A 51,140-nucleotide genomic window follows, 5' to 3' on the forward strand; every position below is an offset into this window, starting at 1 on the left:
TCCGGCTGGGCCCTGTCTCTCCCAGGCCTCATGTCCAGGCCTCCCAGAGCCCTGGCTCTGCCCCATGCCACCCAGCCGAACCCCGAGGCAGCATGTCCACGTCATCTGAATGAGCCCGAATGGCCCTCCGAGGGCACCAGGACTGACGAGGCCACCTCCACGCAGCCTCCCACACGGGGACTGCTGGCCCTGGGCATCCTGGGTCAGGAGGGAGGGATCCTGATGTGTCCCGCTGCGAAACTCGGCACAAGGCCTCACAGGAGCTCGTGCTGTGAACGGGGTTGGCAGGTCCCCATGGCCTCCCCTGCGTGTGTGCCCAGGCTGGCGGGCAGGGGTTTGTGGGCATGCACAGGCCTGCAGGACATGAGTGCGCCGTGAGGGTGAGGCCCAGCCCAGTGCTTCACAGCTGCCCCAGCACACCCGAGCCAGATGCCCATCCACGCCCCCCGTGGTGAGCACCCACAGAACACACCCACGGAACAGTGCACCCCGGGCTGCGACACAACAGCCGTCCTCCAGAGCCACCGGCCAGCCTCACAGCCGGTCCAGCCTGCCCACAGTCCCGGCCGGCCCTCCCTGGATGCACCGCCCGGGTGCAGCCCCAGGAAGAGCCCGGCTGCAGGACACGGACTCGGAAAGGAGTGTGCGGGCAATGGCTGAGGTCCCCTGCCAGTGGGACGCCTAGCCAGGGGGGGCTGCCTGTCCCCAGGGGACTCATGCCCCGCACACTCACCCCCAGAGCCTCTCCTCCAGGCAGTGGGACACAAGAACAAGGGAACGTGCCACAAGGAACCCTGCATCAACGTCTCAGGCATGTGGCCACGAGGCTGTGGCTTCTCGTGTCTGTGCCCCCCCTTCCTGGGGCACCCCAGTGACCACCAGCGTGTGTCGCAGCGCACCGAGTCAGCCGGCCATCGAGGGACAGAGACCACATCTGGGCAGCAGGGGCCACGGACAGGAGCCCACTGTGTCCACAGCACAGGGGCCTCACCTACAACCTTGACGTTGCTGACAGACTCCCTAAGAGCATAAAGAAAGAGGAACTTCCAGGGCTGCTGAGGCCCCATGGGGGTTCCCACCCCATTTTGAGTCAGAGCACTGAGGCAGAGCTCCCCTCCACCCATGCTGCCCAAGCTGAGCTGCTCCCTACTGAGCTGGGCACAGCTGCACCGAGCTATGCGGGAATGGGCTGGCCCGGGCAGACCTGCACCACACCCCAAACAGGCCACAGGCCCCATCCCAGGGCAGGAGGCTGAGGGGCCAGAGCCAGGGTCCAAGCCCACCCCTGCCGTCACCATGCCTGTGTGCAAGTCTCCGACAGCCCTAGGCCCCATGTTCCAGCCGTGCTCACACACACACACACACACACACACACACACACGTCCATGTGAAAAGCGGCACACACCTGGCCCACACTCCGCGCACACAAGGTCGGAGGCACCCGGCTCCGACGTGCCACGCGGGAGCCCCAGGGCCATGCACACGCCACACCCTCACTCATCAGCGTGGAAGCCCACTGTGCAGGGGACGGTGGGCCAGGGAGGAAGAGCCCGGGGACACCGGGGGCCCGGGATAGGGCCGGGGGCAGCTCTGGGCACCTCGGGCCTCCGCGAGGTCCGCACGGACCAGCCAGCCCCCCGGAGCACCCACGTCATGGATTCCCGGGGCTACCCCAGGTCCTGTGAGCTCGGCTACACAGCTGAGCCCCTCGGGGCTCCGGGCAGGCTGCAAATGAGTGTACACGTCACAGAGGTCCTCAGGCTAGCGGGAGTAAGACTGAGTGGGGACGGGGCTGGGGGACGGGCCGGGGGCCACGGGCCGTGCAGGGACAGCAGAGCCGCTGGGCGGTCTGGGCCAGGGCTGCGGGTGGGGACCCACAGAGAGCGGGTCCCTGCCACACCTGCAGCCCCGCGGGGCATTGGACCCCCGGCCACCAGGGCCGGATGCAGAGCGGGTGGGCTCGGCGGCTGGACTGGCCGGCCTGCCACTGCAGCCACCAGCAGGACGGCGGAGGCCAGGACGTCATGATGCTCTCCCCTCCTCGGGGTGGGGGGCCAGGCCTGCCGACCCCACCAGCCCGTGCGGAGGCTGCGCCGGAGCCGACATCACGCGCGTGCCCTGCCCCCCAGGTGAGGTGGGTCCTGGCCACCGTCCTGCAGGAGAAGCCCCATGCCAGCCGAGACTACGCCAACGTCGTGCGGCCCGCAGACTAGGTCCGGGCACAGAGCAACGAGGCCCTGCTTTCCCCTCCCCGTGTCGCAGGCGGTCTGCTTGCCCGCCGTGGAAGGCGAGGCCACAGCCAACACACGCTGACCAGCACGCAGACACGCAGACGGCTCCAGCTCAGCTCCAAGGCCCCAGGCCCCACGGGCACCTGCCAATCACAGCCCCGACCCCAGCCCGCTCTGGGACAAGCCCCTCCCACGCAGCGACCTGAGCTGGGCACGGGTGCTGGCCCCTGGGCTCTCCCTGGTCCTGGGGGTCAGGGCTACTTCTGCTCTCACGGAACAGCCCCCAGAGCACAGGGAGGGGGAAGCCCATGGCCCGCCCACCACTCAGAGTCCAGAGCCAAACCGGGACTCACAGTCCAAGTCCAGTGCGGGACCTCGGCTCCCACACTGGCTCCCACCTCCACGGCACCGGGTCCAAGTGCCCTGCCCCTGCCCAGCCCCGGGCCCCTGCCCAGCCCTCCTGCCGGCCACTGGCAGCTCCCACCCTGCACAATGCCAAGACAGAGAAGAGCTGCTGGGGAGAAGCCACGGGACGGCTCGGGGCTGTGGCCAGGACTCCTGGGGTGGGAGGAGGGGTCTCCCAGCAGAAGGAGCTTCACAGGGGTCCCGCCTCAGCCAGCAGCGCCCAACCCCATCCACCCTGGCCTCCCCTCTCGCTCCGAGCTTGGCAGCCCTGTTGCCTTCCTTTTGAGTCTCTCAGTAAAGTTCCTTTTTACAAATCCCATGCCGCCCGAGCACGCTTTGGGAGAGGTATCTACCGACCTGTGGGGCTGGTGGACGGGCCCCCCCAACGATGTGGACAAGCGTCCAGAGGGAAGGGAGCAGAAGGCCCAGGTGGCCAGCCGGCTGCTCCCTGCGACAGTCCCTTTGACACCCCCAGAGGCACCCAGCTCAGTCCCTTGCACCTGCTCTCCTGGTCTCCAGCCAAGACTCACCACCCTTTCCCACACCGACATGAAAGGCACGGTCTCCCCTGGACACACCCAAAGCAGCTACTTCCGTGGTCAGCGCAGGAGGCCATAGGAACACAGCTGCACAAGCACCAAGCCCAGAGCCACCATGGGCCTCCAGGGACCGCCGGTCGTCCCCCCAGCTGTCCACCCCCTGAGCGCACACACACAGACCAAGCCTGGGCCCCCATCCCGCCAGCCAGCCTGGAGGTCCCCATGAGCTGAGCGAGACACGAAGCAAGAGCTGTCGGGGGCTGGCCACCGCCGTCCTCAAGAAGAGGCCTGAAGAGCCCGGAACGCAGGAGCCAAGGTGCGGGACAGACGGCCAGCTGGCCAGGCAGTGTTGGGCTTGAGGCTGCGCCCCTCTCAGAAGAAAGAGGTGGTTTCCCGGCCTGGAGACCCCGTCCCACTAGGGTCTCTGCAAAGTCCACTGGAAACGGGGAGACTATGTGAACACACGTGATGAGAGGCAGGATTCCCTCATCTACCAAGAGTGCTCAGGACCCAAGACAAGGAAAGACGTGAGCAGCCCGGGGCGCCCTCTGGGCCCTGTCTGGGGCGCGTGAACTGTAGGTACCACGGCTCAGGGCCCGTGGCCACACGTCCAGCGCACAAATCCCCAGTCCTCTGGACGGGAGATTCCACACGTGGGGACGGCCCTCTGGAGACAGGCTCCATCCCTGACGCTTGTCACACGGACTCAGAGGCGGACTCGGTCCCGGACCAGGGAGGGAAGTGAGCGAGGCTAGCGTGCAGGCTGACGGGGGTCGGACCTTGGCCGCTGGCCTCCCGCCCGGGGCACAACTCCCAGGACCCGGCAGCTCCGAGGCTCATTCCCAGACCTGGAGGGTTTGGTCTAAATAGAACATCAGGGAAGCAGGGGTGCGGGCTGAAAACAGGACGAGGCCACGGCACGGCCCCACCCGGCACTCATGCAGGGACACACGCCGTCTCAGGAAACCCACCCCCACACTGATCAAATAAAGGAGATTTTCAGCTTTAAGGCCATTCTGGAGCACCCAGCCAGGCTCTACTCTAACTGGGACCAGAGTCACAGGGATGTGACCAGACCTCAGAGCAGGGGCTCCATCTCTGCCCCCAGCACACTCTGCATGTCAGCTTTGGCTGTGGACAACCTGCAGGAAACATCCAGATAAGTCCTCACAACGTCGGAGCCATGCAGCCTCGCACAGACGCAACAAGAGATGATCTGGAGCTTTCTGGAATGTCCTTGGTCACGAAGATCTGTACCTCCGATGGGAGAAACCCTGCCCTAAATGCTGCTGCCAGGGCCAGCGCGGGTCCCAGGGCTGTCCTCACTGGGCCTCCAGGAAAATGCTTCTCCTTCTCCCTTACAGTTTTTAAAAGGGGGTGCATGCTAGAACATGCCCTGTATTCTCCCCACGGGGTCTAGGGCCCATGAGAGCACAGCAAGGGGGGAGGAAAGTACCACGGACCTGGAACCTGGATAACGCCCAAAACTACACATAGATAGATAGAGAGATAGCTAGATGGAGAGAGATGGTTAGATGGATGGATGGATGGATGGTTGGATAGACAGATGATAGATAGATACAAATAGAAGATAGATAATACGTGGATGGATGGAGAGATGATAGATAGATTATAGATAGATAGATAGATAGATAGATAGATAGATAGATGATAGATAGATGATAGAAGTATAGATAGATGGATGGATGGATGGACAGATGATAGATACGTAGCTAAATGGATAGATAGATACATGTATATAGATAGATGATAGATAGATGATGATGATAGATATATGATTGATAGAAAGATGATAGATAGATACAAATAGAAGATAGATAATACGTGGATGGATTGAGAGATGATAAATAGATGATAGATAGATAGATAGATAGATAGATAGATAGATAGATGATAGATAGATGATAGATAGATAGATGATAGATAGATGATAGATAGATAGATAGATAGATGATTGATAGATAGATAGATAGATAGATAGATAGATAGATAGATAGATAGATAGATGATAGATAGATGATAGATAGATGATAGATAGATGATAGAAATAATGCAATTTTAAGGGAGTTTTGTTCATTTGGAGCTGACAAGACCCACACCTACCAGCAAGGTTCTCCGAACTCAGGCCTGGGTGCCTTCCTCCCATCTCCTGGACTGACGGTCCCCCAAGGGCAGAGCTGAGTGTCTTCCTTCTTCGACTGGTGCCCCAGGTCAGGAGACCTGGCCCGTGGACCCCAGCACAAGGAAAACAAGGGCTCCCTCACACCGGCCCTGAGAGCCAGAGGCCGTTGCACATGGCAGAATGCATCTCCCACAAGCCTGGGAGGCCAGTGTGTCTGTCACCGGTCAGGAGGGCCAGCGGGGTCCTGGCACAAGGGGAACACAGCCTGAGAGCAGGCCGCAGGGTGGACACTGCCAGGGATGCTGCCTTCACGGTCCCTCCCAGCGGGAAGGGGCTCCCTTCTCAGGGTCCCACAGACCCACTTGCTTTCCTTCTGTTATGAACCCAGCACAGTGGGCTCAATGCTGACCCCAAAAGCTATGTCCACTGCCTCATCCCTGCAACCTGTGAATGCGACCTCCTTTGCAAAAGGGTGTTTGCCGATGTGATTGACGTTAAGGACCTTCAGGTGAGATGGTCCAGCCCCTAAATCTGATGGTAGGTGTCCTTACAAGAGGCTGGGGAGGAGAGACACAGACAGAGGAGAAGCCCCATGAAGATGGAGACACGGGAGGGAAAGTGGGTACAGAAGCCCAGAGGAGACCCTGACCCATGGAAGGCGCTGGGTAACGCCAGGCATGGACGCTGACCCGTGGAAGGTGCTGGGTCACACCGGGCACGGACCCTGACCTGTGGAAGGGGCTGGGTCACGCCGGGCGGGACGCTGACCCGTGGAAGGCGCTGGGTCACACCGGGCGTGGACGCTGACCCGTGGAAGGCGCTGGGTCACGCCGGGCACGGACCCTGACCCGTGGAAGGCGCTGGGTAACACCAGGCATGGACGCTGACCTGTGGAAGGCGCTGGGTCACGCCGGAGCAGACCCTGACCCGTGGAAGGCGCTGGGTCATGCCGGGCACAGACCCTGACCCGTGGAAGGCGCTGTGTAACGCCAGGCATGGACGCTGACCTGTGGAAGGCGCTGGGTCACGCCGGGCACAGACCCTGACCCGTGGAAGGTGCTGGGTCACGCCGGGCACAGACCCTGACCCGAGGAAGGGGCTGGGTCACGCCGGGCGCGGACGCTGACCCGTGGACGGTTCCAGTCGATGAGAACAAAGTGCACATCCGATCTCCTTCCTTACTTCCTGGTGATGGCCCAAGTCTACACAAGTCTACACATGACTCACGCTCCCCTCGGAAAGTGCAGGCAGCACCCGTCCCCACTCCGCCATCACTGTGCCGTCACCCCCGTGACTTCCTTCTCTTACGACTGGAAGGCCGTGTTCCTTCACACAAGTTTCGGTTATAGACAAGGAGCAGGGACGAGCGTTTCCACACACCCCAGAGCCTTCCATGTCCCAGACTCCGCCGGGACGACGCGCTCGCGTCACGCTACGTTTGCTACGAACGCTGAGCCGGCCTTAGCAGATCCCGGGGAGCCGAAGCCCACGGTTGCCGCTGGGCTCAGCACCTGTGGTGGCCCCGACGGTGAGCCTGACCAAGGCACCCCGTGCCCCCCCCGGGCCCCGGCCTGCGGGGCACTGTCCGTGGTGCTGCCCGGTCGAGCTGCCCCATCTCCTTGCCTCCGCAGCAATCCCCCTCCACAGAAGCTCCCTCTGCTCCCCGTCCCCTCCTCGCCCTGCCGCCCAAGCCCGGAAACGCCTCCTCTGCCCTCGTGGTTAGCGTGCTTCCCGGACGTGGTGCATGGGGATGGGGCAGCGTGGAGCCTTCTCCAGCCGGCCCCTGACTCGGGACGCCGCGGCCAGAGTGGGGTCCACACGTGCCCACGGGGGCTGAGGGCCCGGGCGGCTCCTCAGGAACGGGCCTGAGGAGGCTGGCGTGCGGGGGCCTTGGCCGCGGGAGCCCTGCTCCACCTTCGCCACAGAACACTCGCTTCCCAGTGGGGGGAATATCCAGTATCCGAGCCCACGGCCACTGCTTGAAAGAGGAGCTGCTTTCGGGAGCCCATACGGATTCTGCCCCCGTCAATCCCGAAGAGAGAAAACCCCAGCGGCCTGACGCGGAAGGGAAGCCACGGTGGATTTCTCTCCCCGTCAGCACGACGGGGCACAGGCTGCTCTCCCCCGAGGCCCGAAGTCCGGCCCCCACGCGTGCACTGCGCACCCGCCTTCCAAATCGGTGTCCGAGGGAGACCCCGCTGTCCCTACCGCACTCGGCAGGTCCCTCCTCCTGCGCTCCTCCACGCACACTCGGGATCCCTGCCTCCGTGCTACGCGGCACGCTCCGGAGCATTGGCGGGGCAAGGAAGTCCAAAAGCCCGTGCGAGGCCTTCCTTCTCCAGACACGGTCTAACAGCTGCAGGCAGGTGTCCCGGGCAGCCCCCACGTGCCCTCGAGCAAATCGCTCCTTCTTTCTCCTGGAGACTCTAAAAGGCGTGGACAGACCCGCACTGGGCCGCAGGGCAGGCCCAGGGGTAGCCGCCGGCCCACGCGCTTCCGGTGGGCGGTGGGCGTTCCAACCACACAGGCTCCCAGATCAGGGGAGACGGGGGGCAAGGGCAGACCCTCCCACGGGCCTCCCAGCCCTGCTTCGGGGGGCACGGTGAGACCCACAGAGGTTGCTGCCACGGTTTCCACTGGCTGAGGGGACCAGGGCCACGGCGGCTTCAGACACGCCGCCCTCCAAACATACACTTTGAGGTCACGTAATTTCGAGCTGCAGCCATGGACGGAGCCCGAGGAGGACAGAACTCTACCTGGGGGGCCGACCTGCTGTGTGGACAGGACAAGCCCGGGGCTGGTCCGCAGACTACGGGTGGGACCGTGTGCACCCAGGCTGCGGGTCGGCCGGGGCACAAGGAGGAGCCCACCAGGGTTGGGGCAGCTCAGGGCTCAGCTGAGAGCAGGGTGGACTCGTCTGCAGGGGAGCAGGAAGCAGGCATATCCCTGCAGGAGGCAGAGAGCAAGAGCAGCACATGGTGGGGGGGTTCCTCTGCTCTCCCTTGGGCCCCCGGGCACCCGCCACACCCCACCCCACACGCCCACCTGGGGAAGCCTTGGCCGTGCCCGGACTCCCCCCAGGCCCTCTGAGACAGAAAACACCCAGAAAAAAAGGGAACTTCAGGAAGCAAACCATGCCTCTTGGTTTCAATCCTGTTCTTAGTCTTCCCGGGGCTGCCTGGACGCTAGGAAGCAGGGCTGTGGGCACAGAGCTCAGCCACGTGTGCCTGGGCATCAGCAGGGAGGAGGCAGCATGCAGGGGCGAGCATGCCTGCAGGGGAGCCGCTTCCACAGTTGCGACCATGGTGAGTGGGGTCTGCACGGAGCCCGGACCGCGGGAGTGAGGTGGGACAGCAGAACCAGCTACAGGAGCTGACGGGAGACCAGGCCCTCAGGACCCCATGCAGGGGCTGGAGCAGCTGAAGCAACACAGGGAAGGCAGGCTGCCAGGGGTCCGTGGCACCAACCCAGGGCAGGCACGAGGGAGGCAGGGGAGGGGCTCACCCACGCCAACACTGCTGGACGCACCAACGCTGATGAAGGAACCCAGGACGGGGACCGTCCAACCATGACAGGCATGGTGGACAGAAGCCTAAGGGTTGCCCTTACCCACCGGTGCTGGCAGCCCAGGGGCTAGACCAGCCTGACAACTGTAGGACGAATGCCAAGGCGGACAGATGGGTCTGAGGTGAGGACACAGGGAGGGGCTGGCTCAGCACAGGGGATGCAGAGGCCTCCACGTGGGCTAATGGTCCTGTCCAGGAAAGGGAACCAGCTCAAGCCCCATGACAGGGTCAGAGGAGCTGCCTATGGGACCCTGGGCTGCATCCCATGAATAGGACAAGAGCAGAGCAGAGCAGGAGAGGCTGGCAAGGCTCCCGTGGGCTCAGAGCCCAGACAGCACAGAGGCTGAGCAGGGAGCTCAACAGCTGCAGGAGCCCCAGGTGTGGGCGTCAGAGGCCTGACCTGGGCTAAAGGGTCTGGGACGGGAGGCAGAGGCCAGGGAGGCCTAGGGACACAAGGAAGTCTGGAGCTGAGCTCAGGGACCTGTGTGGGAAAGACCATAGGGCTGGAGGGGCAGGGGGCTGCTGTGGTCCATGAGCTCCAAGGACTAGGGAAGACCAGCTGGAGGTGAACAGGGGCCTGACAGGGCGACACAAGCAGGAGATGGGCCAGGAGCTCAAGGCAGCCAGCAGAGCTCGTGCAGGTGAGCAGGGGCGGGTGGGAGAGCAGGAGGGGCAGGGGGCTTCCCCGGGGTCTCAGGGAAACAGGCAGAGCCTGTGCAGGTGACCAGGGGCAGGTGGGAGAGCAGGAGGGGCAGGGGGCTTCCCAGGGGCTCAGGGCAGCAGGCAGAGTTTGTGCAGGTGAGCAGGGGCGGATGGGAGAGAAGGAGAGGTAGGGGGCTGCCCAGGGGCTCAGGGGAGCAGGCAGAGCTCATGCAGGTGAGCAGGGGCGGGTGGGAGAGCAGGAGGGGGTAGGGGGCTGACCCAGGGCTCAGGGGAGCAGGCAGAGCTTGTGCAGATGAGCAGGGGCAGGTGGGAGAGCAGGAGGGGCAGGGGGCTGACCCAGGGCTCAGGGGAGCAGGCAGAGCTCCTGCAGGTTAGCAGGGGAGGTGGGAGAGCAGGAGGGGCAGTGGGGGGCGGCAGGGGCTCAGGGGAGCAGACAGAGACTGTGCAGGTGAGCAGGGGTGGGTGGGAGAGCAGGAGGGGCAGGCGGCTGCCCCAGGGGCTCAGAGGAGCAGGCAGAGTCTGTGCAGGTGAGAAGGGGCGGGTGGGAGAGCAGGAGGGGCAGTGGGGGGCGGCAGGGGCTCAGGGGAGCAGACAGAGACTGTGCAGGTGAGCAGGGGTGGGTGGGAGAGCAGGAGGGGCAGGCGGCTGCCCCAGGGGCTCAGAGGAGCAGGCAGAGTCTGTGCAGGTGAGAAGGGGAGGTGGGAGAGCAGAAGGGGCAGGCGGCTGCCCCAGGGGCTCAGGGGAGCATCAGAGCTTGTGCAGGTGAGCAGAGTTGGGTGGGAGAGCAGGAGGGGTAGGGGGCTGCCCCAGGGCCTCAGGGGAGCAGGCAGAGCTCCTGCAGGTGAGCAGAGTTGGGTGGGAGAGCAGGAGGGGTAGGGGGCTGTCCAGGGGCTCAGGAGAGCAGGCAGAGCTCCTGCAGGTGAACAGGGGTGGGTGGGAGAGCAATAGGGGCAGGGGGCTGCTCCAGGGCCTCAGGGAAGCAGGCAGAGCTTGTGTAGGTGAGCACGGGCGCGTTGGAGAGTAGGATTGGTAGGGGGCTGCCCCAGGGGCTCAGGGGAGCAGGCATTGCTTTTGCAGAGAACAGCGAGCTGGGAGGGCAGGGGCGACAGAGCTGCCCCCGGAGTGCTCCGGGTATGAAGGCAGAAGGACTGAGCTCACAGGAGCTTGGACCTGCTGTGAGCTGAGCAGGTTCAGGGGACAGAGACAGCTGAGGGCTCGGGTCCAGGTGAGCGTCCCTGCACATGCGGTACAGGGTGAGCTAGCCGGGCCGGGTGGACACGTTAGGGTGGAGACTAGAGCCTGGGTGGGAAGGTCTCTGGGGCAGAAGGGGCAGGAGTGACCACCTTTGAGGGGCCGAGGGTGACCACAGGTCTTTGTCCCAGGGCCTGAGTCCTGTGCCTGACGCTCTTGGGGCCGAGGAGCAGAGGGTCGACACGCCCAAGCCAGCGGGGAGGCACGGGGCAGTGGGCCCAGTGGAGGAGAGAATCAGGGGCCGGATCGGAGCTAGAGGCAGGGCTGCAAGCCTGGGGTGTGGGTGGGATGGGACGTCAGGCAGGACCCTCGGCCTCAGCAGAGGGGATCTGGGTCAGAGGGCATAGGCCTGGCTGGGGTTGGGGGTCTGAGGTGCCCTGGGGTGCTGGCACCACGCAGGGGAGGACAGCCAGGGCACGGCAAGGCTCCCCTCCACCACGCTGAGGGTCAGACAGGCTCAGGGAAGACATCGGCTGAAGGAGGACTCTGGGGACGGCAAGGAGCTGGACAGGCCCCAGAGCAGGGATGGCCAAGGCCTGGGGCACTGATGGGAGGGGCCCTCAGTGAGCTCAGGAGGCCATGCCTGGAAGGCCTGAGGAGGGACCAGTGGGTTCGGGACAGGGACAGGGGCTGGGGCCTGGCTGCTTTGGCTGCACAGCCGACGCAGAAGATGTGGGGTCTGCAGGCCAGTCGGCAGGCCTTGACGAGGGCTCTGGGCTAGGGGTCACGGGCAGTGGGTGGACACACGTTCCCCCTGGTCCAAGGCAGAATCAGGAGGGGACAGCAGGGCAGTGGCCTCAGGGGACCAGCAGGAGCTGGCTGCAAGCAGGGGCCACAGGTCAGGGCTCAGACAGAGGGCTTGGTCAGGCTGGACACCCAGAGGAAGCCTGAGGCCCACGGCACTGACCCAGGTGGTCAACCAGAGCTGACCGGGCTGATGAGTCTGGCACCTGTGACCCCAGAGAGCTAAGCCAGGCAGGTGGTCTGGAGACATCCAGGAAGCACATGGGCGCTGGGCCCAGGGATACCCCAGGCCTGGGCAGCTGCTGTCCTGCCCTGACCCTGGCAGGGGTGAGACCCTGGTGCTCACACAGCCTCCTCTCTTGCAGCCTCCACCACGGCCCCATCGGTTTTCCCACTGGCCTCCGGCTGCGGGGCCACGACCGGCTCCACAGTGGCCCTGGCCTGCCTGGTGTCCGGCTACTTCCCCGAGCCAGTGACCGTGTCCTGGAACTCCGGCTCCGTGACCACCTTCCCGTCTGTCCTGCAGTCCTCAGGGCTCTATTCTCTCAGCAGCATGGTAACAGTGCCCTCCAGCCAGTGGCCCAGTGACACCTTCACCTGCACCGTGGCCCATTCGGCCAGTAACACCAACGTTGTCAAGAAAGGTGAGGATGGGCCATTGGGAGTGTGTCTGCTGGAAGACAGGCCAGGTCGGCTGGCCCACTGCACCCCAGGGCACAGGGGAGGCACCGCTGTCTCCCCCACCTGAAGGCCTCCCAATTCGGGGAGGAGGTCCTCTGGGTGTTGCTGCCTGGCCCACTGAGAGCACAGGCGGCTTACCCCCACTGCAGTCCCTGATCTGGGAACCCCCCAAGACCTGGTTGTCACCTACACCCACCCCAACCTGTGCCCACCCCAGGCTTCCAGTAACCCCCAGTCTGCTCTCTCCACAGTGCCCAAAAAATGTCTCTGCAAGGAATGTCCCAAATGTCCAGGTGAGTCAGCAGGGCCTCGCTCTCCACCCCAAGCAGATGGCCCACACACACCACAGCCTGGTGGGGGGAATGGATGTTCAAGAGGAAGCCCACCCACACGCTGACCCCTGCACTCTCTCTCCCTTACCATCCCAGATTTGCTGGGAGGGCCTTCGGTCTTCATCTTCCCCCCGAAACCCAAGGACATCCTCAAGATTGCCCGAACCCCTGAGGTCACATGTGTGGTGTTGGACCTGGGCCGAGAAGACCCTGAGGTCCAGATCAGCTGGTTCGTGGGTGACCAGGAGGTGCGCACGGCCAAGACGAATCCACGCGAGGAGCAGTTCAACAGCACCTACCGTGTGGTCAGTGTCCTTCCCATCCAGCACCAGGACTGGCTCAAGGGGAAGGAGTTCACCTGCAAGGTCAACAACAAAGCCCTCCCATCCCCCATCGTGAGGACCATCTCCAAGGCCAGAGGTGGGCAGCAGGGTGGGGGTGCAGGGAGGGTCCGGGGGGGGGGGCCTTGCAGACCAAGACCAGCCCTTCACCCTCGGAGTGACCATGTGTGCTGACCTCTGACCCACAGGGCAGGCCCAACAGCCCAATGTGTACGTCCTGCCGCCATCCCCGAAGGAGATAGCATCCAAGAACACAGTCAGCGTGACCTGCCTGGTCAAAGACTTCTACCCACCTGACATTGATGTCGAGTGGCTGAGTAATGGACAGGAAGAACCAGAGACCAATATCCAAACAACCCCGCCCCAGCTGGACGCGGATGGGACCTACTTCCTCTACAGCAAGCTCTCGGTGGACAAGAACCGCTGGCAGCAGGGAGAAACCTTCTCATGTGCGGTGCTCCATGAAGCCCTACAGAACCACCACGTAGAGCTGTCCCTCTCCCAGTCTCCGGGTAAATGAGCAACACTCCCGGCACCCCTGCAAGCCCCCCGCCCACGGGCTCTCAGGGTCCCATGAGGACGCCGCAGCCCCCACCCCTGTGTACATACCTCCCGGGCAGGCACCCCTGCATGAAATAAAGCACCCAGCACTGCCCTGGGACCCTGCGACACTGTCATGGTTCTTTCCGAGGCAGGCTCAGGACACCCGGGCCTCTGGGCGGCACAGACAGGCCGGCTCCCAGGCTAAGGGGTCACCACTGGTGACAGAGAGCGGGACTCACGGGGGCCTGGACCCCGAGTGGGCAGGTCTGCACAGGCTGCCACAGCGTGTGGCCAGGATTGCCTGAGGCAGGAGAGGGGACTTTCTCAGAGGTGGCAGGCGCTCCGGGCCGTCCCTCAGGCCAGGGGCTACCCAGGGCTGGAGGGTGTGGACAGGGATTGCAGAAGCCCCTCCAGAGCCCCCAGGGAAATGAGCGCACGCTCTTTCCCACCTCTGTACCAGCCCAAGCTGTGGGATGCTGGCCTGTCCTCCTGCCCTGGGCCCCCTGTCCCCTGGGCCTCCTGAGACGTTGTGTGGCAGCTCTGTGCCAATGCAGTAGCCGTGCCTGACCCGTGTGTGGGGACAGGCCCTCCTTTGCCCTCAGCACCCCACAAACAGGTCCCCACCCTCCCTCAAGTGCGGGGGTCCTGCCTGGCTTCATCCTGCCTGGGGCCAGGCCTGTCCACTCGTGGGGACACTCCTCCTCGAACCCCAGAGGTGCAGAGGCAGGGGGCCCTGCGTGCCCAGGGGAGGGACCACCCCAGAGGCCCACTTGGACGCTGAGTCCACACCCACTGAAAACAAGCCTGTCCTACTGAGCAGCGCCACCTGCACGCACACACACACTCACACGTGTGCACATGCGGGTCCATGCACACACATGGGTGCACACTCACACACATTCACACACGCATGTCCATGCACACATGTGTGTACACACTCACATGCATGTACATGCACACACACATGGGTGCACACTCACGCACACTCACACACGCACGCCCATGCACACATGCGTGTACACATTCACATGCATGTACATGCACACGTGTGCACACCACGACGTGCACACTCACATGTGGTTGTACATACACACACATGGATGCACACATTCACACACATGTACGTGCACATGCCCACTCACACGCCTGTACATGCACACTGTGCACACCCAGACATGCACACATGCACACTTACACACGATTGTACATGCACACGTGTATGTGCACTCATGTGTACACACACGCACATGTACACTCACACATGTGTGCACACTCGTGCATACATACATGCATGCACAAACTCGGGTACATGCTACATGCTGCACCCTCACACATGCATGTCCATGCACACAGGCCTTACACACTGGGCCTCACACGGGACAACCGGCATGGGCCCAGACCAGAGCCGGTCTCGGGAACCCTCACCATGGACACCAGCCTGCTCCCTACCCCCTCCAACACCCATCAGCTGCTCAGCAGCTCATCCACACCCTGACCACACTGACCAGCCCTCCTCTACCCCAGGGCACCTGCACCCCTCCCAACACCCACAAAACCCCCACACCCAGCTTGTCCTGACACTCCCACCTACTCATTCTCAAGGACACTCCCTGACACTGACCAGCCCTTCCCTGGACTCTGCTGACCCTCCCACCCTCTGGACCTGGCCCCCAGGGGAAGAGGCCACGAGGCGGTCAGGGCGCCTTCCCCCAGGGGTCCCCAGCACAGGGCAGAGCAGAGAGGGAGGGGGTCCCCCACTGGCCAGTCCCAAGCTGGAGAGCTGGGGGTGCTGAGGCTGGACCCTGAGGTTGCAGAGGGCTCTGACTGTCCCCCAGGGAATCACCCCCACGGGCAGGCACGGCACTGACCACCCCCTTCCTGTCCAGAGCTGCTCCTGGACGACAGCTGTGCCGAGGACCAGGACGGGGAGCTGGACGGGCTGTGGACCACCATCTCAATCTTCATCACCCTCTTCCTGCTCAGCGTGTGCTACAGTGCCACTGTGACCCTCTTCAAGGTGGGCGTCCCCACACGTCCCCTCACTGCGGCCTGCTGTCCCCACGCCATCCTTGTGCTATCGCCACGCTGTCCCAACATGTCCCCACGCTGTCCCCACGCTGTCCTCGTGCTGTTCTTGTGCTGTCCCCACGCTGTCCCAGCATGTCCCCACGCTGTCCTCATGCTGTCCCCATGCTGTCTACACACTGTCCCCATGCCGTCCACACGCTATCCCAACATGTCCCCATGCTGTCCCCATGCTATCCCCTCGCTGCCCCTCTGTCCCCTTGCTGTTCCCTCACTGTCAGGTACTCTCCCAAACTACTGACCCCTCACTGCTGCCTCACTGTCCCCTCGCTGTCCCCTCACTATGCCCTCACTCTCCCCACTCTCCCCACACTGATCCCTCACTGACTCCTCACTGACCCCTTGCTGTCCCCTCACTGCCCCATCATGTGGCCCCGTTGTCCCCCTGTTGTCCCCCCGCTGCCCCCTCGCTGGCCCCCACTGCATCGTGCTGTCCCCTCACTGTTCACCTACTGCCCCCCCGCTGTCCCCGTGCTCTCCGCCTAGTTGCCCAGTTGCTATCCCCCCGCCTTCCCCCCTCTGTGCCCCCGCAGTCCCACAGCTGCCCCCTCGCTGTCCACATCACTGTCCCCCCATTGTCCCCCCACTGCCCCCTTGCTGTCCACCTCACTGTCCTCCCACTGCCCCACTGCTGCCCCTCGCTGTCCCCCCGCTGCCCACCACTGTCCCCTCGCTGTACCTTTGCTGCCCCTCACTGCCCCCCACTGTCCCCCCATTGTCCCCCCAAGTCCCCCAGCTGCCCCTTTGCTACCCCCTTGCTGTCCCCTCACTGCCCCATCATGTGGCCCCGTTGTCCTCCCGTTGTCCCCCCGCTGCCCCCTCGCTGGCCTCCACTGCCCCCCCACTGTCCCTGCGCTCTCCACCTCGTTGCACAGTTGCTATACCTCTGCCTTCCCCCGCCCCGTGCCCCCGCAGTCCCACAGGTGCCCCCTCGCTGTCCACATCACTGTCCCCCTGTTGTCCCCCCGCTGCCCCCTTGCTGTCCACCTCACTGTCCCCCCGCTGCCCCACTGCTGCCCCTCGCTGTCCCCCCGCTGCCCACCACTGCCCCCTCGCTGTCCCCGTGCCCTTCCCACCAGGCACCCCACGCACTCTCACGGTCCCGGGTGTGGGTGGCAGGCTCTGGCGGGAGGCGGTCCGTGGGGTCCAGGCCTCGCTCACCCCCTGGCCCGCCCGCTGCAGGTGAAGTGGATCTTCTCCTCGGTGGTGGAGCTGAAGCGCACCATCGTCCCCGACTACAGGAACATGATCGGGCAGGGGGCCTAGGGCCGGCCCTCTGCAGCAGGTGTCCAGGGCTGCCCTCGACCCCACACAGGAACCGGCTACATCCGTTCATGCCGCTCGGCCTGCTGCCAGGCCTGCTCCTCTGCTCTCCCACCTCACCACCCTCTGTCACCACCGCCACCCTGGGCCTGCCCCTCCACCCTCCGGGCTCGTGGACACCGTGGGCTGCACCCTGCCCCAGACCCCCCATTTGGAGGATCAACGCGACAGCAGGCTGTGCCCCCAACCTGAGCTGACAGACACTGGCTGACCCCTCCCCAGCAGCCACCGAGATACAGCTGGGGCCACACTGAGACATCGGGGCAGGATGGCCCTCACCGGGACGGCCCCAGGCTCGGCATCCGCGGTCATCCTGGAGGAGGTGGACGGCCCGCGATCCCAGGGTCTGGCTGGCTGGGACTGGCCTCGTGCAGCCCCGTCCCGGCCAGGCTCCAGAGGGCAGGACACCCCCAGAGCAGGCACGTTGTCTCAGATCCTGAGGAAGCCACGGGCCACCATCACCCCACAGAGAAGCTTCCGACGTGCCACGAATGGTCAGTCAGACCTTCTCCACCAGTGGAGAACATGTGGAAAAGTCCCCGGGCCTGCAGCCACTGCAGGAGCCCCCAGGGACAGGCGGCACCATCCGGGGAAGGAGTGACGGCAGCCAGATGGGCCTCCTGCAGAGGCACCTGCTGACCTGGTCGCCAGGCAGGCGGGACGCAGCCTCAGTGCACAGAGGTGGACGGGTGCTGGGAGGCCAGGACAGCAGGCCCAGCCCGCACCGTCCTGTGGCCCGGCCCCGAGGCACGCTGGGCAGGAACGCCTGCTTGCTCCGGGGAGCTAGGGGCAGAGACAAGATGACCAGAGAGTGCCCGCGGCCTCGGGGCCTGAGACAGGCGGACCCGCAGGACGATCTCCGCCCGGGCTTAGAGCGAGTGCCAGGTCGGAGCCCCTGCATGGGAGAGACGGTTGTGCAGGGCAGGAGAAGCGGAGCCCCCATGCCCCCTGGGAGAGAATGCACACCCACCACTCAAAGGAAACCCACTGCTGTAGCATGGGTAGTTCTTTCCTTCTCGTGAAATTTCTGGAGCGCGATAATGTCCTTTACTGTTGCTTCTCCCTTTCTTTAATGACAATAAAACACCCTAAAAATTCCAGCACTCGCTAGGGAAAGTCTTCCTCTGTCGATGCTCCTGGTGGGATGCCCAGCCTGGCCGCGCCGTGCATTGGCTCCCTCCCGCCGTGGGGGGCCAGCACCCCACAGCTCTGGGCTCCCAGTGGGTGAGGAAGGCAGCCGGGAACAGTGCAGGGCCAGGGGCCACCTGGGCCATGGGCAGAAGCAAGAGACACGTGGTAGGTGTGCGTTAGTCAGCACGGGCTGCCGGGCAGAAGAGCCACAGTCTGGCGGCTTCAACCTCATGCGTGTCTGTTTCCACAATCCTGGGAGCTAGCAGGGAGAGAGGCAGGCCTCGCAGAGCGGGCGCCTCCTGGGGTCTCTGCCCCTGTCCTCACGTGGCCGGTCCTCCGTGTGTGTCTGTGTCCTCGTCGTCTGCTCTTACAAGAGCAGGAGGCCGCACTGGGGACCAGCCACACTGGGCTGGTTAATGACCTCCTTTTACCTTATCACCTCTCCAAAGACCCCATCTCCAAATACTGTCCCATTCTGAGGTCCTGGGGTCAGCGCTTCAAGACTTGAATTTAGGGGCACAATGTAGGACAGCTGTGGGACGGGAGAACATTCCAGCCCTCAGGGACCCTGGGGGCTCAGGCTGCCGTCCTTAGGGTCACTCCACACCCTCCATCCCCTTCGCCCTACACATCTACCTAGAAGCCAATCTGCCGATGGACCACGCGGCCTGCCCAGCCCCCTCTTCCTCTCGGTCCCAGGGCTACCCCCACTCCCATCCCCTGGACCACACATCAGCCTCCATCCCACCCCCCCACATGCGAATGCCAGGATCTCCCACAACAGGTGGACCCCATGTTCTCCTGGCTGAGCAACAGGCACTGGCACAACTGTGCCCTCGCCCTCGGGGCAAGAATGCCCACTCTTTGAGAACTACCACCCACCAGGCCCTGAGGCTCCCACCTGAGACCCTCCAATGCTGTCCTACCATGAGGATCCAAGAGGAGACAGAAGACGGGTAGGAGATAGAGACCCAGAGTATCAGAACCAGGGGGAGGGAGATGGGAGGTAAGAGATAGAGACACGGAGTGGGGCAGGGCAAGGTGGCAGAGGAGTGGGGGACTCCATTTCAACCGGTCCCCTGAATTTAGCTGGATATCTAGCAAACCATCATGAACACCCACAAAGACAGCCTGAGATGTAGGAATATATATCTGGATCTCTACACACAGAAAAACACCCCCTGTCCCAAGATAGGAAGGGAGGAGTCATGAATCCGTGGGCCGATATCAGAAGATAAGCAGAAGGGGGACGGATCCGCCACAAGCCGACCCCGGACAGTGATATAACACTGGAGTGCAAAAGCATCCCACACCGGGGGCCGGGCGGTAACTCCCAGAGCGGCAGGGCCAGGAGGATCCGAGGGGAGACAGAAGACGGGTAGGAGATAGAGACACATGCACACACACACAGACTCTCACGCACACACAGGCTCACGTGCACACAGAGACACACGCACACACAGACTCTCACGCACACACAGGCTCACGTGCACACAGAGACACACGCGCACACAGGCTCCCACGCACACACAGGCTCACGTGCACACAGAGACACACGCACACACACACACAGGCTCCCACGCACACACAGGCTCACGTGCACACAGAGACACACGCACACACAGACTCTCACGCACACACAGGCTCACGTGCACACAGAGACACACGCACACAGAGGCTCTCACGCACACACAGGCTCACGTGCACACAGAGACACACGCACACACAGACTCTCACGCACACACAGGCTCACATGCACACAGAGACACACGCACACACAGGCTCCCACGCACACACAGGCTCACGTGCACACAGAGACACACGCACACACAGGCTCCCACGCACACACAGGCTCACGTGCACACAGAGACACATGCACACACAGGCTCTCACGCACACACAGGCTCACGTGCACACAGAGACACACGCACACACACACACAGGCTCTCACACACACAGGCTCACGTGCACACAGACACACACACACACACACACACAGGCTCTCACACACACACGAGCACAGCTGAGAAACACGTTCAGATGCAGAGTCTGTTCCAGGTCAGTGAATAAAGGAGCAGCATTGTGGGGCCTTGTAGGGCACTGTGCAGGTAGGAAGCTGTGATGCCAGAGCAGGGCAGCCTGGAGGCTGAGGGCACGGTGTCTTCTGGGTGGAACAGCCAGGTCTACTCCCGCACAGAAGGGGGCATGGGCAAGAGTGGCTCCTGGAGGCCAGGACAGGGCCACAGCCCCAGAGAGCAGCAGAGCGGGGACAGCACAGACTCAAATGCTCAGAGCTGAGCACCCTTATGGGAATGGGGAAGACATGAGAGCCATTCTCCTCCAAGACCAAGGACCCCAAGCTGGTCCAGACTAGAGACAGGGCCCACCAGCAGCAAGAGGATGCATCCTGCACCTTCAGCATAGAGTCAGGAGACCGGCTGGGCACGGAGCCCTCGGCCCCACACCAGGGGAAGAAGAAGTAGGGGGACGCCAGGGTGGCCAGGGCTGCCAGCGGAGCCTGAGCCCAGCCTGATCCCCTATGAGCAGGCTGCAGGGCCTGGCAGCACCAGCCCTGGGGCCATGGGGGCAGCAGGCTCTGGGGTGGGGCTCTGCCTGCCCTGTGGTTTCTCTCAGAATCGTGGGCCCTTCCAAGGAACTGGGCGCTCCCCCCTCTGCCTCCCACGCAGCACCTGTCCCCAGGGCCAAGGGCGGGGTGGGACAGACCGGGACACACTGCCCTGGGGGACAGGGAGGTCGGGTTGGGCCCTGTCTCTCCCAGGCCTCATGCCCAGGCCTCCCAGAGCCCTGGCTCTGCCCCATGCCTCCCGGCCGAACCCCGAGGCAGCATGTCCACATCATCTGAATGAGCCCGAATGGCCCTCCGAGGGCACCAGGACTGACGAGGCCACCTCTACGCAGCCTCCAGCACAGGGACTGCTGGCCCTGGGCATCCTGGGTCAGGAGGGAGGGATCCTGATGGGTCCCGCTGCAAACTCGGCACAAGGCCTCGCAGGAACTCGCACTGTGAACGGGGTTGGCAGGTCCCCGTGGCCTCCCCTGCGTGTGTGCCCAGGCTGGCGGCAGGGATTTGTGGGCACGCACAGGCCTGCAGGACATGAGTGCGCCGTGAGGGTGAGGCCCAGAACAGCGCTTCACAGCTGCCCCAGCACAACCGAGCCAGATGCCCGTCCACGCCCCCCGTGGTGAGCACCCACAGAACACACCCACGGCACAGTGCACTCCGGGCTGCGGCACAACAGCCGTCCTCCAGAGCCACCGGCCAGCCTCACAGCCAGTCCAGCCTGCCCTGGACACACCACCCGGGTGCAGCCCCAGGAAGAGCCCGGCTGCAGGACACGGACTCAGGAAGAAGTGTGCGGGCAATGGCTGAGGTCCCCTGCCAGTGGGACGCCAGGCCAGGGGGGGCCGCCTGTCCCCAGGGGACTCATGCCCCGCACACTCACCCCCAGAGCCTCTCCTCCAGGCAGTGGGACACAGGAACAAGGGAACGTGCCACAAGGACCCCTGCATCCACGTCTCAGGCACGTGGCCACGAGGCTGTGGCTTCTCGTGCCCATGTCCCCCCTTCCTGGGGCACCCCAGTGACCACCAGCGTGTGTCACAGGGCACCGAGTCAGCCGTGCCATCGAGGGACAGAGGCCACAGCTGGGCAGCAGGGGCCACGGACAGGAGCCCACTGCGTCCACGGCACAGGGGCCTCACCTGTGACTCCAATGTTGCTAGACTGACTTCCCAAGAACTTAAAGAAAGGGGAATTTCCAGGGCTGCTGAGGCCCCTGGGGGTTCCCACCCCATTTTTAGCCAGGGCACTGAGGCAGAGCTCCCCTCCCCCCAGGCCCTATTATCTGGACGCAAAAGTAACAGCCATGGTTACTAATGATTCACCTCATCCTTCCCGGAGCCCATCCAGGGAGCTGCAGACAGCAAGGCCGGGCCCCAGTGGAGGACCGGGAACCTCAGGTATCCCACCAGGCCCCTGCCCGCCCAGCAGGGACAGAGCCTTCTGGTCACTGCTCATCTCCCAGATGTCTCTTCCCTGCACATGGTTACATGGGAGCAAGAGACTGCCCAAAGCTGACCTGGAGAAGACGAGGGGCCGAGAACCTCGGACACGACAGGGCTAGGGCAGCACCCAGGGCTAAGACGGTCAAGGACCCCGCAGAGGGCGTGGATGGGGCCCTGAGCATGGATCTGCCTGCAACCAAGCAGGGCAATGACCGCCAGCCCAAGGCCAGGGGAAAGCACCAGGGAGCTATCCCTATGCTGGACTAGGTGGCAGGCTGGACTGGCGCCCATCCTCAGGTGTGTGAACTGGCTGGCCTGAGCCGGCCTAAACAAGGTGGGCCAGGCTGTCTGTGCTAGGCCCCATGCAGCTGGAGTAGAAGGAGTTATGTGGAAGGGGTTGACCTATCCCTGGCTCAGTGGGCCCAGGCTGGTCTCTCTGGGCTCCGCTAAGCTGTGCTGCCCCAACTGGACTGAGACGGGCCAGGCTGGGCTGATTTTACAGGACCAGGTGGGCTAGGGGAAGCTGGGTTGAGCTAAGCTGGGGTGAGCTTGGTGGACAGGGTGGGGTGGGAAACCCTGGCCTTGCATAAGCCTGGCTTGACCAGCCTGGGCACTCGCGCCTGAGCTGGGCTCTCCGGAGCCAAGGTGATCTGAGCCGAGCTGGGTGGATGGAGCCTGACCCGGGTGAAATGCTCTCCTCGGTGGGGACCGTCCTGGGCTGGGCTAACTGGGATGGATAGGGCTTGGGCAGGCAGGTTTAACTGAGGAGATCTGAGGCAGCCTGGAAGGACAGTCCTGGGTTGGCTCACCTTGGCTCAACTAGCTGAACGAGGCTAACCTGAACTGTGTTGCACACAGCATTGCTGAGCAGAGCTGAGTCAGGAAAACCTGGGCCACCTAACCAGGGACCAGCGAGACGAGGTTGGCAAAAAAAGGGGCTACCTAGACCTAAATGAGCTGAGCCTGTCTGACGTGGGCATAGCTGCCTCATCCGGGCTGTGCTGACTAAACTGGGCTGCACTGGGCTGAGCAGGACTGGGCTGAGCTGGGCTGAGCTGGGCTGAACTGGGCTGCACTGGTCTGGGCTGAACTGGGCTAAACTGGGCTGCACTGGGCTGAGCTGCGCTGAGCTGGGCTAGGCTGGGTTGGTCTGGGATGGGCTGAGCTGACTTGGGCTGAACTGGGCTGAGCTGGGCTGAGCTGGGCTGAACTGGGTGGGCTGCACGGGGCTGGGCTGGGCTGAACTGGGCTGCACTGGGCTGAACTGGGCTAAGCTGGGTTGAACTGGGTGGGCTGGGCTGAGCTGACCTGGGCTGAACTGGGCTGAGCTGGGCTGAACTGGGCTGAGCTGGGCTGAACTGGGTGGGCTGGGCTGAGCTGAGCTGGGCTGAACTGGGCTGAGCTGGGCTGAACTGGGCTGGGCTGAACTGGGCTAAACTGGACTGTACTGGGATGAGCTGGGCTGAACTGGGCTGAGCTGGGCTGAACTGGGTGGGCTGGGCTGAGCTGAGCTGGGCTGCACTGGGCTGAGCTGGGCTGAACTGGGCTGCACTGGGCTGAGCTGGGCTGAACTGGGCTGAGCTGGGCTGAACTGGGCTGAGCTGAGATGAGCTGAACTGACTTGGGCTGAGCTGGGCTGAGTTGGGCTGCACTGGGCTGGGCTGGGCTGAGCTGGGCTGAGTTGGGTTGAGCAGGACTGGGCTGAACTGGGCTGCACTGGCCTGAACTGGGTGGGCTGAGCTAGGCTGAGCTGAGCTGAGCTGAACTGACTTGGGATGAACTGGGCTGAGCTGGGCTGAGCTGGACTGAGCTGGGTTGCACTGGGCTGGGCTGAGCTGGGCTGAGTTGGGCTGAGCAGGGCTGGGCTGAGTTGGGCTGAGCAGGACTGGGCTGAACTGGGCTGCACTGGCCTGAACTGGGTGGGCTGAGCTAGGCTGAGCTGAGCTGAGCTGAACTGACTTGGGCTGAACTGGGCTGCACTGGGCTGAGCTGGGCTGCACTGGGCTGAGCTGGGCTGAACTGGGCTGAGCTGACATGGGCTGCACTGGGCTGCACTGGGCTGAGCTGGGCTGAACTGGGCTGAGCTGACATGGGCTGCACTGGGCTGCACTGGGCTGAGCTGGGCTGAACTGGGCTGAGCTCGGTTGGTCTGGGATGGGCTGAGCTGGGCTTAGCTAAGCTAGGTTACACTGGGCTGAAGTGGGCTGGGCTGGGCTGGGCTCTACTGAGCCGAGCTGGGCTGTACTGGGCTGAGGTGAGCTAGGCTAAACAGGGTTGGGTTGAACTGGGCTGATCTGGGCTGAACTGTGCTGAACTGAGCTTAGCTGGGCTAAATTGGGTTCAGCTGGTTGGTTTGGCCTGGCTGCATCGGGCTCCCTGAGGCACAAAGGGTGGTGTAGGCCCAGTGGTTGGGGTCATGGGAACAACACGACTGCAACCGACCAGGTGGGATGAACGTGGCTGGTGGGCTGAGTTGGGCCGAGCTGAATGAATCTGGTTGAATTTGTGGACTGAACTCGGATGAGTTGTCTTGCTTGAAATGGGATATCCTGGGCTGACCTGGGCCAGGCTAGACCAAGGTGGGCCCCTTGACCTTAGCTGACCTGAATCGGGCAGAGCTAGTGAGGCTGGTTTGTCTCACTGGTCTCCGCGGTGCACACACAAGGCCATGGGACTGGCCTCCCTGCACAGGCTGGCAGAGTGGAGCTGAGGGGCAAGGCCAGCATGAGCTGGGGTCTGAGCTCCAAGGCCAAGGGAGCACAGGCAGGCTGCAAACCCAAGTCACCAGCTGGGGGAGGAGTGCTATGGTGTCTTCTCCTCTGTGAACGGGGCCACTAGTCAGGCTCCCTGAAAGCCCTGCAAGGACCAGAGAGGCCTAGCTGGTCAGGAGAGGAGGGGTCACACACCTCCACTCCCCAAGAACCCCACACTCCTGCCCCTCAGGGCTGAGGGCAGGGAATGCCGGTTCCCAGCAGATTTCGGGAATAAGGGAGGTTCCCCCCAGGATGGACAAGGGGTCCCAGAGCCTCCTCCACTCTGCCCCATGCTTCTCCTTCTCAGACCCCCACCCAGGGGCCTGGGAGCGGGACGCCCCGGGTCAGCTGTGGGCCCGGCATGGGACGGGGTGATCGTGCCAAGATGGGCACTGACACTGGCCCCATCCCCACAGCCTCCAGCCGGGACCTGTCCGTGTTCCCCTTGGCCTCCTGCTGTGACATCGCCAGTACCCCCTCGGTGACCCTGGGCTGCATGGTCTCGGGCTACCTCCCGATGCCGGTGACCGTGACCTGGGACACAGGGTCCCTAAACAAGAGCGTTGCCACCCTCCCCACCACCTTCCACCAGACCTCCGGCCTCCACAGCGCCATCGGCCAGGTGACCACCTGGGGCGAGTGGGCCAAGCAGACGTTCACCTGCAGCGTGGCTCACGCGGGGTCCCCCGCCATCAACAAGACCTTCCGAGGTGAGCCAGGCCTGGGCTGCCCACACGACCCCGGAGGGAGGAGGGACCGGCTGAACGGGAGCGGTGCGTGGGCTCCCACACTGCCATGCCTGGTAGTGCCCGGCCCACATGGGGCCTAGGCTGGCGGGCGAGTCCTTGGGCTCAGGGAGGCCAACGCCATGCTGCCACCTCTACCCTAGCATGCGCCAGGAGCTTCACTCCGCCCACCGTGAAGCTCTTCCACTCCTCCTGCAACCCCCTCGGCGACACCCACACCACCATCCAGCTGCTGTGCCTCGTCTCCGGCTACGTCCCGGGGGACATGGAGGTCATCTGGCTGGTGGACGGGCAGAAGGCCACAAACATGTTCTCGTACACCGCGCCCGGCACACAGGAGGGCAACGTGACCTCTACCCACAGCGAGCTCAACATCACCCAGGGCGAGTGGGTGTCCCAAAAAACCTACACCTGCCAGGTCGTCTATCAAGGCTTGACCTTTAATGCTAACGCTCGCAAGTGCACAGGTACGGCCCCCCACCCCCACCGACTCCCACACACTCGGGCTCAGAGAGGGGCCACCGCACGCCCTCACGCAGCCCCTCCCACACACGCAGAGTCTGACCCCCGAGGCGTGAGCAGCTACCTGACCCCGCCCAGCCCCCTTGACCTGTACGTCCACAAGTCGCCCAAGATCACCTGCCTGGTGGTGGACCTGGCCAGCACGGAGGGCATGAGCCTGACCTGGTCCCGGGAGAGTGGGGAACCCGTGCACCCAGGCAAACCGGAGGAGAGGGCTCAGTTCAACGGGACAATCAGCGTCACGTCCACCCTGCCAGTGGACACGGAGGACTGGATCGAGGGCGAGACCTACCACTGCACGGTGACCCACCCAGACCTGCCCAAGGACCTCGTGCGTTCCATCGCCAAGGCCCCCGGTGAGCCACAGCCCCAGGGCAGGGGGTGGGCCTCCCGGGCGGGAGCCTGGGCTGACCCCACACCTGTCCCCAGGCAAGCGTGCCGCCCCGGAGGTCTACGTGTTCCTGCCCCCGGAGGAGGACGAGGGGACCAAGGACAAGGTCACCCTCACGTGCCTGATCCAGAACTTCTTCCCTGCGGACATTTCGGTACAATGGCTTCGGAACGACAGCCCCCTTCAGACAGACCAGCACGCCACCACGTGGCCCCACAAGGTCCCGGGCTCCAGGCCCGCCTTCTTCGTGTTCAGCCGCCTGGAGGTCAGCCGGGCGGACTGGGAAGAGCAGAACGCTTTCACCTGCCAAGTGGTGCACGAGGCGCTGTCCGACTCTAGGATCCTCAAGAAAACAGTGTCCAAGACCCCCGGTAAATGACGCCCCTCCCCCACCCGCTGCCCCCCTCCCGGCTCCCTCCTGCTGGGGCAGGGGCGGGGCTGACCAGGCCTCCCTCCCTCATTCTCAATAAATACTGCAGTGTCCGCTCAGAGCCCCGGGCACAGCCATTCTTGCGGGCAGGCAGGGTCGCAAGCAGGGAGGTCTTGGCACAGAGGAAGGGGCCCCCAGCAGAGGGGACAGGAGGGGGCGCAGCAGGGCTGAGGCCGGGCTCGGCCCACCATCGCCATCCAAGTCATGGGGCCTTCCCTGCCACCCCACTAGGGGTCATGCCCACTCAAAGGAGTCCGAAGAGCTGGGGCGGCTGGGGTCCCCGCAGAGGGACCAGAGACTACAGACCCCATAGCCCCTCCCTCTCCTGAAGGCCCAGAGGCCTCAGCCTCCAGCCAGCCCCCTCCCCAGTCTCCTGCCAGCCCTCTGGACACAGACAAGTCCCTATCGCCAGCCCCAGCTGCACACAGGCCCTCTGAGTGGAGAAATGGACCAAGTCACACCCCCACACCGGTACCTGCACGCAGAAACCCCACTGCCCCACCTGTCCGTCCCCTCGCTGTCACCTCCCTCCTACACGCGGACCGGGCAGGCCTCTGACCGCACACTGTGGCCAGTGCCAAGCCTGGTCCCACACCCCACCTCCAGCCGCATCCTGCCTGCCTACTGGTCACCCAGACGGGGGTCAACACCCTCTGCCCTGCTTTCTGCTCACCGCCGTTCCACCCTGATGGATCCCGGGACCCCCAGGGCTCACCCGAGTCTCCCTTCAACCACACCAAGTCCTAGGGAAGCTCCAATATCGCCACGGACCACCAGCACCCACGTGGTCACTAGTGGCCTCCCACGGCCTGCCCTGTCACCCAGGCTACTCCCTAGCCCTTTCTCACTGTCACACCTGGACCAATGTATCCATGATGGACGTGGAGAGGCCTCCTACCCCCACCTGGCAGTCTCCTCCAAACCCTGGCCTCCCAAGTCCAAACCCTCCTTGTCATCCTCTCCCCAGGGACCAACACACACACCCACACCCACACGCACATGGCTAGAGTGTGGACTCTGTCTCCTCCCTCACTGCACCACACCCCAAACAGGCCACGGGCCCCATCCCAGGGCAGGAGGCTGAGGGGCCAGAGCCAGGCTCCAAGCCCACCCCTGCCGTCACCACGCCTCTGTGCAGGTCTCCAACAGCCCTAGGCCCTGTGTTTCAGCCGTGCTCACACACACACACACACACACACACACACACACACACGTCCATGTGAAAAGCGGCACACACCTGGCCCACACTCCGCGCACACAAGGTCGGAGGCACCCGGCTCCGACGTGCCACGCGGGAGCCCCAGGGCCATGCACACGCCACACCCTCACTCATCAGCATGGAAGCCCACTGTGCAGGGGACGGTGGGCCAGGGAGGAGGAGCCCGGGGACACCGGGGGCCCGGGATAGGGCCGGGGGCAGCTCTGGGCACCTCGGGCCTCCACGAGGTCCGCACGGACCAGCCAGCCCCCCGGAGCACCCACGTCATGGATTCCCGGGGCTACCCCAGGTCCTGTGAGCTCGGCTACACAGCTGAGCCCCTCAGGGCTCCGGGCAGGCTGCAAATGCGTGTACACGTCACAGAGGTCCTCAGGCTGGCAGGAGTAAGACTGAGTGGGGACGGGGCTGGGGGACGGGCCGGGGGCCACGGGCCGTGCAGGGACAGCAGAGCCGCTGGGCGGTCTGGGCCAGGGCTGCGGGTGGGGACCCACAGAGAGCGGGTCCCTGCCACACCTGCAGCCCCGCGGGGCATTGGACCCCCGGCCACCAGGGCCGGATGCAGAGCGGGTGGGCTGGGCGGCTGGACTGGCCGGCCTGCCACTGCAGCCACCAGCAGGACGGCGGAGGCCAGGGCGTCATGATGCTCTCCTCTCCTCGGGGTGGGGGGCCAGGCCTGCCGACCCCACCAGCCCGTGCGGGGGCTGCGCCGGGGCCGGCTGACCGGCCCGTGCCCACAGAGCTGGAGCTCCAGGAGCTCTGTGCGGATGCCGCCGAGAGCACGGAGCTGGACGAGCTGTGGGCCAGCCTGCTGGTCTTCGTCATCCTCTTCCTGGTCAGCGTCAGCTATGGAGCCACCGCCAGCCTGTTCAAGGTGGGAGCCTGGAGGGCCACGGCCAGGGCGGGGCAGGCCCGGAGGGAGGGAGTGCGCCCGGCGGAGCCGACCTCACGCACGTGCCCTGCCCCCAGGTGAGGTGAGTCCTGGCCGCTGTCCTGCAGGAGAAGACCCATGCCAGCCGAGACTACGCCAACGTCGTGCGGCCCGCAGACTAGGCCCGGGCACAGAGCAACGAGGCCCTGCTTTCCCCTCCCCGTGTCGCAGGCGGTCTGCTTGCCCGCCGTGGGAGGCGAGGCCACAGCCAACACACGCTGACCAGCACGCAGACACGCAGACGGCTCCAGCTCAGCTCCAAGGCCCCAGGCCCCACGGGCACCTGCCAATCACAGCCCCGACCCCAGCCCGCTCTGGGACAAGCCCCTCCCATGCAGCGACCTGAGCTGGGCACAGGTGCTGGCCCCTGGGCTCTCCCTGGTCCTGGGGGTCAGGGCTACTTCTGCTCTCACGGAACAGCCCCCAGAGCACAGGGAGGGGGAAGCCCATGGCCCGCCCACCACTCAGAGTCCAGAGCCAAACCGGGACTCACAGTCCAAGTCCAGTGCGGGACCTCGGCTCCCACACTGGCTCCCACCTCCACGGCACCGGGTCCAAGTGCCCTGCCCCTGCCCAGCCCCGGGCCCCTGCCCAGCCCTCCTGCCGGCCACTGGCAGCTCCCACCCTGCACAATGCCAGGACAGAGAAGAGCTGCTGGGGAGAAGCCACGGGACGGCTCGGGGCTGTGGCCAGGACTCCTGGGGTGGGAGGAGGGGTCTCCCAGCAGAAGGAGCTTCCCAGGGGTCCCGCCTCAGCCAGCAGCGCCCAACCCCATCCACCCTGGCCTCCCCTCTCGCTCCGAGCTTGGCAGCCCTGTTGCCTTCCTTTTGAGTCCCTCAGTAAAGTTCCTTTTTACAAATCCCATGCCGCCCGAGCACGCTTTGGGAGAGGTATCTACCCCCCTAACGATGTGGACAAGCGTCCAGAGGGAAGGGAGCAGAAGGCCCAGGTGGCCAGCCGGCTGCTCCCTGCGACAGTCCCTTTGACACCCCCAGAGGCACCCAGCTCAGTCCCTCACACCTGCTCTCCTGGTCTCCAGCCAAGACTCACCACCCTTTCCCACGCTGACATGAAAGGCACGGTCTCCCCTGGACACACCCAAAGCAGCTACTTCCGTGGTCAGCGCAGGAGGCCATAGGAACACAGCTGCACAAGCACCAAGCCCAGAGCCACCATGGGCCTCCAGGGACCGCCGGTCGTCCCCCCAGCTGTCCACCCCCTGAGCGCACACACACAGACCAAGCCTGGGCCCCCATCCCGCCAGCCAGCCTGGAGGTCCCCATGAGCTGAGCGAGACACGAAGCAAGAGCTGTCGGGGGCTGGCCACCGCCGTCCTCAAGAAGAGGCCTGAAGAGCCCGGAACGCAGGAGCCAAGGTGCGGGACAGACGGCCAGCTGGCCAGGCAGTGTTGGGCTTGAGGCTGCGCCCCTCTCAGAAGAAAGAGGTGGTTTCCCGGCCTGGAGACCCCGTCCCACTAGGGTCTCTGCAAAGTCCACTGGAAACGGGGAGACTATGTGAACACACGTGATGAGAGGCAGGATTCCCTCATCTACCAAGAGTGCTCAGGACCCAAGACAAGGAAAGACGTGAGCAGCCCGGGGCGCCCTCTGGGCCCTGTCTGGGGCGCGTGAACTGTAGGTACCACGGCTCAGGGCCCGTGGCCACACGTCCAGCGCACAAATCCCCAGTCCTCTGGACGGGAGATTCCACACGTGGGGACGGCCCTCTGGAGACAGGCTCCATCCCTGACGCTTGTCACACGGACTCAGAGGCGGACTCGGTCCCGGACCAGGGAGGGAAGTGAGCGAGGCTAGCGTGCAGGCTGACGGGGGTCGGACCTTGGCCGCTGGCCTCCCGCCCGGGGCACAACTCCCAGGACCCGGCAGCTCCGAGGCTCATTCCCAGACCTGGAGGGTTTGGTCTAAATAGAACATCAGGGAAGCAGGGGTGCGGGCTGAAAACAGGACGAGGCCACGGCACGGCCCCACCCGGCACTCATGCAGGGACACACGCCGTCTCAGGAAACCCACCCCCACACTGATCAAATAAAGGAGATTTTCAGCTTTAAGGCCATTCTGGAGCACCCAGCCAGGCTCTACTCTAACTGGGACCAGAGTCACAGGGATGTGACCAGACCTCAGAGCAGGGGCTCCATCTCTGCCCCCAGCACACTCTGCATGTCAGCTTTGGCTGTGGACAACCTGCAGGAAACATCCAGATAAGTCCTCACAACGTCGGAGCCATGCAGCCTCGCACAGACGCAACAAGAGATGATCTGGAGCTTTCTGGAATGTCCTTGGTCACGAAGATCTGTACCTCCGATGGGAGAAACCCTGCCCTAAATGCTGCTGCCAGGGCCAGCGCGGGTCCCAGGGCTGTCCTCACTGGGCCTCCAGGAAAATGCTTCTCCTTCTCCCTTACAGTTTTTAAAAGGGGGTGCATGCTAGAACATGCCCTGTATTCTCCCCACGGGGTCTAGGGCCCATGAGAGCACAGCAAGGGGGGAGGAAAGTACCACGGACCTGGAACCTGGATAACGCCCAAAACTACACATAGATAGATAGAGAGATAGCTAGATGGAGAGAGATGGTTAGATGGATGGATGGATGGATGGTTGGATAGACAGATGATAGATAGATACAAATAGAAGATAGATAATACGTGGATGGATGGAGAGATGATAGATAGATTATAGATAGATAGATAGATAGATAGATAGATAGATAGATGATAGATAGATAATAGAAGTATAGATAGATGGATGGATGGATGGACAGATGATAGATACGTAGCTAAATGGATAGATAGATACATGTATATAGATAGATGATAGATAGATGATGATGATAGATATATGATTGATAGAAAGATGATAGATACAAATAGAAGATAGATAATACGTGGATGGATGGAGAGATGATAAATAGATGATAGATAGATAGATAGATAGATAGATGATAGATAGATGATAGATAGATAGATAGATAGATAGATAGATAGATGATAGAAATAATACAATTTTAAGGGAGTTTTGTTCATTTGGAGCTGACAAGACCCACACCCACCAGCAAGGTTCTCCGAACTCAGGCCTGGGTGCCTTCCTCCCATCTCCTGGACTGACGGTCCCCCAAGGGCAGAGCTGAGTGTCTTCCTTCGTCGACTGGTGCCCCAGGTCAGGAGACCTGGCCCGTGGACCCCAGCACAAGGAAAACAAGGGCTCCCTCACACCGGCCCTGAGAGCCAGAGGCCGTTGCACATGGCAGAATGCATCTCCCACAAGCCTGGGAGGCCAGTGTGTCTGTCACCGGTCAGGAGGGCCAGCGGGGTCCTGGCACAAGGGGAACACAGCCTGAGAGCAGGCCGCAGGGTGGACACTGCCAGGGATGCTGCCTTCACGGTCCCTCCCAGCAGGAAGGGGCTCCCTTCTCAGGGTCCCACAGACCCACTTGCTTTCCTTCTGTTATGAACCCAGCACAGTGGGCTCAATGCTGACCCCAAAAGCTATGTCCACTGCCTAATCCCTGCAACCTGTGAATGCGACCTCCTTTGCAAAAGGGTGTTTGCCGATGTGATTGACGTTAAGGACCTTCAGGTGAGATGGTCCAGCCCCTAAATCTGATGGTAGGTGTCCTTACCAGAGGCTGGGGAGGAGAGACACAGACAGAGGAGAAGCCCCATGAAGATGGAGACACGGGAGGGAAGAGTGGGTACAGAAGCCCAGAGGTGACCCTGACCCGTGGAAGGCGCTGGGTAATGCCAGGCATGGACGCTGACCCGTGGAAGGCGCTGGGTCACGCCGGGCACGGACCCTAACCCGTGGAAGGCGCTGGGTAACGCCGGGCACAGACCCTGACCCGTGGAAGGCACTGGGTCACGCCGGGCACAGACCCTGACCGGTGGAAGGCGCTGGGTAACGCCAGGCATGGACGCTGACCCGTGGAAGGCGCTGGGTCACGCCGGGCACAGACCCTGACCCGTGGAAGGCGCTGGGTAACACCAGGCATGGACGCTGACCTGTGGAAGGCGCTGGGTCATGCCGGGCACGGACCCTGACCCGTGGAAGGGGCTGGGTCACGCCGGCGCAGACCCTGACCCGTGGAAGGCGCTGGTCACGCCAGGCGTGGACGCTGACCCGTGGAAGGGGCTGGGTCACGCCGGCACAGACCCTGACCCGTGGAAGGCGCTGGGTCACGCCAGGCATGGACGCTGACCTGTGGAAGGCGCTGGGTCACGCCGGGCACAGACCCTGACCCGTGGAAGGCGCTGGGTCATGCCGGGCACAGACCCTGACCCGTGGAAGGCGCTGGGTCACGCCGGGCACAGACCCTGACCTGTGGAAGGGGCTGGGTCACGCCGGGCACAGACCCTGACCCGAGGAAGGGGCTGGGTCACGCCGGGCGCGGACGCTGACCCGTGGACGGTTCCAGTCGATGAGAACAAAGTGCACATCCGATCTCCTTCCTTACTTCCTGGTGATGGCCCAAGTCTACACAAGTCTACACATGGCTCACGCTCCCCTCGGAAAGTGCAGGCAGCACCCGTCCCCACTCCGCCATCACTGTGCCGTCACCCCCGTGACTTCCTTCTCTTACGACTGGAAGGCCGTGTTCCTTCACACAAGTTTCGGTTATAGACAAGGAGCAGGGACGAGCGTTTCCACACACCCCAGAGCCTTCCATGTCCCAGACTCCGCCGGGACGACGCGCTCGCGTCACGCTACGTTTGCTACGAACGCTGAGCCGGCCTTAGCAGATCCCGGGGAGCCGAAGCCCACGGTTGCCGCTGGGCTCAGCACCTGTGGTGGCCCCGACGGTGAGCCTGACCAAGGCACCCCGTGCCCCCCCCCCCCCGGGCCCCGGCCTGCGGGGCACTGTCCGTGGTGCTGCCCGGTCGAGCTGCCCCATCTCCTTGCCTCCGCAGCAATCCCCCTCCACAGAAGCTCCCTCTGCTCCCCGTCCCCTCCTCGCCCTGCCGCCCAAGCCCGGAAACGCCTCCTCTGCCCTCGTGGTTAGCGTGCTTCCCGGACGTGGTGCATGGGGATGGGGCAGCGTGGAGCCTTCTCCAGCCGGCCCCTGACTCGAGACGCCGCGGCCAGAGTGGGGTCCACACGTGCCCACGGGGGCTGAGGGCCCGGGCGGCTCCTCAGGAACGGGCCTGAGGAGGCTGGCGTGCGGGGGCCTTGGCCGCGGGAGCCCTGCTCCACCTTCGCCACAGAACACTCGCTTCCCAGTGGGGGGAATATCCAGTATCCGAGCCCACGGCCACTGCTTGAAAGAGGAGCTGCTTTCGGGAGCCCATACGGATTCTGCCCCCGTCAATCCCGAAGAGAGAAAACCCCAGCGGCCTGACGCGGAAGGGAAGCCAGGGTGGATTTCTCTCCCCGTCAGCACGACGGGGCACAGGCTGCTCTCCCCCGAGGCCCGAAGTCCGGCTCCCACGCGTGCACTGCGCACCCGCCTTCCAAATCGGTGTCCGAGGGAGACCCCGCTGTCCCTACCACACTCGGCAGGCCCCTCCTCCTGCGCTCCTCCACGCACACTCCGGATCCCTGCCTCCGTGCTACCCGGCACGCTCCGGAGCATTGGCGGGGCAAGGAAGTCCAAAAGCCCGTGCGAGGCCTTCCTTCTCCAGACACGGTCTAACAGCTGCAGGCAGGTGTCCCGGGCAGCCCCCACGTGCCCTCGAGCAAATCGCTCCTTCTTTCTCCTGGAGACTCTAAAAGGCGTGGACAGACCGGCACTGGGCCGCAGGGCAGGCCCAGGGGGAACCGCCGGCCCACGTGCTTCCGGTAGGCGGGGGGCGTTCCAACCACACAGGCTCCCAGATCAGGGGAGTCGGGGGGCAAGGGCAGACCCTCCCACGGGCCTCCCAGCTCTGCTTCGGGGGGCACGGCGAGACCCACAGAGGTTGCTGCCACGGTTTCCACTGGCTGAGTGGACCCGGGCCACGGCGCCTTCAGACACGCCGCCCTCCAAACATGCACTTTGAGGTCACGTAATTTCGAGCTGCAGCCATGGATGGAGCCCGAGGAGGACAGAACTCTACCTGGGGGACCAACCTGCTGTGTGGACAGGACAAGCCCGGGGCTGGTCCGCAGACTACGGGTGGGACCGTGTGCGCCCAGGCTGCGGGTCGGCGGGGGCACAAGGAGGAGCCCACCAGGGCTGGGGCAGCTCAGGGCTCAGCTGAGAGCAGGGTGGACTCGTCTGCAGGGGAGCAGGAAGCAGGCATATCCCTGCAGGAGGCAGAGAGCAAGAGCAGCACATGGTGGGGGGGTTCCTCTGCTCTCCCTTGGGCCCCCGGGCACCCACCACACCCCACCCCACACGCCCACCTGGGGAAGCCTTGGCCGTGCCCGAACTCCCCCCAGGCCCTCTGAGACAGAAAACACCCAGAAAAAAAGGGAACTTCAGGAAGCAAACCATGCCTCTTGGTTTCAATCCTGTTCTTAGTCTTCCCGGGGCTGCCTGGACGCTAGGAAGCAGGGCTGTGGGCACAGAGCTCAGCCACGTGTGCCTGGGCATCAGCAGGGAGGAGGCAGCATGCAGGGGCGAGCATGCCTGCAGGGGAGCCGCTTCCACAGTTGCGACCATGGTGAGTGGGGTCTGCACGGAGCCCGGACCGCGGGAGTGAGGTGGGACAGCAGAACCAGCTACAGGAGCTGACGGGAGACCAGGCCCTCAGGACCCCATGCAGGGGCTGGAGCAGCTGAAGCAACACAGGGAAGGCAGGCTGCCAGGGGTCCGTGGCACCAACCCAGGGCAGGCACGAGGGAGGCAGGGGAGGGGCTCACCCACGCCAACACTGCTGGACGCACCAACGCTGATGAAGGAACCCAGGACGGGGACCGTCCAACCATGACAGGCATAGTGGACAGAAGCCTGAGGGTTGCCCTTACCCACCGGTGCTGGCAGCCCAGGGGCTGGACCAGCCTGACCACTGTAGGACGAATGCCAAGGCGGACAGATGGGTCTGAGGTGAGGACACAGGGAGGGGCTGGCTCAGCACAGGGGATGCAGAGGCCACCACGTGGGCTAATGGTCCTGTCCAGGCCAAGGGAACCAGCTGAAGCCCCATGACAGGGTCAGAGGAGCTGCCTATGGGACCCTGGGCTGCATCCCATGAATAGGACAAGAGCAGAGCAGAGCAGGAGGGCCTGGCAAGGCTCCCGTGGGCTCAGAGCCCAGACAGCACAGAGGCTGAGCAGGGAGCTCAACAGCTACAGGAGCCCCAGGTGTGGGCGTCAGAGGCCTGACCTGGGCTAAAGGGTATGGGACGGGAGGCAGAGGCCAGGGAGGCCTAGGGACACAAGGAAGTCTGGGGCTGAGCTCAGGGACCTGTGTGGGAAAGACCATAGGGCTGGAGGGGCAGGGGGCTGCTGTGGTCCATGAGCTCCAAGGACTAGGGAAGACCAGCTGGAGGTGAGCAAGGGCCTGACAGGGCAACACAAGCAGGAGATGGGCCAGGAGCTCAAAGTAGCCAGCAGAGCTCCTGCAGTATGAACAGTGGTGGATGGGAGAGCAGGAGGGGCAGGGGGCTTCCCCAGGGGCTCAGGGAAACAGGCAGAGCCTGTGCAGGTGAGCAGGGGCAGGTGGGAGAGCGGGAAGGGCACGGGGCATCCCCAGGGGCTCAGGGGAGCAGGCAGAGCTTGTGCAGATGAGCAGGGGCAGGTGGGAGAGCAGGAGGGGCAGGGGGCTGCCCCAGGGTTCAGGGGAGCAGGCAGAGCTCCTGCAGGTGAGCAGGGGAGTTGGGAGAGCAGGAGGGGTCGGGGGCTACCCCAGGGGCTCAGGGCAGCAGGCAGAGCTTGTGCAGGTGAGCAGGGGCGGGTGGGAGAGAAGGAGAGGTAGGGGGCTGCCCAGGGGCTCAGGGGAGCAGGCAGAACTCCTGCAGGTGAGCAGGGGCCAGTGGGAGAGCAGGAGGGGTAGGGGGCTGCCCCAGGGGCTCAGGGGAGCAGGCAGAGCTCGTGCAGATGAGCAGGGGCAGGTGGGAGAGCAGGAGGGGCAGGGGGCTGACCCAGGGGCTCAGGGGAGCAGGCAGAGCTCAAGCAGGTGAGCAGGGGCGGGTGGGAGAGCAGGAGGGATAGGAGGCTGCTCCAGGGGCTCAGGGGAGCAGGCAGAGCTCATGCAGGTGAGCAGGGGCGGGTGGGATAGCAGGAAGGGCACGGGGCATCCCCAGGGGCTCAGGGGAGCAGGCAGAGCTTGTGCAGATGAGCAGGGGCAGGTGGGAGAGCAGGAGGGGCAAGGGGCTGACCCAGGGCTCAGGGAAGCAGGCAGAGCTCCTGCAGGTTAGCAGGGGAGGTGGGAGAGCAGGAGGGGCAGGCGGCTGCCCCAGGGGCTCAGAGGAGCAGGCAGAGTCTGTGCAGGTGAGAAGGGGAGGTGGGAGAGCAGGAGGGGCAGGGGCTGCCCCAGGGGCTCAGGGGAGCATCAGAGCTTGTGCAGGTGAGCAGGGGTGGGTGGGAGAGCAGGAGGGGCAGGCGGCTGCCCCAGGGGCTCAGGGGAGCACCAGAGCTTGTGCAGGTGAGCAGGGGCGGGTGGGAGAGCAGGAGGGGCAGGGGGCTGTCAGGGGTGCAGGGGAGCAGGCAGAGTTCTTGCAGGTGAGGAGGGGAGGGTACGAGAGCAGGAGGGGCAGGGGGCTGCCCCAGGGGCTCAGGGGAGCAGGCATTGCTTTTGCAGAGAACAGTGAGCTGGGAGGGCAGGGGCGACAGAGCTGCCCCCGGAGGGCTCCGGGTATGAAGGCAGAAGGACTGAGCTCACAGGAGCTTGGACCTGCTGTGAGCTGAGCAGGTGCAGGGGACAGAGACAGCTGAGGGCTCGGGCCCAGGTGAGCGTCCCTGCACATGTGGTACAGGGTGAGCTAGCCGGGCCGGGTGGACACGTTAGGGTGGAGACTAGAGCCTGGGTGGGAAGGTCTCTGGGGCAGAAGGGGCAGGAGTGGCCACCTTTGAGGCGCCGAGGGTGACCACAGGTCTTTGTCCCAGGGCCTGAGTCCTGTGCCTGACGCTCTTGGGGCCGAGGAGCAGAGGGTCGACACGCCCAAGCCAGCGGGGAGGCACGGGGCAGTGGGCCCAGTGGAGGAGAGAATCAGGGGCCGGATCGGAGCTAGAGGCAGGGCTGCAAGCCTGGGGTGTGGGTGGGATGGGACGTCAGGCAGGACCCTCGGCCTCAGCAGAGGGGATCTGGGTCAGAGGGCATAGGCCTGGCTGGGGTTGGGGGTCTGAGGTGCCCTGGGGTGCTGGCACCACGCAGGGGAGGACAGCCAGGGCACGGCAAGGCTCCCCTCCACCACGCTGAGGGTCAGACAGGCTCAGGGAAGACATCGGCTGAAGGAGGACTCTGGGGACGGCAAGGAGCTGGACAGGCCCCAGAGCAGGGATGGCCAAGGCCGGGGGCACTGATGGGAGGGGCCCTCAGTGAGCTCAGGAGGCCATGCCTGGAAGGCCTGAGGAGGGACCAGTGGGTTCGGGGCAGGGACAGGGGCTGGGGCCTGGCTGCTTCGGCTGCACAGCCGACGCAGAAGATGTGGGGTCTGCAGGCCAGTCGGCAGGCCTTGACGAGGGCTCTGGGCTAGGGGTCACGGGCAGTGGGTGGACACACGTTCCCCCTGGTCCAAGGCAGAATCAGGAGGGGACAGCAGGGCAGTGGCCTCAGGGGACCAGCAGGAGCTGGCTGCGAGCAAGGGCCACAGGTCAGGGCTCAGACAGAGGGCTTGGTCAGGCTGGACACCCAGAGGAAGCCTGAGGCCCACAGCACTGACCCAGGTGGTCACCCAGAGCTGACCGGGCTGATGAGTCTGGCACCTGTGGCCCCAGAGAGCTAAGCCAGGCAGCTGGTCTGGAGACATCCAGGAAGCACATGGGCGCTGGGCCCAGGGATACCCCAGGCCTGGGCAGCTGCTGTCCTGCCCTGACCCTGGCAGGGGTGAGACCCTGGTGCTCACACAGCCTCCTCTCTTGCAGCCTCCACCACGGCCCCATCGGTTTTCCCACTGGCCTCCGGCTGCGGGGCCACGACCGGCTCCACAGTGGTCCTGGCCTGCCTGGTGTCCGGCTACTTCCCCGAGCCAGTGACCGTGTCCTGGAACTCCGGCTCCGTGACCACCTTCCCGTCCGTCCTGCAGTCCTCAGGGCTCTATTCTCTCAGCAGCATGGTAACAGTGCCCTCCAGCCAGTGGCCCAGTGACACCTTCACCTGCACCGTGGCCCATCCGGCCAGTAACACCAACGTTGTCAAGAAAGGTGAGGATGGGCCATTGGGAGTGTGTCTGCTGGAAGACAGGCCAGGTCGGCTGGCCCACTGCACCCCAGGGCACAGGGGAGGCACCGCTGTCTCCCCCACCTGAAGGCCTCCCAATTCGGGGAGGAGGTCCTCTGGGTGTTGCTGCCTGGCCCACTGAGAGCACAGGCGGCTTACCCCCACTGCAGTCCCTGATCTGGGAACCCCCCAAGACCTGGTTGTCACCTACACCCACCCCAACCTGTGCCCACCCCAGGCTTCCAGTAACCCCCAGTCTGCTCTCTCCACAGTGATCCAAGACTGCAACTGTGTGACCCCACAGCCCCCATGCCGAGGTGAGTCAGCAGGGCCTTGCTCTCCACCCAAGCAGATGGCCCACACACACCACAGCCTGGTGGGGGGAATGGATGTTCAAGAGGAAGCCCACCCACACGCTGACCCCTGCACTCTCTCTCCCTTACCATCCCAGATTTGCTGGGAGGGCCTTCGGTCTTCATCTTCCCCCCGAAACCCAAGGACATCCTCAAGATTGCCCGAACCCCTGAGGTCACATGTGTGGTGTTGGACCTGGGCCGAGAAGACCCTGAGGTCCAGATCAGCTGGTTCGTGGGTGACCAGGAGGTGCGCACGGCCAAGACGAATCCACGCGAGGAGCAGTTCAACAGCACCTACCGTGTGGTCAGTGTCCTTCCCATCCAGCACCAGGACTGGCTCAAGGGGAAGGAGTTCACCTGCAAGGTCAACAACAAAGCCCTCCCATCCCCCATCGTGAAGACCATCTCCAAGGCCAGAGGTGGGCAGCAGGGTGGGGGTGCAGGGAGGGTCCGGGGTGGGGGCCTTGCAGGCCAAGACCAGCCCTTCATCCTCGGAGTGACCATGTGTGCTGACCTCTGACCCACAGGGCAGGCCCAACAGCCCAATGTGTACGTCCTGCCGCCATCCCCGAAGGAGATAGCATCCAAGAACACTGTCAGCATGACCTGCCTGGTCAAAGACTTCTACCCACCTGACATTGATGTCGAGTGGCTGAGTAATGGACAGGAAGAACCAGAGACCAATATCCAAACAACCCCGCCCCAGCTGGACGCGGATGGGACCTACTTCCTCTACAGCAAGCTCTCGGTGGACAAGAACCGCTGGCAGCAGGGAGAAACCTTCTCATGTGCGGTGCTCCATGAAGCCCTACAGAACCACCACATAGAGCTGTCCCTCTCCCAGTCTCCGGGTAAATGAGCAACATGCCCGGCACCCCTGCAAGCCCCCCACCCACGGGCTCTCAGGGTCCCATGAGGACGCTGCAGCCCCCACCCCTGTGTACATACCTCCCGGGCAGGCACCCCTGCATGAAATAAAGCACCCAGCACTGCCCTGGGACCCTGCGACACTGTCATGGTTCTTTCCGAGGCAGGCTCAGGACACCCGGGCCTCTGGGCGGCACAGACAGGCCGGCTCCCAGGCTAAGGGGTCACCACTGGTGACAGAGAGCAGGACTCACGGGGGCCTGGACCCCGAGTGGGCAGGTCTGCACAGGCTGCCACAGCGTGTGGCCAGGATTGCCTGAGGCAGGAGAGGGGACTTTCTCAGAGGTGGCAGGCGCTCCGGGCCGTCCCTCAGGCCAGGGGCTACCCAGGGCTGGAGGGTGTGGACAGGGATTGCAGAAGCCCCTCCAGAGCCCCCAGGGAAATGAGCGCACGCTCTTTCCCACCTCTGTACCAGCCCAAGCTGTGGGATGCTGGCCTGTCCTCCTGCCCTGGGCCCCCTGTCCCCTGGGCCTCCTGAGACATTGTGGCAGCTCTGTGCCAATGCAGTAGCCGTGCCTGACCCGTGTGTGGGGACAGGCCCTCTTTTGCCCTCAGCACTCCACAAACAGGTCCCCACCCTCCCTCAAGTGCGGGGGTCCTGCCTAGCTTCATCCTGCCTGGGGCCAGGCCTGTCCACTCGTGGGGACACTCCTCCTCGAACCCCAGAGGTGCAGAGGCAGGGGGCCCTGCGTGCCCAGGGGAGGGACCACCCCAGAGGCCCACTTGGACGCTGAGTCCACACCCACTGAAAACAAGCCTGTCCCGCTGAGCAGCGCCACCTGCACGCACACACACACTCACACATGTGCACATGCGGGTCCGTGCGCACACATGGGTGCGCACTCACACACATTCACACACGCATGCCCATGCACACATGTGTGTACACACTCACATGCATGTACATGCACACGTGTGCACACCGTGACGTGCACACTCACATGTTGTTGTACATACACACACATTGGTGCACACTCACGCACACTCACACACGCACGTCCATGCACACATGTGTGCGCACTCACGTGCATGTGCACACACACGTGTGCACACCACGACGTACACACATGCACACTCACACGTGATCGTACATGTACACACATGGATGCACACTCACATTCACACACATATACGTGCACATGCCCACTCACACGCCTGTACATGCACACTGTGCACACCCAGACATGCACACATGCACACTTACACACGATTGTACATGCACACGTGTATGTGCACTCATGTGTACACACACGCACATGTACACTCACACATGTGTGCACACTCGTGCATACATACATGCATGCACAAACTCGGGTACATGCTACATGCTGCACACTCACACATGCATGTCCATGCACACAGGCCTTACACACTGGGCCTCACACGGGACATCCGGCATGGGCCCAGACCAGAGCCGGTCTCGGGAACCCTCACCATGGACACCAGCCTGCTCCCTACCCCCTCCAACACCCATCAGCTGCTCAGCACCTCATCCACACCCTGACCACACTGACCAGCCCTCCTCTACCCCAGGGCACCTGCACCCCTCCCAACACCCACAAAACCCCCACACCCAGCTTGTCCTGACACTCCCACCTACTCATTCTCAAGGACACTCCCTGACACTGACCAGCCCTTCCCTGGACTCTGCTGACCCTCCCACCCTCTGGACCTGGCCCCCAGGGGAAGAGGCCACGAGGCGGTCAGGGCGCCTTCCCCCAGGGGTCCCCAGCACAGGGCAGAGCAGAGAGGGAGGGGGTCCCCCACTGGCCAGTCCCAAGCTGGAGAGCTGGGGGTGCTGAGGCTGGACCCTGAGGTTGCAGAGGGCTCTGACTGTCCCCCAGGGAATCACCCCCACGGGCAGGCACGGCACTGACCACCCCCTTCCTGTCCAGAGCTGCTCCTGGACGACAGCTGTGCCGAGGACCAGGACGGGGAGCTGGACGGGCTGTGGACCACCATCTCAATCTTCATCACCCTCTTCCTGCTCAGCGTGTGCTACAGTGCCACTGTGACCCTCTTCAAGGTGGGCGTCCCCACACGTCCCCTCACTGCGGCCTGCTGTCCCCACGCCATCCTTGTGCTATCCCCACGCTGTCCCAACATGTCCCCACGCTGTCCCCACGCTGTCCTCGTGCTGTTCTTGTGCTGTCCCCACGCTGTCCCAGCATGTCCCCATGCTGTTCCCATGCTGTCCACACGCTGTCCACACACTGTCCACACACTGTCCACACACTGTCCCCATGCTGTCCCAACATGTCTCCATGCTGTTCCCATGCTGTCCCCATGCTGGTCCAACATGTCCCCATGCTGTCCCCACGCTGTCCACACACTGTCCTCATGCTGTCCTCACGCTGTCCACACGCTGTCCACACACTGTCCCCATGCTGTCCTCACGCTGTCCCCACGCTGTCCACACACTGTCCTCGTGCTGTCCTCACGCTGTCCCAACATGTCCCCATGCTGTCCCCACACTGTCCCCATGCTGTCTACACGCTGTCCCCATGCTGTCCTCATGCTGTCCCCACACTGTCCACACACTGTCCTCGTGCTGTCCTCACGCTGTCCCAACATGTCCCCATGCTGTCCCCACGCTGTCCCCACACTGTCTACACACTGTCCCCATGCTGTCCTCATGCTGTCCCAACATGTCCCCATGCTGTTCCCACGCTGTCCACACGCTGTCCACACGCTGTCCCAACATGTCCCCATGCTGTTCCCACGCTGTCCACACCCTGTCCACACACTGTCCAAACGCTGTCCCAACATGTCTCCATGCTGTCCTCACGCTGTCCCCATGCTGTCTACACGCTGTCCCCATGCTCTCTACACACTGTCCCCATGCGATCCCCACGCTGTCCCAACATATCCCCATGCTGTTCCCACGATGTCCACACGCTGTCCACACACTGTCCACATGCTATCCCAACATGTCCCCATGCTGTCCTCATGCTGTCCCCATGCTGTCCCCATGCTATCCCCTCGCTGCCCCTCTGTCCCCTTGCTGTCCCCTCACTGTCAGGAACTCTACCAAACTACTGACCCCTCACTGCTGCCTCACTGTCCCCTCGCTGTCCCCTCACTATGCCCTCACTCTCCCCACTCTCCCCACACTGATCCCTCACTGACTCCTCACTGACCCCTTGCTGTCCCCTCACTGCCCCATCATGTGGCCCCGTTGTACCCCCGTTGTCCCCCTGCTGCCCCCTCACTGGCCTCCACTGCATCCTGCAGTCCCCTCACTGTTCGCCCACTGCGCCCCCGCTGTCCCCGTGCTCTCCGCCTAGTTGCCCAGTTGCTATCCCCCCGCCTTCCCCCCTCTGTGCCCCTGCAGTCCCACAGCTGCCCCCTCGCTGTCCACATCACTGTCCCCCCATTGTCCCCCCACTGCCCCCTTGATGTCCACCTCACTGTCCTCCCAACTCCCCCACTGCTGCCCCTCGCTGTCCCCCCACTGCCCACCACTGTCCCCTTGCTGTACCTTTGCTGCCCCTCACTGCCCCCCACTGTCCCCCCATTGTCCCCCCGTTGTCCCCCAGCTGCCCCTTTGCTACCCCCTTGCTGTCCCCTCACTGCCCCATCATGTGGCACCATTGTCCTCCCGTTGTCCCCCCGCTGCCCCCTCGCTGGCCTCCACTGCATCCTACTGTCCCCTCACAGTCCGCCCACTGCCCCCCCACTGTCCCTGCACTCTCCACCTCGTTGCACAGTTGCTATACCTCCGCCTTCCCCCACCCCGTGCCCCCGCAGTCCCACAGGTGCCCCCTCGCTATCCACATCACTGTCCCCCTGTTGTCCCCCCGCTGCCCCCTTGCTGTCCACCTCACTGTCCCCCCCGCTGCCCCACTGCTGCCCCCCGCTGTCCCCCCGCTGCCCACCACTGCCCCCTCGCTGTCCCCCGTGCCCTCCCCACCAGGCACCCCACGCACTTTCACGGTCCCGGGTGTGGGTGGCAGGCTCTGGCGGGAGGCGGTCCGTGGGGTCCAGGCCTCGCTCACCCCCTGGCCCGCCTGCTGCAGGTGAAGTGGATCTTCTCCTCGGTGGTGGAGCTGAAGCGCACCATCGTCCCCGACTACAGGAACATGATCGGGCAGGGGGCCTAGGGCCGGCCCTCTGCAGCAGGTGTCCAGGGCTGCCCTCGACCCCACACAGGAACCGGCTACATCCGTTCATGCCGCTCGGCCTGCTGCCAGGCCTGCTCCTCTGCCCTCCCACCTCACCACCCTCTGTCACCACCGCCACCCTGGGCCTGCAACTCCACCCTCCGGGCTCGTGGACACCGTGGGCTGCACCCTGGCCCTGACCCCCCGTTTGGAGGATCAACGCGACAGCAGGCTGTGCCCCCAACCTGAGCTGACAGACACTGGCTGACCCCTCCCCAGCAGCCACCGAGATACAGCTGGGGCCACACTGAGACATCGGGGCAGGATGGCCCTCACCGGGTCGGCCCCGGGCTGGGCATCCGCGGTCATCCTGGAGGAGGTGGACGGCCCGCGATCCCAGGGTCTGGCTGGCTGGGACTGGCCTCGTGCAGCCCCGTCCCGGCCAGGCTCCAGAGGGCAGGACACCCCCAGAGCAGGCACGTTGTCTCAGATCCTGAGGAAGCCACGGGCCACCATCACCCCACAGAGAAGCTTCCGACGTGCCATGAATGGTCAGTCAGACCTTCTCCACCAGTGGAGAACATGTGGAAAAGTCCCCGGGCCTGCAGCCACTGCAGGAGCCCCCAGGGACAGGCGGCACCATCCGGGGAAGGAGTGACGGCAGCCAGATGGGCCTCCTGCAGAGGCACCTGCTGACCTGGTCGCCAGGCAGGCGGGACGCAGCCTCAGTGCACAGAGGTGGACGGGTGCTGGGAGGCCAGGACAGCAGGCCCAGCCCGCACCGTCCTGTGGCCCGGCCCCGAGGCACGCTGGGCAGGAACGCCTGCTTGCTCCGGGGAGCTAGGGGCAGAGACAAGATGACCAGAGAGTGCCCGCGGCCTCGGGGCCTGAGACAGGCGGACCCGCAGGACGATCTCCGCCCGGGCTTAGAGCGAGTGCCAGGTCGGAGCCGCTGCATGGGAGAGACGGTTGTGCAGGGCAGGAGAAGCGGAGCCCCCATGCCCCCTGGGAGAGAATGCACACCCACCACTCATAGGAAACCCACTGCTGTAGCTTGGGTAGTTCTTTTCTTCTCGTGAAATTTCTGGAGTGTAATAATGTCCTTTACTGCTGCTTCTCCCTTTCTTTAATGACAATAAAACACCCTAAAAATTCCAGCACTCGCTAGGGAAAGTCTTCCTCTGTCGATGCTCCTGGTGGGATGCCCAGCCTGGCCGCGCCGTGCATTGGCTCCCTCCCGCCGTGGGGGGCCAGCATCCCACAGCTCTGGGCTCCCAGTGGGTGAGGAAGGCAGCCGGGAACAGTGCAGGGCCAGGGGCCACCTGGGCCATGGGCAGAAGCAAGAGACACGTGGTAGGTGTGCGTTAGTCAGCACGGGCTGCCGGGCAGAAGAGCCACAGTCTGGCGGCTTCAACCTCACGCGTGTCTGTTTCCACAATCCTGGGAGCTAGCAGGGAGAGAGGCAGGCCTCACAGAGCGGGCGCCTCCTGGGGTCTCTGCCCCTGTCCTCACGTGGCCGGTCCTCCGTGTGTGTCTGTGTCCTCGTCGTCTGCTCTTACAAGAGCAGGAGGCCGCACTGGGGACCAGCCACACTGGGCTGGTTAATGACCTCCTTTTACCTTATCACCTCTCCAAAGACCCCATCTCCAAATACTGTCCCATTCTGAGGTCCTGGGGTCAGCGCTTCAAGACTTGAATTTGGGGGCACAATTTAGGACAGCTGTGGGACGGGAGAACATTCCAACCCTCAGGGACCCTGGGGGCTCAGGCTGCCGTCCTTAGGGTCACTCCACACCCTCCATCTCCTTTGCCCTACACATCTACCTAGAAGCCAATCTGCCAATGGACCACGCGGCCTGCCCAGCCCCCTCTTCCTCTCGGTCCCAGGGCTACCCCCACTCCCATCCCCTGGACCACACATCAGCCTCCATCCCACCCCCCCACATGCGAATGCCAGGATCTCCCACAACAGGTGGACCCCATGCTCTCCTGGCTGAGCAACAGGCACTGGCACAACTGTGCCCTCGCCCTCGGGGCGAGAATGCCCACTCTTTGAGAACTACCACCCACCAGGCCCTGAGGCTCCCACCTGAGACCCTCCAATGCTGTCCTACCACGAGGATCCAAGAGGAGACAGAAGACGGGTAGGAGATAGAGGCACATGCACACACACACAGGCTCATGTGCACACAGAGACACACGCACACACAGGCTCCCACGCACACACAGGCCCACGTGCACACAGAGACACACGCACACACACACACAGGCTCCCACGCACACACAGGCTCACGTGCACACAGAGACACACGCACACACAGGCTCTCACGCACACACAGGCTCACGTGCACACAGAGACACACGCACACACAGGCTCTCACGCACACACAGGCTCACGTGCACACAGAGACACACGCACACGCAGGCTCTCACGCACACACAGGCTCAGGTGCACACAGAGACACACGCACACGCAGGCTCTCACGCACACACAGGCTCACGTGCACACAGAGACACACGCACACGCAGGCTCTCACGCACACACAGGCTCACGTGCACACAGAGACACACGCACACGCAGGCTCTCACGCACACACAGGCTCACGTGCACACAGAGACACACGCGCACGCAGGCTCCCACGCACACACAGGCTCACGTGCACACAGAGACACACGCACACGCAGGCTCCCACGCACACACAGGCTCACGTGCACACAGAGACACACGCACACACACACAGGCTCCCACGCACACACAGGCTCACGTGCACACAGAGACACACGCACACACACGCAGGCTCCCACGCACACACAGGCTCACGTGCACACAGAGACACACGCACACACACACAGGCTCCCACGCACACACAGGCTCACGTGCACACAGAGACACACGCACACACAGGCTCCCACGCACACACAGGCTCACGTGCACACAGAGACACACGCACACACAGGCTCCCATGCACACACAGGCTCACGTGCACACAGAGACACATGCACACACACACACAAGCTCCCATGCACACACAGGCTCACGTGCACACAGAGACACACGCACACACAGACTCTCACGCACACACAGGCTCACATGCACACAGAGACACACGCACACACAGGCTCCCACGCACACACAGGCTCACGTGCACACAGAGACACACGCACACACAGGCTCTCACGCACACACAGGCTCACGTGCACACAGAGACACACGCACACACAGGCTCTCACGCACACAGAGGCTCACGTGCACACAGAGACACACGCACACGCAGGCTCTCACGCACACACAGGCTCACGTGCACACAGAGACACACGCACACAGAGGCTCTCACACACACACAGGCTCACGTGCACACAGAGACACACGCACACACAGACTCTCACGCACACACAGGCTCACATGCACACAGAGACACACGCACACACAGGCTCCCACGCACACACAGGCTCACGTGCACACAGAGACACACGCACACACAGGCTCCCACGCACACACAGGCTCACGTGCACACAGAGACACATGCACACACAGGCTCTCACGCACACACAGGCTCACGTGCACACAGAGACACACGCACACACACACACAGGCTCTCACACACACAGGCTCACGTGCACACAGACACACACACACACACACACACAGGCTCTCACACACACACGAGCACAGCTGAGAAACACGTTCAGATGCAGAGTCTGTTCCAGGTCAGTGAATAAAGGAGCAGCATTGTGGGGCCTTGTAGGGCACTGTGCAGGTAGGAAGCTGTGATGCCAGAGCAGGGCAGCCTGGAGGCTGAGGGCACGGTGTCTTCTGGGTGGAACAGCCAGGTCTACTCCCGCACAGAAGGGGGCATGGGCAAGAGTGGCTCCTGGAGGCCAGGACAGGGCCACAGCCCCAGAGAGCAGCAGAGCGGGGACAGCACAGACTCAAATGCTCAGAGCTGAGCACCCTTATGGGAATGGGGAAGACATGAGAGCCATTCTCCTCCAAGACCAAGGACCCCAAGCTGGTCCAGACTAGAGACAGGGCCCACCAGCAGCAAGAGGATGCATCCTGCACCTTCAGCATAGAGTCAGGAGACCGGCTGGGCACGGAGCCCTCGGCCCCACACCAGGGGAAGAAGGAGTAGGGGGACGCCAGGGTGGCCAGGGCTGCCAGCGGAGCCCAAGCACAGCCTGTTCCCCTATGAGCAGGCTGCAGGGCCTGGCAGCACCAGCCCTGGGCCCACGGGGGCAGCAGGCTCTGGGGTGGGGCTCTGCCTGCCCTGTGGTTTCTCTCAGAATCGTGGGCCCTTCCAAGGAACTGGGCGCTCCCCCCTCTGCCTCCCACGCAGCACCTGTCCCCAGGGCCAAGGGCGGGGTGGGACAGACCGGGACACACTGCCCTGGGGGACAGGGAGGTCGGGTTGGGCCCTGTCTCTCCCAGGCCTCATGCCCAGGCCTCCCAGAGCCCTGGCTCTGCCCCATGCCTCCCGGCCGAACCCCGCAGCAGCCCGTCCACGTCATCTGAATGAGCCCAAATGGCCCTCCGAGGGCACCAGGACTGACGAGGCCACCTCCACGCAGCCTCCCGCACAGGGACTGCTGGCCCTGGGCATCCTGGGTCAGGAGGGAGGGATCCTGATGTGTCCCGCTGCGAAACTCGGCACAAGGCCTCGCAGGAGCTCGCACTGTGAACGGGGTTGGCAGGTCCCCGTGGCCTCCCCTGCGTGTGTGCCCAGGCTGGCGGGCAGGGGTTTGTGGGCACGCACAGGCCTGCAGGACATGAGTGCACCGTGAGGGTGAGGCCCAGAACAGCGCTTCACAGCTGCCCCAGCACACCCGAGCCAGATGCCCGTCCACGCCCCCCGTGGTGAGCACCCACAGAACACACCCACGGCACAGTGCACTCCAGGCTGCGGCACAACAGCCGTCCTCCAGAGCCACTGGCCAGCCTCACAGCCGGTCCAGCCTGCCCACAGTCCCGGCCAGCCCTCCCTGGACACACCGCCCGGGTGCAGCCCCAGGAAGAGCCCGGCTGCAGGACACGGACTCGGGAAGAAGTGTGCGGGCAATGGCTGAGGTCCCCTGCCAGTGGGACGCCAGGCCAGGGGGGGCCGCCTGTCCCCAGGGGACTCATGCCCCGCACACTCACCCCCAGAGCCTCTCCTCCAGGCAGTGGGACACAGGAACAAGGGAACGTGCCACAAGGACCCCTGCATCCACGTCTCAGGCACGTGGCCACGAGGCTGTGGCTTCTCGTGCCCATGTCCCCCCTTCCTGGGGCACCCCAGTGACCACCAGCGTGTGTCACAGGGCACCGAGTCAGCCGTGCCATCGAGGGACAGAGGCCACAGCTGGGCAGCAGGGGCCACGGACAGGAGCCCACTGCGTCCACGGCACAGGGGCCTCACCTGTGACTCCAATGTTGCTAGACTGACTTCCCAAGAACTTAAAGAAAGGGGAATTTCCAGGGCTGCTGAGGCCCCTGGGGGTTCCCACCCCATTTTTAGCCAGGGCACTGAGGCAGAGCTCCCCTCCCCCCAGGCCCTATTATCTGGACGCAAAAGTAACAGCCATGGTTACTAATGATTCACCTCATCCTTCCCGGAGCCCATCCAGGGAGCTGCAGACAGCCAGGCCGGGCCCCAATGGAGGACCGGGAACCTCAGGTATCCCACCAGGCCCCTGCCCGCCCAGCAGGGACAGAGCCTTCTGGTCACTGCTCATCTCCCAGATGTCTCTTCCCTGCACGTGGCTACATGGGAGCAAGAGACTGCCCAAAGCTGACCTGGAGAAGACGAGGGGCCGAGAACCTCGGACATGACAGGGCTAGGGCAGCACCCAGGGCTGAGACGGTCAAGGACCGCGCAGAGGGCGTGGACGGGGCCCTGAGCATGGATCTGCCTGCAACCAAGCAGGGCAATGACCGCCAGCCCAAGGCCAGGGGAAAGCACCAGGGAGCTATCCCTATGCTGGACTAGGTGGCAGGCTGGACTGGCGCCCATCCTCAGGTGTGTGAACTGGCTGGCCTGAGCCGGCCTAAACAAGGTGGGCCAGGCTGTCTGTGCTAGGCCCCATGCAGCTGGAGTAGAAGGAGTTATGTGGAAGGGGTTGACCTATCCCTGGCTCAGTGGGCCCAGGCTGGTCTCTCTGGGCTCCGCTAAGCTGTGCTGCCCCAACTGGACTGAGACGGGCCAGGCTGGGCTGATTTTACAGGACCAGGTGGGCTAGGGGAAGCTGGGTTGAGCTAAGCTGGGGTGAGCTTGGTGGACAGGGTGGGGTGGGAAACCCTGGCCTTGCATAAGCCTGGCTTGACCAGCCTGGGCACTCGCGCCTGAGCTGGGCTCTCCGGAGCCAAGGTGATCTGAGCCGAGCTGGGTGGATGGAGCCTGACCCGGGTGAAATGCTCTCCTCGGTGGGGACCGTCCTGGGCTGGGCTAACTGGGATGGATAGGGCTTGGGCAGGCAGGTTTAACTGAGGAGATCTGAGGCAGCCTGGAAGGACAGTCCTGGGTTGGCTCACCTT

General features: G+C 63.8%; 3 gene segments (V, D, J or C); all 3 read left to right on the plus strand.

Moving 5' to 3' along the window:
* The first annotated feature begins 8,498 nt into the window (after positions 1–8,498).
* On the plus strand, positions 8,499–16,805 carry LOC123001947 (immunoglobulin heavy constant gamma 2-like). The segment is given in 7 exon segments: positions 8,499–8,623; positions 11,908–12,186; positions 12,475–12,516; positions 12,652–12,975; positions 13,085–13,408; positions 15,326–15,456; positions 16,707–16,805. Coding segments are annotated over 7 exon segments (1,236 nt in total).
* Positions 16,806–25,118: 8,313 nt separating this feature from the next.
* LOC113267143 (immunoglobulin heavy constant epsilon-like) lies at positions 25,119–29,115 on the plus strand. The segment is given in 6 exon segments: positions 25,119–25,467; positions 25,647–25,970; positions 26,061–26,381; positions 26,455–26,787; positions 28,803–28,951; positions 29,032–29,115. Coding segments are annotated over 6 exon segments (1,560 nt in total).
* A 6,316-nt stretch (positions 29,116–35,431) lies between these two features.
* Positions 35,432–45,466, plus strand: LOC130541831 (immunoglobulin heavy constant gamma 1-like). The segment is given in 7 exon segments: positions 35,432–35,587; positions 38,949–39,227; positions 39,516–39,560; positions 39,695–40,018; positions 40,127–40,450; positions 42,422–42,552; positions 44,546–45,466. Coding segments are annotated over 7 exon segments (1,239 nt in total).
* The last annotated feature ends 5,674 nt before the right edge of the window (positions 45,467–51,140 follow it).

This window comes from Ursus arctos, unplaced genomic scaffold (assembly GCF_023065955.2).
Source record: "Ursus arctos isolate Adak ecotype North America unplaced genomic scaffold, UrsArc2.0 scaffold_93, whole genome shotgun sequence".
Taxonomy (NCBI): domain Eukaryota; kingdom Metazoa; phylum Chordata; class Mammalia; order Carnivora; family Ursidae; genus Ursus; species Ursus arctos.